General features: G+C 48.2%; 11 non-coding genes across 11 annotated transcripts; all 11 read left to right on the forward strand.

Moving 5' to 3' along the window:
* The first annotated feature begins 128 nt into the window (after positions 1-128).
* On the forward strand, positions 129-200 carry TRNAP-CGG (transfer RNA proline (anticodon CGG)). Its single transcript has one exon. It is a non-coding gene; the product is annotated as a tRNA-Pro (tRNA).
* A 6135-nt stretch (positions 201-6335) lies between these two features.
* Positions 6336-6407, forward strand: TRNAP-CGG (transfer RNA proline (anticodon CGG)). Its single transcript has one exon. It is a non-coding gene; the product is annotated as a tRNA-Pro (tRNA).
* Positions 6408-9908: 3501 nt separating this feature from the next.
* Positions 9909-9980, forward strand: TRNAP-CGG (transfer RNA proline (anticodon CGG)). Its single transcript has one exon. It is a non-coding gene; the product is annotated as a tRNA-Pro (tRNA).
* Positions 9981-13481: 3501 nt separating this feature from the next.
* Positions 13482-13553, forward strand: TRNAP-CGG (transfer RNA proline (anticodon CGG)). Its single transcript has one exon. It is a non-coding gene; the product is annotated as a tRNA-Pro (tRNA).
* Positions 13554-17055: 3502 nt separating this feature from the next.
* On the forward strand, positions 17056-17127 carry TRNAP-CGG (transfer RNA proline (anticodon CGG)). The gene has a single exon. It is a non-coding gene; the product is annotated as a tRNA-Pro (tRNA).
* Positions 17128-20630: 3503 nt separating this feature from the next.
* On the forward strand, positions 20631-20702 carry TRNAP-CGG (transfer RNA proline (anticodon CGG)). Its single transcript has one exon. It is a non-coding gene; the product is annotated as a tRNA-Pro (tRNA).
* A 12294-nt stretch (positions 20703-32996) lies between these two features.
* Positions 32997-33068, forward strand: TRNAP-CGG (transfer RNA proline (anticodon CGG)). Its single transcript has one exon. It is a non-coding gene; the product is annotated as a tRNA-Pro (tRNA).
* Positions 33069-36580: 3512 nt separating this feature from the next.
* On the forward strand, positions 36581-36652 carry TRNAP-CGG (transfer RNA proline (anticodon CGG)). The gene has a single exon. It is a non-coding gene; the product is annotated as a tRNA-Pro (tRNA).
* A 7070-nt stretch (positions 36653-43722) lies between these two features.
* On the forward strand, positions 43723-43794 carry TRNAP-CGG (transfer RNA proline (anticodon CGG)). Its single transcript has one exon. It is a non-coding gene; the product is annotated as a tRNA-Pro (tRNA).
* Positions 43795-47293: 3499 nt separating this feature from the next.
* TRNAP-CGG (transfer RNA proline (anticodon CGG)) lies at positions 47294-47365 on the forward strand. The gene has a single exon. It is a non-coding gene; the product is annotated as a tRNA-Pro (tRNA).
* Positions 47366-54439: 7074 nt separating this feature from the next.
* On the forward strand, positions 54440-54511 carry TRNAP-UGG (transfer RNA proline (anticodon UGG)). Its single transcript has one exon. It is a non-coding gene; the product is annotated as a tRNA-Pro (tRNA).
* The last annotated feature ends 9364 nt before the right edge of the window (positions 54512-63875 follow it).

The following is a 63875-nucleotide window of genomic DNA, read 5'->3' on the forward strand; positions in this document are numbered from 1 at the left end:
CATGCAAATGACTCTAGTCATACTGCAGAAGAGAGCACCATGTGGTGTTTCTTGCTTTGGGATGTAGTCTCCCACTCTCTGCCACCAACGCTCGGAGCAGGGTGGGAGCCGTAGTACTTCTGTCCCCAGGCTTGTTGGTCTAGGGGTATGATTCTCGCTTCGGGGGCGAGATGTCCCGGGTTCAAATCCCGGACGAGCCCATTTTAGCAGAAAACAATCAAATCCTGCTCAAAATACACAACCCCTCAACATTTCTCATTCCACTCGAAGCATTGTTGCGCAAAACATATTTTTTGCCTCAGGCGAAAAATGGATTACAATGCCTTGGCTTCCTTCCTGCTTGCTCTCAGTGCGCCATGTGTGATGATTTCACAGGCTTGCGTTCCTGGCATTTAGGCATCAGATATTTGTCTGTCTCTGCCCGCAGCTGTGACTTTTCAGGACGTCTGAGTGTATGCATGCTGGCTGACACCTCTGCAATTTTCACACTTACCCCTCGCATTCTGAGCAACTGCTGATCAAGTACAGAGGAAATCGGGCAAACATATGAGGGGAAATGTGCTCCTTCAGTCAAGCCAGCAAGCTTGTTTCTGTAGTGTAGTGGTTATCACATTTGCCTCACACGCAAAAGGTCCCCGGTTCGACACTGGGCAGCAGTAGCTTTTGTGTTTGCTCACTAAAACCTCAGTCTCTCTCAATGCACACTTAGACAGAAATGACCTTTAAAAACTTGTGACCTGTGTAAAATGTGCTTTACTATTGCAGGACGATAAAAAGTTATCTGCATCCCTCGGTGGTCGTGCATGTGCCTTGTTTCTTGTTCTGTTTTTTTTTTTTTCTTGGCCATGTTATATTGTGGGGCCTTTAAAGCTGTGACTTTGATAGGAACATTGCAAGCGGCAGCATCAACAAGTGCAGACTGAAGAGTCAGACCTGCATAATGTTTTGGCTGTCAGGATGGCCGAGTGGTCGAAGGTGCCAGACTCAAGAGAGCTTGATCTTCAGTGAAGCTGAGCCTTCTGGTCTCTTCATGGAGACGTGGGTTTAAATCCCACTCCTAACAGGTGTGTTTTCTTCCCTTAAATCTTGCTCTGCTTGCACAGCCAGCTCCTCACACCACTATCTTTGGAAGCTGCTGTGGCATGTGAGGAGAAATCCACCAACCCATCGGCTGGGCCCTCAATCAAAATTCTGTGTATTACTGGAAGGGGCGTCTCAGGCACATCTTCTGTTAGAGTTGCACTTTATGACAGTAACTACCATGCTGGTTTCTACTTAAGCAGTTGATTCTATCGTTTGAAGTGAGTCTCTCCTGCCACCTTTTGGGCAAAGAAGACACTGCCCCTGCAACAACACAGGCAGACAAGCTCAAACTGGGTTTCTTGGTTAGGTGGGCGGAGCATATTGGCAATGGTGCCTCCTCGTGACTTGCAATTTACATGAAGAAGACAGAGAGGCAGCTGGGATTAGGCAGTCCCCATGAACCCCTGAACACTGTCTTGCGACTTGCACACAATTCTGAAATGAGGCGGGGGAAAGGAGGTGATTTCCCCATCAAGGGCCATTCCGGGAAATCAGCCACCACGCGTCTCCCAGGTGAGTGTTTCAGGCCTATGAGCCACTACTATAAATCTCGCCTGATCGAGCCCTGAGCAAGCAAGTGTGCTTGAATCCAAGAGGCATGCTTCTCTGGCTCAAGAGCTAGTAGGCCCTTCAGTGCTTCTGGTCTGGAAGTCTAAGGTGCAAGGGTCCAGGACTTGCAGAGGGTTACAACTACCAGAAAGGGTCTGCTTTTCACATCAGTGCCCTAGTTCAGCTCACTGGCACAGGGCATCTTGACTGCCTCTTTCCTTGCTAGAGACAAACAAAAAATACTTGACAGAAAACATCAATTGCTATGGCACGCTTAGAGAGAGAGCCTCCAAATGGCCCTGCTTTTCTGAAAGACGCTTCAGAAGATGTTTCAAATGCCTCTGCAGCAGCAGTCTAGTTGGTATAGGGGTATGATTCTCGCTTCGGGTGTGAGAGGACCTTGGTTCAAATCCCAGACAAACCGTTACCTTTATAGGTTCAGTCTGTGTTTTAAACAGGACTATTTCTGCTTTTCACTCTTGTAAGATGTCATGTTGCAATGCAATACATGCTTTATACCTGCGTTGAGACGGTTCAGCATCATGAAGGTATGCGAGATTTCTTTGCAATTGCTTTTCTGTGCTGGAGCAGCAGTGCTCATAGGAACATTAAATGCACAGTGCTTCTCCATTGTAATTTCGGGTCCAGTTCTGAAATCACCTCTTGGAATGAAAGTGATGCCAGTTCCTTTCTTCCAAGGCAAGAGATCGTGTTCCGGAAGGCTCAGCTTTGAGCGTTATGAACATTGGCCCTCAGTCCTTGCATCCCAGTCCAATGCAGAACCACATAAAGCAAGCAGGTGTGTCTGTTTCCATAGTGTGGTGGTTCCAGTACAATGCATAGCCACATGAAGCAAGCCAGCAAGTGTGTCTGTTTGTGTAGTGTAGTCGTTATCATGCGCACCTCACATGCAAAAGGTCCCTGGTTCGAAGCCAAGCAAATACAGCAAGTCGCTGGGCTTTTTCCCAGTATTTGCATTTCCTGACTCAGCTGACAGGCAAGCTGAGATAAAAGAGACTGTGTCTATCCCTCACCATCGTGAGGTACTACGCTCCTGGGGCATCTGTCACAGCTCACCAAGAGGAGTTGCGCCAGCTTACGTCAGTCAGTTGCTCACTGTTTGACCTTTGCATTGAAGCCTGAGCCTACCGCATTCAAGCCAGCCAAGGAAGGAAGGTATGAGAGCGAAAATAGCTTTCCTGCCCTCACCAAGAACAAACACCTTGAGCAAATAAGGTGCCAGACTTACAAGGCCCAATCGCCAACGGAGCATCACTTTTAGTGACGCCCCGGTGGCACTATGCACTGCGCGGTATTTACAAGATGGCGTTCAGCCACTTTTTGTGGCAAACAATCAAATCCTGCTCAAAATACACAACCCCTCAACATTTCTCATTCCACTCGAAGCATTGTTGCGCAAAACATATTTTTTGCCTCAGGCGAAAAATGGATTACAATGCCTTGGCTTCCTTCCTGCTTGCTCTCAGTGCGCCCTGTGTGATGATTTCACAGGCTTGCGTTCCTGGCATTTAGGCATCAGATATTTGTCTGTCTCTGCCCGCAGCTGTGACTTTTCAGGACGTCTGAGTGTATGCATGCTGGCTGACACCGCTGCAATTTTCACACTTACCCCTCGCATTCTGAGCAACTGCTGATCAAGTATAGAGGAAATCGGGCAAACATATGAGGGGAACTGTGCTCCTTCAGTCAAGCCAGCAAGCTTGTTTCTGTAGTGTAGTGGTTATCACATTTGCCTCACACGCAATAGGTTCCCGGTTTGACACTGGGCAGCAGTAGCTTTTGTGTTTGCTCACTAAAACCTCAGTCTCTCTCAATGCACACTTAGACAGAAATGACCTTTAAAAACTTGTGACCTGTGTAAAATGTGCTTTACTATTGCAGGACGATAAAAAGTTATCTGCATCCCTCGGTGGTCGTGCATGTGCCTTGTTTCTTGTTCTGTTTTTTTTTTTTTCTTGGCCTTGTTATATTGTGGGGCCTTTAAAGCTGTGACTTTGATAGGAACATTGCAAGCGGCAGCATCAACAAGTGCAGACTGAAGAGTCAGACCTGCATAATATTTTGGCTGTCAGGATGGCCGAGTGGTCTAAGGTGCCAGACACAAGAGAGCTTGATCTTCAGTGAAGCTGAGCCTTCTGGTCTCTTCATGGAGGCGTGGGTTCAAATCCCACTTCTAACAGGTGTGTTTTCTTCCCTTAAATCTTGCTCTGCTTGCAGAGCCAGCTCCTCACACCACTATCTTTGGAAGCTGCTGTGGCATGTGAGGAGAAATCCACCAACCCATCGGCTGGGCCCTCAATCAAAATTCTGTGTATTACTGGAAGGGGCATCTCAGGCACACCTTCTGTTAGAGCTGCACTTTATGACAGTAACTACCATGCTGGTTTCTACTTAAGCAGTTGATTCTATCGTTTGAAGTGAGTCTCTCCTGCCACCTTTTGGGCAAAGAAGACACTGCCCCTGCAACAACACAGGCAGACAAGCTCAAACTGGGTTTCTTGGTTAGGTGGGTGGAGCATATTGGCAATGGTGCCTCCTCGTGAAATCCGGGAAATCAGCCACCCCGCGTCTCCCAGGTGAGTGTTTCAGGCCTATGAGCCACTACTATAAATCTCGCCTGATCGAGCCCTGAGCGAGCAAGTGTGCTTGAATCCAAGAGGCATGCTTCTCTGGCTCAAGAGCTAGCAGGCCCTTCAGTGCTTCTGGTCTGGAAGTCTAAGGTGCAAGGGTCCAGGACTTGCAGAGGGTTACAACTTCCAGAAAGGGCCTGCTTTTCACATCAGTGCCCTAGTTTAGCTCACTGGCACAGGGCATCTTGACTGCCTCTTTCCTTGCTAGAGACAAACAAAAAATCCTTGACAGAAAACATCAATTGCTATGGCACGCTTAGAGAGAGAGCCTCCAAATGGCCCTGCTTTTCTGAAAGACGCTTCAGAAGATGTTTCAAATGCCTCTGCAGCAGCAGTCTAGTTGGTATAGGGGTATGATTCTCGCTTCGGGTGTGAGAGGACCTTGGTTCAAATCCAAGACAAACCCTTACCTTTATAGGTTCAGTCTGTGTTTTAAACAGGAGTATTTCTGCTTTTCACTCTTGTAAGATGTCATGTTGCAATGCAATACATGCTTTATACCTGCGTTGAGACGGTTCAGCATCATGAAGGTATGCGAGATTTCTTTGCAACTGCTTTTCTGTGCTGGAGCAGCAGTGCTCATAGGAACATTAAATGCACAGTTCTTCTCCATGGTAATTTCGGGTCCAGTTCTGAAATCACCTCTTGGAATGAAAGTGATGCCAGTTCCTTTCTTCCAAGGCAAGAGATCGTGTTCCGGAAGGCTCAGCTTTGAGCGTCATGAACATTGGCCCTCAGTCCTTGCATCCCAGTCCAATGCAGAGCCACATAAAGCAAGCAGGTGTGTCTGTTTCCATAGTGTGGTGGTTCCAGTACAATGCATAGCCACATGAAGCAAGCCAGCAAGTGTGTCTGTTTGTGTAGTGCAGTCGTTATCATGCGCACCTCACATGCAAAAGGTCCCTGGTTCGAAGCGAAGCAAATACAGCAAGTCGCTGGGCTTTTTCCCAGTATTTGCATTTCCTGACTCAGCTGACAGGCAAGCTGAGATAAAAGAGACTGTGTCTATCCCTCACCATCGTGAGGTACTACGCTCCTGGGGCATCTGTCACAGCTCACCAACAGGAGTTGCGCCAGCTTACGTCAGTCAGTTGCTCACTGTTTGACCTTTGCATTGAAGCCTGAGCCTACCGCATTCAAGCCAGCCAAGGAAGGAAGGTATGAGAGCGAAAATAGTTTTCCTGCCCTCACCAAGAACAAACACCTTGAGCAAATAAGGTGCCAGACTTACAAGGCCCAATAGCCAACGGAGCATCACTTTTAGTGACGCCCCGGTGGCACTATGCACTGCGCGGTATTTACAAGATGGCGTTCAGCCACTTTTTGTGGCTTAACACCACCTTGTAAATACGGCACCTTAGCATTCAGCGCTTTCCCTGGAAGGGGCGTGCAATGGGTGTTGCTGTGAGTGTGCCACAGCAACACCATAGCATTTTGATGCTGCTCCAGATTTAGGAGTTGTCGTAAATCTGTGTCAGCGCCAAAATCCAATGCCATCCCAGGGGTATCGTTAGAGTGGCGCACTGAGGAGAAATGTTTTAATTTCTTCTTGTTTTTTCTCTTTCTATTTGTGCTGCATTCTGCAGCACACATAGAAGTAAGAGCAAATCACCATTGAAGATTTTTCTTTTGGCCAGGAAGGTGTCCCTTCCTGCACAAAAACAATTTCCCCCTCAACGCAGTCATCCTTGTACCATGGTGCAAGAACGGCTGCGTTGGCGCTCAGCTGCTAATTTAGAGCTGGCGCAGGGGGAAGCACAGGGGTGCGCTGTATTCTACTAAATACGGCGCTTCCCTGCATTTTGAAAATGACAGAGCGTGGGGCTTGCAAATTTGGCACAGCGTCGCGCTCAGTCATTTTCTTGTAAATCTGGGACAAAATGTCTAAAGGATAGAGGCTTTTTATGTCATGTTCGATGACGACCATGCAAATGACTCTAGTCATACTGCAGAAGAGAGCACCATGTGGTGTTTCTTGCTTTGGGATGTAGTCTCCCACTCTCTGCCACCAACGCTCGGAGCAGGGTGGGAGCCGTAGTACTTCTGTGCCCAGGCTCGTTGGTCTAGGGGTATGATTCTCGCTTCGGGAGCGAGATGTCCCGGGTTCAAATCCCGGACGAGCCCATTTTAGCGGAAAACAATCAAATCCTGCTCAAAATACACAACCCCTCAACATTTCTCATTCCACTCGAAGCATTGTTGCGCAAAACATATTTTTTGCCTCAGGCGAAAAATTTATTACAATGCCTTGGCTTCCTTCCTGCTTGCTCTCAGTGCGCCATGTGTGATGATTTCACAGGCTTGCGTTCCTGGCATTTAGGCATCAGATATTTGTCTGTCTCTGCCCGCAGCTGTGACTTTTCAGGACGTCTGAGTGTATGCATGCTGGCTGACACCGCTGCAATTTTCACACTTACCCCTCGCATTCTGAGCAACTGCTGATCAAGTACAGAGGAAATCGGGCAAACATATGAGGGGAACTGTGCTCCTTCAGTCAAGCCAGCAAGCTTGTTTCTGTAGTGTAGTGGTTATCACATTTGCCTCACACGCAAAAGGTCCCCGGTTTGACACTGGGCAGCAGTAGCTTTTGTGTTTGCTCACTAAAACTTCAGTCTCTCTCAATGCACACTTAGACAGAAATGACCTTTAAAAACTTGTGACCTGTGTAAAATGTGCTTTACTATTGCAGGACGATAAAAAGTTATCTGCATCCCTCGGTGGTCGTGCATGTGCCTTGTTTCTTGTTCACTTTTTTTTTTTTTTCTTGGCCATGTTATATTGTGGGGCCTTTAAAGCTGTGACTTTGATAGGAACATTGCAAGCGGCAGCATCAACAAGTGCAGACTGAAGAGTCAGACCTGCACAATGTTTTGGCTGTCAGGATGGCCGAGTGGTCTAAGGTGCCAGACTCAAGAGAGCTTGATCTTCAGTGAAGCTGAGCCTTCTGGTCTCTTCATGGAGCCGTGGGTTCAAATCCCACTCCTAACAGGTGTGTTTTCTTCCCTTAAATCTTGCTCTGCTTGCACAGCCAGCTCCTCACACCACTATCTTTGGAAGCTGCTGTGGCATGTGAGGAGAAATCCACCAACCCATCTGTTGGGCCCTCAATCAAAATTCTGTGTATTACTGGAAGGGGCATCTCAGGCACACCTTCTGTTAGAGCTGCACTTTATGACAGTAACTACCATGCTGGTTTCTACTTAAGCAGTTGATTCTATCGTTTGAAGTGAGTCTCTCCTGCCACCTTTTGGGCAAAGAAGACACTGCCCTTGCAACAACATAGGCAGACAAGCTCAAACTGGGTTTCTTGGTTAGGTGGGCGGAGCATATTGGCAATGGTGCCTCCTCGTGACTTGCAATTTACATGAAGAAGACAGAGAGGCAGCTGGGATTAGGCAGTACCCATGAACCCCTGAACACTGTCTTGCGACTTGCACACAATTCTGAAATGAGGCGGGGAAAGGAGGTGATTTCCCCATCAAGGGCCATTCCGGGAAATCAGCCACCCCGCGTCTCCCAGGTGAGTGTTTCAGGCCTATGAGCCACTACTATAAATCTCGCCTGATCGAGCCCTGAGCAAGCAAGTGTGCTTGAATCCAAGAGGCATGCTTCTCTGGCTCAAGAGCTAGCAGGCCCTTCAGTGCTTCTGGTCTGGAAGTCTAAGATGCAAGGGTCCAGGACTTGCAGAGGGTTACAACTACCAGAAAGGGTCTGCTTTTCACATCAGTGCCCTAGTTCAGCTCACTGGCACAGGGCTTCTTGACTGCCTCTTTCCTTGCTAGAGACAAACAAAAAATCCTTGACAGAAAACATCAATTGCTATGGCACGCTTAGAGAGAGAGCCTCCAAATGGCCATGCTTTTCTGAAAGACGCTTCAGAAGATGTTTCAAATGCCTCTGCAGCAGCAGTCTAGTTGGTATAGGGGTATGATTCTCGCTTCAGGTGTGAGAGGACATTGGTTCAAATCCCAGACAAACCTTTACCTTTATAGGTTCAGTCTGTGTTTTAAACAGGAGTATTTCTGCTTTTCACTCTTGTAAGATGTCATGTTGCAATGCAATACATGCTTTATACCTGCGTTGAGACGGTTCAGCATCATGAAGGTATGCGATATTTCTTTGCAACTGCTTTTCTGTGCTGGAGCAGCAGTTCTCATAGGAACATTAAATGCACAGTGCTTCTCCATGGTAATTTCGGGTCCAGTTCTGAAATCACCTCTTGGAATGAAAGTGATGCCAGTTCCTTTCTTCCAAGGCAAGAGATCGTGTTCCGGAAGGCTCAGCTTTGAGCGTCATGAACATTGGCCCTCAGTCCTTGCATCCCAGTCCAATGCAGAGCCACATAAAGCAAGCAGGTGTGTCTGTTTCCATAGTGTGGTGGTTCCAGTACAATGCATAGCCACATGAAGCAAGCCGGCAAGTGTGTCTGTTTGTGTAGTGAAGTGGTTATCATGCGCACCTCACATGCAAAAGGTCCCTGGTTCGAAGCCAAGCAAATACAGCAAGTCGCTGGGCTTTTTCCCAGTATTTGCATTTCCTGACTCAGCTGACAGGCAAGCTGAGATAAAAGAGACTGTGTCTATCCCTCACCATCGTGAGGTACTACGCTCCTGAGGCATCTGTCACAGCTCACCAAGAGGAGTTGCGCCAGCTTACGTCAGTCAGTTGCTCACTGTTGACCTTTGCATTGAAGCCTGAGCCTACCGCATTCAAGCCAGCCAAGGAAGGAAGGTATGAGAGCGAAAATAGCTTTCGTGCCCTCACCAAGAACACACACCTTGAGCAAATAAGGTGCCAGACTTACAAGGCCCAATCGCCAACGGAGCATCACTTTTAGTGACGCCCCGGTGGCACTATGCACTGTGCGGTATTTACAAGATGGCGTTCAGCCACTTTTTGTGGCTTAACATCACCTTGTAAATACAGCACCTTAGCATTCAGCGCTTTCCCTGGAAGGGGCGTGCAATGGGTGTTGCTGTGAGTGTGCCACAGCAACACCATAGCATTTTGATGCTGCTCCAGATTTAGGAGTTGTCGTAAATCTGTGTCAGCGCCAAAATCCAATGCCATCCCAGGGGTATCGTTAGAGTGGCGCACTGAGGAGAAATGTTTTCATTTCTCCTCGTTTTTTCTCTTTCTATGTGTGCTGCATTCTGCAGCACACATAGAAGTAAGAGCAAATCACCATTGAAGATTTTTCTTTGGGCCAGGAAGGTGTCCCTTCCTGCACAAAAACAATTTCCCCCTCAACGCAGTCATCCTTGTACCATGGTGCAAGAACGGCTGCGTTGGCGCTCAGCAGCTAATTTAGAGCTGGCGCAGGGGGAAGCACAGGGGTGCGCTGTATTCTACTAAATACGGCGCTTCCCTGCACTTTGAAAATGACTGAGCGTGGGGCTTGCAAATTTGGCACAGCGTCGCGCTCAGTCATTTTCTTGTAAATCTGGGACAAAATGTCTAAAGGATAGAGGCTTTTTATGTCATGTTCGATGACGACCATGCAAATGACTCTAGTCATACTGCAGAAGAGAGCACCATGTGGCGTTTCTTGCTTTGGGATGTAGTCTCCCACTCTCTGCCACCAACCCTCGGAGCAGGGTGGGAACCATAGTGCTTCTGTGCCCAGGTTCGTTGGTCTAGGGGTATGATTCTCGCTTCGGGTGCGAGAGGTCCCGGGTTCAAATCCCGGACAAGCCCATTTTAGCGGAAAACAATCAAATCCTGCTCAAAATACACAACCCCTCAACATTTCTCATTCCACTCGAAGCATTGTTGCGCAAAACATATTTTTTGCCTCAGGTGAAAAATGGATTACAATGCCTTGGCTTCCTTCCTGCTTGCTCTCAGTGCGCCCTGTGTGATGATTTCACAGGCTTGCGTTCCTGGCATTTAGGCATCAGATATTTGTCTGTCTCTGCCCGCAGCTGTGACTTTTCAGGACGTCTGAGTGTATGCATGCTGGCTGACACCGCTGCAATTTTCACACTTACCCCTCGCATTCTGAGCAACTGCTGATCAAGTATAGAGGAAATCGGGCAAACATATGAGGGGAACTGTGCTCCTTCAGTCAAGCCAGCAATCTTGTTTCTGTAGTGTAGTGGTTATCACATTTTCCTCACACGCAAAAGGTCCCTGGTTCGACACTGGGCAGCAGTAGCTTTTGTGTTTGCTCACTAAAACCTCAGTCTCTCTCAATGCACACTTAGACAGAAATGACCTTTAAAAACTTGTGACCTGTGTAAAATGTGCTTTACTATTGCAGGACGATAAAAAGTTATCTGCATCCCTCGGTGGTCGTGCATGTGCCTTGTTTCTTGTTCTTTTTTTTTTTTTTTCTTGGCCATGTTATATTGTGGGGCCTTTAAAGCTGTGACTTTGATAGGAACATTGCAAGCGGCAGCATCAACAAGTGCAGACTGAAGAGTCAGACCTGCACAATGTTTTGGCTGTCAGGATGGCCAAGTGGTCTAAAGTGCCAGACTCAAGAGAGCTTGATCTTCAGTGAACCTGAGCCTTTTGGTCTCTTCATGGAGGCGTGGGTTCAAATCCCACTCCTAACAGGTGTGTTTTGTTCCCTTAAATCTTGCTCTGCTTGCACAGCCAGCTCCTCACACCACTATCTTTGGAAGCTGCTGTGGCATGTGAGGAGAAATCCACCAACCCATCGGCTGGGCCCTCAATCAAAATTCTGTGTATTACTGGAAGGGGCATCTCAGGCACACCTTCTGTTAGAGCTGCACTTTATGACAGTAACTACCATGCTGGTTTCTACTTAAGCAGTTGATTCTATCGTTTGAAGTGAGTCTCTCCTGCCACCTTTTGGGCAAAGAAGACACTGCCCCTGCAACAACACAGGCAGACAAGCTCAAACTGGGTTTCTTGGTTAGGTGGGCGGAGCATATTGGCAATGGTGCCTCCTTGTGACTTGCAATTTACATGAAGAAGACAGAGAGGCAGCTGGGAGTAGGCAGTACCCATGAACCCCTGAACACTGTCTTGCGACTTGCACACAATTCTGAAATGAGGCGGGGGAAAGGAGGTGATTTCCCCATCAAGGGCCATTCCGGGAAATCAGCCACCCCACGTCTCCCAGGTGAGTGTTTCAGGCCTATGAGCCACTACTATAAATCTCGCCTGATCGAGCGCTGAGCGAGCAAGTGTGCTTGAATCCAAGAGGCATGCTTCTTTGGCTCAAGAGCTAGCAGGCCCTTCAGTGCTTCTGGTCTGGAAGACTAAGGTGCAAGGGTCCAGGACTTGCAGAGGGTTACAACTACCAGAAAGGGTCTGCTTTTCACATCAGTGCCCTAGTTCAGCTCACTGGCACAGGGCATCTTGACTACCTCTTTCCTTGCTAGAGACAAACAAAAAATCCTTGACAGAAAACATCAATTGCTATGGCACGCTTAGAGAGAGAGCCTCCGAATGGCCCTGCTTTTCTGAAAGACGCTTCAGAAGATGTTTCAAATGCCTCTGCAGCAGCAGTCTAGTTGGTATAGGGGTATGATTCTCGCTTCGGGTGTGAGAGGACCTTGGTTCAAATCCCAGACAAACCCTTACCTTTATAGGTTCAGTCTGTGTTTTAAACAGGAGTATTTCTGCGTTTCACTCTTGTAAGTTGTCATGTTGCAATGCAATACATGCTTTATACCTGCGTTGAGACGGTTCAGCATCATGAAGGTATGCGAGATTTCTTTGCAACTGCTTTTCTGTGCTGGAGCAGCAGTGCTCATAGGAACATTAAAAGCACAGTGCTTCTCCATGGTAATTTCGGGTCCAGTTCTGAAATCACCTCTTGGAATGAAAGTGATGCCAGTTCCTTTCTTCCAAGGCAAGAAATCGTGTTCCGGAAGGCTCAGCTTTGACCGTCATAAACATTGGCCCTCAGTCCTTGAATCCCAGTCCAATGCAGAGCCACATAAAGCAAGCAGGTGTGTCTGTTTCCATAGTGTGGTGGTTCCAGTACAATGCATAGCCACATGAAGCAAGCCGGCAAGTGTGTCTGTTTGTGTAGTGTAGTGGTTATCATGCGCACCTCACGTGTGAAAGGTCCCTGGTTCGAAGCCAAGCAAAAACAGCAAGTTGCTGGGCTTTTTCCCAGTATTTGCATTTCCTGACTCAGCTGACAGCAAGCTGAGATAAAAGAGACTGTGTCTATCCCTCACCATCGTGAGGTACTACGCTCCTGGGGCATCTGTCACAGCTAACCAAGAGGAGTTGCGCCAGCTTACATCAGTCAGTTGCTCACTGTTTGACCTTTGCATTGAAGCCTGAGCCTACCGCATTCAAGCCAGCCAAGGAAGGAAGGTATGAGAGCGAAAATAGCTTTCCTGACCTCACCAAGAACACACACCTTGAGCAAATAAGGTGCCAGAATTACAAGGCCCAATCGCCAACGGAGCATCACTTTTAGTGACGCCCCGGTGGCACTATGCACTGCGCGGTATTCACAAGATGGCGTTCAGCCACTTTTTGTGGCTTAACACCACCTTGTAAATACGGCACCTTAGCACGCAGCGCTTTCCCTGGAAGGGGCGTGCAATGGGTGTTGCTGTGAGTGTGCCACAGCAACACCATAGCATTTTGATGTTGCTCCAGATTTAGGAGTTGTCGTAAATCTGCGTCAGCGCCAAAATCCAACGCCATCCCAGGGGTATCGTTAGAGTGGCGCATTGAGGAGAAATGTTTTCATTTCTCCTCGTTTTTTCTCTTTCTATGTGTGCTGCATTCTGCAGCACACATAGAAGTAAGAGCAAATCACCATTGAAGGTTTTTCTTTTGGCCAGGAAGGTGTCCCTTCCTGCACAAAAACAATTTCCCCCTCAACGCAGTCATCCTTGTACCATGGTGCAAGAACGGCTGCGTTGGCGCTCAGCAGCTAATTTAGAGCTGGCGCAAGGGGAAGCACAGGGGTGCGCTGTATTCTAGTAAATACGGCGCTTCCCTGCATTTTGAAAATGACGGAGCGTGGGGCTTGCAAATTTGGCACAGCGTCGCGCTCAGTCATTTTCTTGTAAATCTGGGACAAAATGTCTAAAGGATAGAGGCTTTTTATGTCATGTTCGATGACGACCATGCAAATGACTCTAGTCATACTGCAGAAGAGAGCACCATGTGGCGTTTCTTGCTTTGGGATGTAGTCTCCCACTCTCTGCCACCAGCCCTCGGAGCAGGGTGGGAGCCGTAGCACTTCTGTGCCCAGGCTCGTTGGTCTAGGGGTATGATTCTCGCTTCGGGTGCGAGAGGTCCCGGGTTCAAATCCCGGACAAGCCCATTTTAGCGGAAAACAATCAAATCCTGCTCAAAATACACAACCCCTCAACATTTCTCATTCCACTCGAAGCATTGTTGCGCAAAACATATTTTTTGCCTCAGGCGAAAAATGGATTACAATGCCTTGGCTTCCTTCCTGCTTGCTCTCAGTGCGCCCTGTGTGATGATTTCACAGGCTTGCGTTCCTGGCATTTAGGCATCAGATATTTGTCTGTCTCTGCCCGCAGCTGTGACTTTTCAGGACGTCTGAGTGTATGCATGCTGGCTGACACCGCTGCAATTTTCACACTTACCCCTCGCATTCTGATCAACTGCTGATCAAGTATAGAGGAAATCGGGCAAACATATGAGGGGAACTGTGCTCCTTCAGTCAAGCCAGCAAGCTTGTTTCTGTAGTGTAGTGGTTATCACATTTGCCTCACACGCAAAAGGTCCCTGGTTTGACACTGGGCAGCAGTAGCTTTTGTGTTTGCTCACTAAAACCTCAGTCTCTCTCAATGCACACTTAGACAGAAATGACCTTTAAAAACTTGTGACCTGTGTAAAATGTGCTTTACTATTGCAGGACGATAAAAAGTTATCTGCATCCCTCGGTGGTCGTGCAGGTGCCTTGTTTCTTGTTCTGTTTTTTTTTTTTTTTCTTGGCCATGTTATATTGTGGTGCCTTTAAAGCTGTGACTTTGATAGGAACATTGCAAGCGGCAGCATCAACAAGTGCAGACTGAAGAGTCAGACCTGCACAATGTTTTGGCTGTCAGGATGGCCGAGTGGTCTAAGGTGCCAGACTCAAGAGAGCTTGATCTTCAGTGAAGCTGAGCCTTCTGGTATCTTCATGGAGGCGTGGGTTCAAATCCCACTCCTAACAGGTGTGTTTTCTTCCCTTAAATGTTGCTCTGCTTGCACAGCCAGCTCCTTACACCACTATCTTTGGAAGCTGCTGTGGCATGTGAGGAGAAATCCACTAACCCATCGGCTGGGCCCTCAATCAAAATTCTGTGTATTACTGGAAGGGGCATCTCAGGCACACCTTCTGTTAGAGCTGCACTTTATGACAGTAACTACCATGCTGGTTTCTACTTAAGCAGTTGATTCTATCGTTTGAAGTGAGTCTCTCCTGCCACCTTTTGGGCAAAGAAGACACTGCCCCTGCAACAACACAGGCAGACAAGCTCAAACTGGGTTTCTTGGTTAGGTGGGCGGAGCATATTGGCAATGGTGCCTCCTCGTGACTTGCAATTTACATGAAGAAGACAGAGAGGCAGCTGGGAGTAGGCAGTACCCATGAACCCCTGAACACTGTCTTGCGACTTGCACACAATTCTGAAATGAGGCGGGGGAAAGGAGGTGATTTCCCCATCAAGGGCCATTCCGGGAAATCAGCCACCCGCGTCTCCCAGGTGAGTGTTTCAGGCCTATGAGCCACTACTATAAATCTCGCCTGATCTCGCCTGAGCGAGCAAGTGTGCTTGAATCCAAGAGGCATGCTTCTCTGGCTCAAGAGCTAGCAGGCCCTTCAGTGCTTCTGGTCTGGCAGTCTAAGGTGCAAGGGTCCAGGACTTGCAGAGGGTTACAACTACCAGAAAGGGTCTGCTTTTCACATCAGTGCCCTAGTTCAGCTCACTGGCACAGGGCATCTTGACTACCTCTTTCCTTGCTAGAGACAAACAAAAAATCCTTGACAGAAAACATCAATTGCTATGGCACGCTTAGAGAGAGAGCCTCCGAATGGCCCTGCTTTTCTGAAAGACGCTTCAGAAGATGTTTCAAATGTCTCTGCTGCAGCAGTCTAGTTGGTATAGGGGTATGATTCTCGCTTCGGGTGTGAGAGGACCTTGGTTCAAATCCCAGACAAACCCTTACCTTTATAGGTTCAGTCTGTGTTTTAAACAGGAGTATTTCTGCTTTTCACTCTTGTAAGTTGTCATGTTGCAATGCAATACATGCTTTATACCTGCGTTGAGGCGGTTCAGCATCATGAAGGTATGCGAGATTTCTTTGCAACTGCTTTTCTGTGCTGGAGCAGCAGTGATCATAGGAACATTAAATGCACAGTGCTTCTCCATGGTAATTTCGGGTCCAGTTCTGAAATCACCTCTTGGAATGAAAGTGATGCCAGTTCTTTTCTTCCAAGGCAAGAGATCATGTTCCGGAAGGCTCAGCTTTGAGCGTCATGAACATTGGCCCTCAGTCCTTGCATCCCAGTCCAATGCAGAGCCACATAAAGCAAGCAGGTGTGTCTGTTTCCATAGTGTGGTGGTTCCAGTACAATGCATAGCCACATGAAGCAAGCCGGCAAGTGTGTCTGTTTGTGTAGTGTAGTGGTTATCATGCGCACCTCACATGCGAAAGGTCCCTGGTTCAAAGCCAAGCAAAAACAGCAAGTCGCTGGGCTTTTTCCCAGTATTTGCATTTCCTGACTCAGCTAACAGGCAAGCTGAGATAAAAGAGACTGTGTCTATCCCTCACCATCGTGAGGTACTACGCTCCTGGGGCATCTGTCACAGCTCACCAAGAGGAGTTGCGCCAGTTTATGTCAGTCAGTTGCTCACTGTTTGACCTTTGCATTGAAGCCTGAGCCTACCGCATTCAAGCCAGCCAAGGAAGGAAGGTATGAGAGCGAAAAAAGCTTTACTGCCCTCACCAAGAACACACACCTTGAGCAAATAAGGTGCCAGACTTACAAGGCCCAATCGCCAACGGAGCATCACTTTTAGTGACGCCCCGGTGGCACTATGCACTGCGCGGTATCTACAAGATGGCGTTCAGCCACTTTTTGTGGCTTAACACCACCTTGTAAATACGGCACCTTAGCATGCAGCGCTTTCCCTGGAAGGGGCGTGCAATGGGTGTTGCTGTGAGTGTGCCACAGCAACACCATAGCATTTTGATGCTGCTCCAGATTTAGGAGTTGTCGTAAATCTGCGTCAGCGTCAAAATCCAACGCCATCCCAGGGGTATCGTTAGAGTGGCGCACTGAGGAGAAATGTTTTCATTTCTCCTCGTTTTTTCTCTTTCTATGTGTGCTGCATTCTGCAGCACACATAGAAGTAAGAGCAAATCACCATTGAAGATTTTTCTTTTGGCCAGGAAGGTGTCCCTTCCTGCACAAAAACAATTTCCCCCTCAACGCAGTCATCCTTGTACCATGGTGCAAGAACGGCTGCGTTGGCGCTCAGCAGCTAATTTAGAGCTGGCGCAGAGGGAAGCACAGGGGTGCGCTGTATTCTACTAATTACGGCGCTTCCCTGCATTTTGAAAATGACGGAGCGTGGGGCTTGCAAATTTGGCACAGCGTCGCGCTCATTCATTTTCTTGTAAATCTGGGACAAAATGTCTAAAGGATAGAGGCATTTTATGTTATGTTCGATGACGACCATGCAAATGACTCTAGTCATACTGCAGAAGAGAGCACCATGTGGCGTTTCTTGCTTTGGGATGTAGTCTCCCACTCTCTGCCACCAACCCTCGGAGCAGGGTGGGAGCCGTAGCGCTTCTGTCCCCAGGCTCGTTGGTCTAGGGGTATGATTCTCGCTTCGGGTGCGAGAGGTCCCGGGTTCAAATCCCGGACGAGCCCATTTTAGCAGAAAACAATCAAATCCTGCTCAAAATACACAACCCCTCAACATTTCTCATTCCACTCGAAGCATTGTTGCGCAAAACATATTTTTTGCCTCAGGCGAAAAATGGATTACAATGCCTTGGCTTCCTTCCTGCTTGCTCTCAGTGCTCCCTGTGTGATGATTTCACAGGCTTGCGTTCCTGGCATTTAGGCATCAGATATTTGTCTGTCTCTGCCCGCAGCTGTGACTTTTCAGGACGTCTGAGTGTAGCATGCTGGCTGACACCGCTGCAATTTTCACACTTACCCCTCGCATTCTGAGCAACTGCTGATCAAGTATAGAGGAAATCGGGCAAACATATGAGGGGAACTGTGCTCCTTCAGCCAAGACAGCAAGCTTGTTTCTGTAGTGTAGTGGTTATCACATTTGCCTCACAAGCAAAAGGTCCCCGGTTCGACACTGGGCAGCAGTAGCTTTTGTGTTTGCTCACTAAAACCTCAGTTTCTCTCAATGCACACTTAGACAGAAATTACCTTTAAAAACTTGTGACCTGTGTAAAATGTGCTTTACTATTGCAGGACGATAAAAAGTTATCTGCATCCCTCTGTGGTCGTGCATGAGCCTTGTTTCTTGTTCTGTTTTTTTTTTTTTTTCTTGGCCATGTTATATTGTGGGGCCTTTAAAGCTGTGACTTTGATAGGAACATTGCAAGCGGCAGCATCAACAAGTGCAGACTGAAGAGTCAGACCTGCACAATGTTTTGGCTGTCAGGATGGCCGAGTGGTCTTAGGTGCCAGACTCAAGAGAGCTTGATCTTCAGTGAAGCTGAGCCTTCTGGTCTCTTCATGGAGGCGTGGGTTCAAATCCCACTCCTAACAGGTGTGTTTTCTTACCTTAAATCTTGCTCTGCTTACACAGCCAGCTCCTCACACCACTATCTTTGGAAGCTGCTGTGGCATGTGAGGAGAAATCCACCAACCCATCGGCTGGGCCCTCAATCAAAATTCTGTGTATTACTGGAAGGGGCATCTCAGGCACACCTTCTGTTAGAGCTGCACTTTATGACAGTAACTACCATGCTGGTTTCTACTTAAGCAGTTGATTCTATCGTTTGAAGTGAGTCTCTCCTGCCACCTTTTGGGCAAAGAAGACACTGCCCCTGCAACAACACAGGCAGAGAAGCTCAAACTGGGTTTCTTGGTTAGGTGGGCGGAGCATATTGGCAATGGTGCCTCCTCGTGACTTGCAATTTACATGAAGAAGACAGAGAGGCAGCTGGGAGTAGGCAGTACCCATGAACCCCTGAACACTGTCTTGCGACTTGCACACAATTCTGAAATGAGGCGGGTGAAAGGAGGTGATTTCCCCATGAAGGGCCATTTCGGGAAATCAGCCACCCTGCATCTCCCAGGTGAGTGTTTCAGGCCTATGAGCCACTACTATAAATCTCGCCTGATCAAGCGCTGAGCGAGCAAGTGTGCTTGAATCCAAGAGGCATGCTTCTCTGGCTCAAGAGCTAGTAGGCCCTTCAGTGCTTCTGGTGTGGAAGTCTAAGGTGCAAGGGTCCAGGACTTGCAGAGGGTTACAACTACCAGAAAGGGTCTGCTTTTCACATCAGTGCCCTAGTTCAGCTCACTGGCACAGGGCATCTTGACTACCTCTTTCCTTGCTAGAGACAAACAAAAAATCCTTGACAGAAAACATCAATTGCTATGGCACGCTTAGAGAGAGAGCCTCCGAATGGCCCTGCTTTTCTGAAAGACGCTTCAGAAGATGTTTCAAATGCCTCTGCAGCAGCAGTCTAGTTGGTATAGGGGTATGATTCTCGCTTCGGGTGTGAGAGGACCTTGGTTCAAATCCCAGACAAACCCTTACCTTTATAGGTTCAGTCTGTGTTTTAAACAGGAGTATTTCTGCTTTTCACTCTTGTAAGATGTCATGTTGCAATGCAATACATGCTTTATACCTGCGTTGAGACGGTTCAGCATCATGAAGGTATGCGAGATTTCTTTGCAACTGCTTTTCTGTGCTGGAGCAGCAGTGCTCATAGGAACATTAAATGCACAGTGCTTCTCCATGGTAATTTCGGGTCCAGTTCTGAAATCACCTCTTGGAATGAAAGTGATGCCAGTTCCTTTCTTCCAAGGCAAGAGATCGTGTTCCGGAAGGCTCAGCTTTGAGCGTCATGAACATTAGCCCTCAGTCCTTGCATCCCAGTCCAATGCAGAGCCACATAAAGCAAGCAGGTGTGTCTGTTTCCATAGTGTGGTGGTTCCAGTACAATGCATAGCCACATGAAGCAAGCCGGCAAGTGTGTCTGTTTGTGTAGTGTAGTGGTTATCATGCGCACCTCACATGCAAAAGGTCCCTGGTTCGAAGCCAAGCAAATACAGCAAGTCGCTGGGCTTTTTCCCAGTATTTGCATTTCCTGACTCAGCTGACAGGCAAGCTGAGATAAAAGAGACTGTGTCTATCCCTCACCATCGTGAGGTACTACGCTCCTGGGGCATCTGTCACAGCTCACCAAGAGGAGTTGCGCCAGCTTACGTCAGTCAGTTGCTCACTGTTTGACCTTTGCATTGAAGCCTGAGCCTACCGCATTCAAGCCAGCCAAGGAAGGAAGGTATGAGAGCGAAAATAGCTTTCCTGCCCTCACCAAGAACACACACCTTGAGCAAATAAGGTGCGAGACTTACAAGGCCCAATTGCCAACGGAGCATCACTTTTAGTGACGCCCCGGTGGCACTATGCACTGCGCGGTATTTACAAGATGGCGTTCAGCCACTTTTTGTAGCTTAACACCACCTTGTAAATACGGCACCTTAGCATTCAGCGCTTTCCCTGGAAGGGGCGTGCAATGGGTGTTGCTGTGAGTGTGCCACAGCAACACCATAGCATTTTAATGCTGCTCCAAATTTAGGAGTTGTCGTAAATCTGCGTCAGCGTCAAAATCCAACGCCATCCCAGGGGTATCGTTAGAGTGGCGCACTGAGGAGAAATGTTTTCATTTCTCCTCGTTTTTTCTCTTTCTATGTGTGCTGCATTCTGCAGCACACATAGAAGTAAGAGCAAATCACCATTGAAGATTTTTCTTTTGGCCAGGAAGGTGTCCCTTCCTGCACAAAAACAATTTCCCCCTCAACGCAGTCATCCTTGTACCATGGTGCAAGAACGGCTGCGTTGGCGCTCAGCAGCTAATTTAGAGCTGGCGCAGGGGGAAGCACAAGGGTGCGCTGTATTCTACTAAATACGGCACTTCCCTGCATTTTGAAAATGACGGAGCGTGGGGCTTGCAAATTTGGCACAGCGTCGCGCTCAGTCATTTTCTTGTAAATCTGGGACAAAATGTCTAAAGGATAGAGGCTTTTTATGTCATGTTCGATGACGACCATGCAAATGACTCTAGTCATACTGCAGAAGAGAGCACCATGTGGCGTTTCTTGCTTTGGGATGTAGTCTCCCACTCTCTGCCACCAACCCTCGGAGCAGGGTGGGAGCCGTAGCGCTTCTGTCCCCAGGCTCGTTGGTCTAGGGGTATGATTCTCGCTTCGGGTGCGAGAGGTCCCGGGTTCAAATCCCGGACGAGCCCATTTTAGCGGAAAACAATCAAATCCTGCTCAAAATACACAACCCCTCAACATTTCTCATTCCACTCGAAGCATTGTTGCGCAAAACATATTTTTTGCCTCAGGCGAAAAATGGATTACAATGCCTTGGCTTCCTTCCTGCTTGCTCTCAGTGCTCCCTGTGTGATGATTTCACAGGCTTGCGTTCCTGGCATTTAGGCATCAGATATTTGTCTGTCTCTGCCCGCAGCTGTGACTTTTCAGGACGTCTGAGTGTATGCATGCTGGCTGACACCGCTGCAATTTTCACACTTACCCCTCGCATTCTGAGCAACTGCTGATCAAGTATAGAGGAAATCGGGCAAACATATGAGGGGAACTGTGCTCCTTCAGTCAAGCCAACAAGCTTGTTTCTGTAGTGTAGTGGTTATCACTTTTGCCTCACACGCAAAAGGTCCCCGGTTCGACACTGGGCAGCAGTAGCTTTTGTGTTTGCTCACTAAAACCTCAGTCTCTCTCAATGCACACTTAGACAGAAATGACCTTTAAAAACTTGTGACCTGTGTAAAATGTGCTTTACTATTGCAGGACGATAAAAAGTTATCTGCATCCCTCGGTGGTCGTGCATGTGCCTTGTTTCTTGTTCTGTTTTTTTTTTTTTTCTTGGCCATGTTATATTGTGGGGCCTTTAAAGCTGTGACTTTGATAAGAACATTGCAAGCGGCAGCATCAACAAGTGCAGACTGAAGAGTCAGACCTGCACACTGTTTTGGCTGTCAGGATGGCCGAGTGGTCTAAGGTGCCAGACTCAAGAGAGCTTGATCTTCAGTGAAACTGAGCCTTCTGGTCTCTTCATGGAGGCGTGGGTTCAAATCCCACTCCTAACAGGTGTGTTTTCTTCCCTTAAATCTTGCTCTGCGTGCACAGCCAGCTCCTCACACCACTATCTTTGGAAGCTGCTGTGGCATGTGAGGAGAAATCCACCAACCCATCGGCTGGGCCCTCAATCAAAATTCTGTGTATTACTGGAAGGGGCATCTCAGGCACACCTTCAGTTAGAGCTGCACTTTATGACAGTAACTACCATGCTGGTTTCTACTTAAGCAGTTGATTCTATCGTTTGAAGTGAGTCTCTCCTGCCACCTTTTGGGCAAAGAAGACACTGCCCCTGCAACAACACAGGCAGACAAGCTCAAACTGGGTTTCTTGGTTAGGTGGGATGAGCATATTGGCAATGGTGCCTCCTCGTGACTTGCAATTTACATGAAGAAGACAGAGAGGCAGCTGGGAGTAGGCAGTACCCATGAACCCCTGAACACTGTCTTGCGACTTGCACACAATTCTGAAATGAGGCTGGGGAAAGGAGGTGATTTCCCCATCAAGGGCCATTCCGGGAAATCAGCCACCCCGCGTCTCCCAGGTGAGTGTTTCAGGCCTATGAGCCACTACTATAAATCTCGCCTGATCGAGCAAGTGTGCTTGAATCCAAGAGGCATGCTTCTCTGGCTCAAGAGCTAGCAGGCCCTTCAGTGCTTCTGGTCTGAAAGTCTAAGTTGCAAGGGTCCAGGACTTGCAGAGGGTTACAATTACCAGAAAGGGTCTGCTTTTCACATCAGTGCCCTAGTTCAGCTCACTGGCACAGGGCATCTTGACTACCTCTTTCCTTGCTAGAGACAAACAAAATATCCTTGACAGAAAACATCAATTGCTTTGGCACGCTTAGAGAGAGAGCCTCCGAATGGCCCTGCTTTTCTGAAAGACGCTTCAGAAGATGTTTCAAATGCCTCTGCAGCAGCTGTCTAGTTGGTATAGGGGTATGATTCTCGCTTCGGGTGTGAGAGGACCTTGGTTCAAATCCCAGACAAACCCTTACCTTTATAGGTTCAGTCTGTGTTTTAAACAGGAGTATTTCTGCTTTTCACTCTTGTAAGATGTCATGTTGCAATGCAATACATGCTTTATACCTGCGTTGAGACGGTTCAGCATCATGAAGGTATGCAAGATTTCTTTGCAACTGCTTTTCTGTGCTGGAGCAGCAGTGCTCATAGGAACATTAAACGCACAGTGCTTCTCCATGGTAATTTCGGGTCCAGTTCTGAAATCACCTCTTGGAATGAAAGTGATGCCAGTTCCTTTCTTCCAAGGCAAGAGATCGTGTTCCGGAAGGCTCAGCTTTGAGCGTCATGAACATTAGCCCTCAGTCCTTGCATCCCAGTCCAATGCAGAGCCACTTAAAGCAAGCAGGTGTGTCTGTTTCCATAGTGTGGTGGTTCCAGTACAATGCATAGCCACATGAAGCAAGCCGGCAAGTGTGTCTGTTTGTGTAGTGTAGTGGTTATCATGCGCACCTCACATGCAAAAGGTCCCTGGTTCGAAGCCAAGCAAATTCAGCAAGTCGCTGGGCTTTTTCCCAGTATTTGCATTTCCTGACTCAGCTGACAGGCAAGCTGAGATAAAAGAGACTGTGTCTATCCCTCACCATCGTGAGGTACTACGCTCCTGGGGCATCTGTCACAGCTCACCAAGAGGAGTTGCGCCAGCTTACGGCAGTCAGTTGCTCACTGTTTGACCTTTGCATTGAAGCCTGAGCCTACCGCATTCAAGCCAGCCAAGGAAGGAAGGTATGAGAGCGAAAATAGCTTTCCTGCCCTCACCAAGAACACACACCTTGAGCAAATAAGGTGCCAGACTTACAAGGCCCAATCGCCAACGGAGCATCACTTTTAGTGACGCCCCGGTGGCACTATGCACTGCGCGGTATTTACAAGATGGCGTTCAGCCACTTTTTGTGGCTTAACACCACCTTGTAAATACGGCACCTTAGCATTCAGCGCTTTCCCTGGAAGGGGCGTGCAATGGGTGTTGCTGTGAGTGTGCCACAGCAACACCATAGCATTTTCTTTTTTTTTTTTTTTTAGGATTGAAGTAATTTTTTAAGTTTCAAAAGTTTTATTAAGAATATATAAGGCGGTACATACAGCATATAAACAAACTGTTTAGCTTTCAAAACATTGTTTTTGTTCGTTTACCACAATTATTTCCATTGTAAGCATATATACATGTACTGTCAGGTAAGTAAAAATTCCCAGTTGCATAGTTGAGTTGTGTACCCTTATTTTGAAGAAGAGTGGAAAACAGGAGGGGGGGGTGGTAAGGGGAGGGGGAGCGAGGATAGGGTTGTGTAGGAGGGGTTGGTCTTGGTATAGGGGAGAGACAAAATAGTCATATGAAATGGGGAGGGGGAGATAAGGGAAAGAAAGAGGGAGAAAGAGGAAGGGTAATCACGGGGGAGTGTAGAATGAAGAGACTCGAGGTAGGCAGGGGGTCTTTGTATCCTGAGACTAGCTTGTTCAGGCCTAAGAGTAGATCGTTCTGTACTTCTCCGTCTGTAGCAAGTTATTATCTAGGGGTAGATGATATGTATGATAGATATGGTAAGGTCGGTTAGAGAGTGTCTACGTCTTATATGAGTTGATTTCTCAGTCCTTGTTTGTGTTAGGAAGCGACTTGTATTTCTATGTTGGGTAGTTCAGGGTCTCGGGCATGTGACAAAATTAGAGGCCTGTGGATTGATAGAGAGAGAGAAACAAGAGAGAGAGAAGAGAGGATAGCGTAGCTAGGGAGAGAGAGAGGGGGCAGTAGGAGATTAAATGTGTTTTCGGAGTCTAGGATTCTCAGTGGGTGATTGGTAATTAATATTCCCTAATCATTGATCATTGAACATTGATCATCCGTTGGTCATTCACCAGCCGCTTCATGGTCTCTTCAAGAATGGGCGCCAGACCTCCTCAAATTGTTCTGCTTGGTCCTGTAGGTTATAAATCACTCGTTCATGGGTAGCCGTTTGATACATGGCCGTTATCCATTCCATGGGTGTGGGGGCAATGCTAGATCTCCAGTGCCGGAGTATGCATATTTTGGCCGTGGCTAGCGCCGTGTGGGTTAATCGTTTATGTGCCCGCGATAGGGAGGGATACGGGCGAATGTCATGTAGGATGATAAATGCTGGTGGGGTCGGTTTTGGTATCTGTATGAAGTCCGATAAGGCGAGGCGTACCACGTCCCATAGTGACTGTACCGTGGGGCAGTGGCATAAAATATGAAGTTGATCGCAATATGGCTCTGTGCATCTCCAACAGTTCGCGTGAGGTATCAGCCCTGCCCTGAAGAGTTTAACGGGGGTCCAGTACCATCCCTGAAGGATTTTAAATAGGCAAAATTTCAGGCGTGCTTCACGTACGCCCTTGTCAAGGGCTTCTAGTATGTCTGGCCATTCTTCGTCCGTGTAGGTTATCTCTAGTATGTCCTGCCACTTTAAGCGTAGTCGTTCAAGTAAAGGCTGAGAGTAAAGGTGGTTAGTTAATTCGGCATAGAGGCCAGCCAAGACGCCTTTTTGTCGGCCCCATTTCTGAAGATAGGTGACGATGGGTGAGGTTTAGAGCAGCCACGGGGGGGTTCCTAATGTTCTCCGCATACAGTGTTTGAGCTGTAGATATCGCCACTCCTGGTTACTTTGGATACTGAATTCTTCCTGGAGGGAGGCGAATGTGCGGAAGCTATCTCCATCTATTATGTGAGATATATTGTGGATACCTGCCTCGGACCATTGGGGCCATCTGAGAATAGTCCCTCCTATTTTAATGCTTTTATTCCCTGCTATGGGAGCCTGAGTATGCAGGGAGGGGTGTACTCCTAGTAGTCGATGGGCTCTGTACCACGCTGTGTTTGTAGCCTTGAGGATGGGGTTAGTTAAGGGAACGTGGTCGGCGTATGTTCCTCCCATCTCCGTATACTGTCCATATAGGAGTTTCTCTGTGATCACCCATTGCGGTGGATCGGCTATATCCGGAAGCGTATATATTAGCTGTGAGAGTTGTAGGGCCAGAGAGTATTGTTCTACCGAGGGTAGTCCTAATCCTCCGTAGAGCCGTCGTGCCAGTATTATTGCAGGTTTCAGTCTTGGGCGTGAGGAGCCCCAGACGAAGGCCCTTATGGATGCGTCTATTAATCGGAGTGAGGAAAGAGGTATCTGTAGGGGAAGCATGCCTAACACGTATGTGAAGCGTGGTAAGGTGACCATTCTGACCGCCTGTGTCCTGCCCCACATGGACAGGCCTAGTAGGGACCATTTGGCAAAGTCTTGTTTCATTTTAGATATAAGGGGGTCTATGTTGTCCCTGACCATATATTCTAGACCTCTGTTAATAAACGTTCCTAAATATTTAAGGCGGGTCGGGGTCCATTTGAATTGAAGGCCATGTATCGCTGCCCTCGTCGTTATGCGGGATAATGGGAGTGCCTCACTTTTATCCCAGTTTACCCGATATCCGGATAGGGATGCAAAGTCTTCTATAGTGGAAAGTAATGCTGGGAGCGAGGTTTCTAGATCGGACATTGTTAACAGAATGTCGTCTGCGTAGAGATATATTTTGGATATGCCCCCGGTGATATGGATCCCTTTTATTTGGTGAGAATTTCGTATGGTGGCAGCTAGGGGTTCCATGGCCAATAAAAATAGAAGTGGTGACAAAGGGCATCCATGGCGTGTGCCCCTTCCGATAGGGAATGGGTCTGACATGATGCCCCCACAGTTAACCTGTGCTGTGGGGTGGTCATATAATAAACGTACTTTAGAGATAAATTGTTCCCCCAGGCCAAAATGCTTCATGGTTGTGAATAGGTAGGGCCACTCAATGCGGTCGAATGCTTTCTCCGCGTCTAGGGACAGGGCTAGGGCTTCGTCAGGTAATTGTATGGATTCTAACAGTGTATGGCAAAGAGTTCGCATATGATTTCTGGAGGTACGGCCTGGTACAAATCCAACTTGGGTATTGTGAATCAATGATGGTATCACCTTGCGGAGCCGCGCTGCTAGAACACTGGCTAGGAGTTTGACATCCCCATTCAAAAGGGAGATAGGACGGTAACTGCCGCAAAGAAGGGGGTCTCTCCCTGGCTTAGGCAAGATGACAATCGTGGCTTTATTGGATAGAGCGCCCAGGGAGCCTTCTTGACATGCTTCCGTCAGTGCTTCATGTACTGCGGTTATTGCCTCCTCCCCAGCCCATTTATAGAATTCCGCAGGGAATCCGTCCTCTCCTGGTGATTTATGGTAGGGGAGGCTTGTTATAACTTGGGTTATCTCTTCTTTGCTTATGTTACCGTCCAAGAGGGCCCTGCCTGCCTCAGACAGACGGGGTAGATTGGCCGCGGCAAGAAATGTCTCCATTTGTGTTTGATTTGTTGTTGTTTCAGGAGTGTACAAATGTCGGTAGTACTTGGCGAACTCGTTTACAATGTCTTGTGGGCGAGTTAGCACTGCTCCTGAAGAAGATGTTATGGCCGCAATGGCAGAGGCTGCCTCTCTTTGTCGGAGCTGCGCCGCTAGGAGGCGACCTGCTTTTTCCCCTTGTTCGTAATGGCGGCCTCGCAATTTTTGCAGTGCGTATTCCGCCTGAGATGTATAGAGTTCATTGTGTGCCATGCGGGCCTGTTCTAAGGCGTGTCGCAGCCTAGGGGATGGTTGGGCGGTATATTGTTTAGTGAGGTCCTGTATCGTGGTCTCTAAGGTGGTTTGGCGGGCTATTCTGTCTTTGTTGGCCAGTGCTGCATCTCGCATCATATTCCCTCTTAGGGTTGCTTTTGCTGCCGCCCTTAGGATCCTTTTTGAGGATACAGTGCCTGAATTCTCGGCCATGTATGTGGTTACATGAGCTTTTAATTGTTCCTTCCCTTGTGGAGAGCGATATCTGTGTACAACCAGTCGCCATGGTTTACGACCAGAGAAGGAGAGTCCCACCTGGATCCGGATTAGTATTGGGGAGTGATCTGAGAGCCCGCTGTCTAGGATACAGGTGTCTTGTATATGAGGGATTACAGTGTGTGATACTAAGAAATAATCCAGACGCGATTGGGTGCCATGGACGGTGGATAAGAAAGTATATTCTTTATCTTTCGGGTGTTGTATTCTCCAGCAGTCCACCAGACCGACGTCAGTGGTCAGGTCTGTCAGAAGCGCTCTGTCGTGATTGTTACATACATCGACAGGGCCTGTCCTATCCATTATGGCGTCTTGGACGAGATTCCAGTCTCCCCCAATTATGTATCGAGTAGTTCCAATTTCTGTCAGGAGGCGATTTAGCTGTAGAAGGAATGGGCGTTTTGGGCCGGTTGGTGCGTAAACGGATCCCACGCATAAAACAGTGTCCCCTAGTTTTAATTTAGCAAATATATACCTTCCTTCCGTATCATTCCAGGTTTTAATGATAGTGACCGGGAGGGATTTACGCACTAGTATCGCCACTCCACATTTGCGGGGTCCGTTACTTCCAGATTCCTGACTCGTTGGACGGCAGCTGAAGGCAACCCTCCCTACCCAATCCCGTTTAAGTTTACTGGATTCCAGAGTGTCAAGGTGAGTCTCTTGAATCAGAGCTATATCTGTTTTTTTGGATTGAAGATAGGACAGTATCTTTTTCCGCTTAACATAGCTCGTCATGCCGTGTACATTCCAAGAGAGTATGCGTAATGGTCGCGTCGCTTGAGGGTGGGGCTTCGACATATTGGCTAATTGTGAGTAAGTAAGTAAGCACCCTCGATCCAGGGTTGGTGTTGGTGGGGGGGGGAGGGAGGGTGGGAGATATTGACTTAGTAGTTAGAGTGGGAGTTGTGTTTCGATATGATACGGTGTTTTATTTTATTTTGTTTTATACGGGGGTTAGTAGCTGGTGGAGGCCAAGGGAATCCTCTGGAGAAGAAAGAGAAGAGAGAGGAGAGGGTGAAGGAAGAGAGGTAATGTAAGTAGGACGAGAGCCAGATGGAGGGGAAATATGAGGGAAAAAGAAGGCAAGGAGAAATGAGAGGGAGAAGAAAAGATGGAGAAGGGGGGGAAGGGATGGATGCGTGTGCTGAAGTTGAGATTGAGAGTATAGCAAGAGAGCGTGCAATTTGGGGGAAGAAGTGGAGAAGGGTAGGGATGAGGGAGGTTAGGAGTCCAACCTCCTTCGTTCGTTAGGTCTGTAAACGGCGGGACCGATTTCTCTCGGAGCTCTCCTGCCGTCGGGCGGTCTCGATTGGGGGGGGCGAAGGGGGGAAACAGCAGACAGCCAGTCATCGATATGTCGGTGATAAGGAGGGGTGGGGGGGGGCACACAGCAGTGCTTATGTTTATGTATCGGGAAGTGGGTCTGTTCATCGGTGGTTAGTGTCTAGTGTATTAGTTATATAACTAAAGTGTATATTGGCAGAAGTAATGATCGGTTAATAACTATAGTACCTGAGCGGCACTGGAGAGGAGGAAGGGGGGTGTCGGGTGTTGATGGGGTATGGTGTTTAGGATGTTGTGCCTAGTACTTGATGTTGTATGATATCGTAGGGTGTTTAGGAGTTCATAAGATAGGGTCGTAAATTAAAGTAGGGACTGGGCAGACAGAAAGACCGAGACCGGCTGGCGAGGGGAGGGGGGGCAGGGCAGAGGAGGGGGGGGAGAGAGCTCAAACAGAGTATTATAGTTCTCGCGTATGCATGGGTACATAAAGATACCAATATACAGTATAATATAATACTTCCTGAGCATTTCTTTTCAACTATAACACTGCCTCGTCTCGTCTCGCCTTACAACTGTTCAATGACATATTAGGTTGATCGACATAACATATCCTGGCATCTTATCACATTATCATGTTAGGAGCAATTATGCCAAACGTCTCTCTATTAATCGTAGGATAGGTAATGAGTGTAGCTGAGCCCCGGGTTACGCGAGGATAGTGCGTTTCTCATCCTATTACTAGCTCCTTGCCGTGTATTATTACATCATAATACTGACCTACTAAGGTCTTACTTGGTATGTGCCAAGATCATAGTCGTTCTGTTGTTGATGATAATTTAAGATAGTAATAATGATTGGGATGGGGGTAGGTACGAACATCTGGGGAAAAGAATAGCTAATAGTTTATAATTTACATTGTGATGTTATAATGTGGTGTGGAGTGGCAGTGTAGAATGTCATAATATTTCGCTTTGTTATGCGTTATTATGTTGTATTATGTCCTCGTGTTCTATTTTTTTTTTTTTTTCCCCCAGTTTCTTATTGTAGAATAAGGTAAAGTCAAGTAGTGGGAGCTTTGATATGTTTCAGGTTATATCGTATTGTGTGTCCCTGTATTGGAATTAATTTATCTTTGCGTGGTCTAGTCCCATCCCTTGGGGTGATAATGGGGGCTAAACTGTTCTAATGTCGGCGCTGGTCGAGTGTGGTGTGTATTAAGAAAGTTTCACATACTTTGTTGTTTACTACCATGAGATACTTTGTAGTGTGTGGAATGTAAGGTAAGTTCCATGATAGTTAATTAGTGTTTATTTTTTGTTATCTGTTTAATGCCCCTGTTACCTTGTTACCTTGTTATAGGGTTATAGGGTCGGGACCGGGCCCTTATTCAACATACAGTGAGTTGGTGGGGTCTGATCCCTGTTCTAGTAATCATCATCTGTTGTGTACTGAGGGCAAATAACGATTTACTGGTAGTTTCCATTATAGGGTCTCGGCTCTAGTCATAAAGAGCATAGATTTTTCATGTATCTGGTTTTAACATTGATACTAGCAGTCTTAGACAATTACAATAGTAATACACATATGATCTGGAAAGGTACTCATCCTTCCGCGGAGTCTATAGTTGTTATTTTCGACTCTCTGGCGATAGTCCCATAAGTCGTCTTGTCGCGTTACCTTCTCAAGAAGACCCAGTTGTAGGCTTTAAAGGAGAGCGGGATTTGTCTCTTTCCGATAATTGGGTGTGGGTTACTACTGCGTGTAAAATCTGACCCCTGTCATCATATGATCTAGTTAGTCTCTCCATGTCTCTACCTCTATGACTGGCTCCGGTGTCGTGTAGAGCCGTCTTCACCTTTTCTATTCCCGAGTGGGGGGTTTCGGCCCTATCACTGCCTCCTACAATGTCATGCTCACTGTCTGTGTTGTAAGAGTCCATAGGCTGGGATTGGAAAGAGTCAAGGAAGAGTCTCAATTCGTCGGGGTTATAAAAGTCCTTAGATACTCCATTTTTTGTAACCCACATTCTTGCAGGGTCAAAGAGACCGTATTTCATCTCTAGTTTGCGAAGCCGGGGTCGTAGGGCTAGGAAAGCCTTTCTACGTTCGTTGGTTTCATTGGAGTAATCGGCGGTTATTCGGATCGCATGCTGGTCTATTCGGAAAGGGCGTGGTTGCGTGCTACTTGGAGTATTTGTCGGGTTTGATTATGCCGCAGCAAGCATGCGATGATTGGGCGGGGCCTTGAGGAGTTGTCAGAGCGTTTTGGGCCCATCCTGTGTGCCCGTTGGAATTCTACCGGCGGGTCAAAGTCCAATGAAATCATTTTTGGAAGAGTGGAGGTCAGAAAAGTCTGCATATTCGAGCCTTCTTCGTTTTCCGGGAGCCCAAGTATGCGGATATTGTCTCTCCGGCTCCTGTCCTCCATGTCCGTTAGTTTGCTCCTAAGGTAGATGAAGTCTTGTTCTCGCACCTGAGACGTGTTGATCTGCGTCTCTAGTGATCCCATGCGTTGTTCTAGCCCTGTCACTCTAGATTGAAAGCCGGCAATGTCAGATCGCATGGATTTGGTTTCTAGTGTCAATGAAGTTATAGAGGCGTCCATCCCCTCTATGCGGCGGCTGACGGTGGTGATCTCTTGTAGTATCCTGTCCATAGTCGTGGATTGATCTTTATCAGGCATCGTGGTGGACTCGTTTAAAGGTGGCGATGTTTGAGGGTTTATCTTCGTGGGGGTTAGGCGTTTGTGTTGTAGCGCTTCTGAGAATAATAGTTGTCGTGCAGGCTTGCTGACAGGTTTATGGTTCGGTTTGTTGCCGGGCATCGCCTCAATTGTCTACAGAGTCTGACCACGTGGGGCCCGAGATTCCCTCCGTAGATTCCGATAAGGATATAGATGTTCGGTGGCTTACACTGGTGTCAGTCCACTCCCTTCTCCTCTATCTCTGTTCTCTTGGCTCCCTCTGGCTCTCCTCATCTCCGGTGCCCCCCCAGTCGCTCACCCCTCTCGTCCCCTCGCCTCCACGTGCCTCCCGTCGTGCCGCTCTGCCCTCCTCAGTATTAGTTGTCTGGAGGGGGGGGGAGAAAGTTTATTATCTCAGCGGGAGGGTTTTTGTTGTCCCTCTGTGATGGAAAAGAGGGGAGAGGTCGTGCCTCTGCCTCCGGCGATGAAGAGATTCGATCCTACCTCTCTTTGGGTTTCTCTCCCGGCTGTCGAAGGGGCCGCACCCCTTTGCTGCGTCTTCCCGTCTCCCTGTGGGGGGGGGGAAGGTCCACGGGTGTTTGTTGGCGTTGTAGGGAGATGGATGCGGGTCGTCACGGCTCCCGCAGTCCCTGCGGCCTGTTCAGCTTGCTCCTTGCCGCTACGGGCACGCCGTCCGCGGTCTTCCGAAGACGCGACTCCGCCCCTTTCTCCAGGCCTTATCGGCCTGGGGCGAGTCGCGAGTTTCCTGCCTTGCGTCCCGCTCCTACGGGGTCCCCGGACATGGTTCCGTGTCGCCGCTGTTGTAGGGGTGGAGGGGCACCGAACCCGGTGTGTTGTCCGGCTGTCTTCTCGCCCCCGTCGCCCCTCCGGGACCGCCTCGGCGCGGAGCTCTCGCTCTAAGCGGCCATCTTGTTTCGTGGCCCGGCCACGCCCCCAACACCATAGCATTTTAATGCTGCTCCAGATTTAGGAGTTGTCGTAAATCTGCGTCAGCGCCAAAATCCAACGCCATCCCAGAGGTATCGTTAGAGTGGCGCACTGAGGAGAAATGTTTTCATTTCTCCTCGTTTTTTCTCTTTCAATGTGTGCTGCATTCTGCAGCACACATAGAAGTAAGAGCAAATCACCATTGAAGATTTTTCTTTTGGCCAGGAAGGTGTCCCTTCCTGCACAAAAACAATTTCCCCCTCAACGCAGTCATCCTTGTACCATGGTGCAAGAACGGCTGCGTTGGCGCTCAGCAGCTAATTTAGAGCTGGCGGAGGGGGAAGCACAGGGGTGCGCTGTATTCTACTAAATACGGCGCTTCCCTGCATTTTAAAAATGACGGAGCGTGGGGCTTGCAAATTTGGCACAGCGCCGCGCTCAGTCATTTTCTTGTAAATCTGGGACAAAATGTCTAAAGGATAGAGGCTTTTTATGTCATGTTCGATGACGACCATGCAAATGACTCTAGTCATACTGAAGAAGAGAGCACCATGTGGCGTTTCTTGCTTTGGGATGTAGTCTCCCACTCTCTGCCACCAACCCTCGGAGCAGGGTGGGAGCCATAGCGCTTCTGTGCCCAGGCTCATTGGTCTAGGGGTATGATTCTCGCTTCGGGTGCGAGAGGTCCCGGGTTCAAATCCCGGATGAGCCCATTTTAGCGGAAAACAATCAAATCCTGCTCAAAATACACAACCCCTCAACATTTCTCATTCCACACGAAGCATTGTTGCGCAAAACATATTTTTTGCCTCAGGCGAAAAATGGATTACAATGCCTTGGCTTCCTTCCTGCTTGCTCTCAGTGCGCCCTGTGTGATGATTTCACAGGCTTGCGTTCCTGGCATTTAGGCATCAGATATTTGTCTGTCTCTGCCCGCAGCTGTGACTTTTCAGGACGTCTGAGTGTATGCATGCTGGCTGACACCGCTGCAATTTTCACACTTACCCCTCGCATTCTGAGCAACTGCTGATCAAGTATAGAGGAAATCGGGCAAACATATGAGGGGAACTGTGCTCCTTCAGTCAAGCCAGCAAGCTTGTTTCTGTAGTGTAGTGGTTATCACATTTGCCTCACACGCAAAAGGTCCCCGATTCGACACTGGGCAGCAGTAGCTTTTGTGTTTGCTCACTAAAACCTCAGTCTCTCTCAATGCACACTGAGACAGAAATGACCTTTAAAAACTTGTGACCTGTGTAAAATGTGCTTTACTATTGCAGGACGATAAAAAGTTATCTGCATCCCTCGGTGGTCGTGCATGTGCCTTGTTTCTTGTTCTGTTTTTTTTTTTTTTCTTGGCCATGTTATATTGTGGGGCCTTTAAAGCTGTGACTTTGATAGGAACATTGCAAGCGGCAGCATCAACAAGTGCAGACTGAAGAGTCAGACCTGCACAATGTTTTGGCTGTCAGGATGGCCGAGTGGTCTAAGGTGCCAGACTCAAGAGAGCTTGATCTTCAGTGAAGCTGAGCCTTCTGGTATCTTCATGGAGGCGTGGGTTCAAATCCCACTCCTAACAGGTGTGTTTTCTTACCTTAAATCTTGCTCTGCTTGCACAGCCAGCTCCTCACACCACTATCTTTGGAAGCTGCTGTGGCATGTGAGGAGAAATCCACCAACCCATCGGCTGGGCCCTCAATCAAAATTCTGTGTATTACTGGAAGGGGCATCTCAGGCACACCTTCTGTTAGAGCTGCACTTTATGACAGTAACTACCATGCTGGTTTCTACTTAAGCAGTTGATTCTATCGTTTGAAGTGAGTCTCTCCTGCCACCTTTTGGGCAAAGAAGACACTGCCCCTGCAACAACACAGGCAGACAAGTTCAAACTGGGTTTCTTGGATAGGTGGGCTTAGCATATTGGCAATGGTGCCTCCTCGTGACTTGCAATTTACATGAAGAAGACAGAGAGGCAGCTGGGAGTAGGCAGTACCCATGAACCCCTGAACACTGTCTTGCGACTTGCACACAATTCTGAAATGAGGCGGGGGAAAGGAGGTGATTTCCCCATCAAGGGCCATTCCGGGAAATCAGCCACCCCGCGTCTCCCAGGTGAGTGTTTCAGGCCTATGAGCCACTACTATCAATCTCACCTGATCGAGCCTGATCGAGCGCTGAGTGAGCAAGTGTGCTTGAATCCAAGAGGCATGCTTCTCTGGCTCAAGAGCTAGCAGGCCCTTCAGTGCTTCTGGTCTGGAAGTCTAAGGTGCAAGGGTCCAGGACTTGCAGAGGGTTACAACTACCAGAAAGGGTCTGCTTTTCACATCAGTGCCCTAGTTCAGCTCACTGGCACAGGGCATCTTGACTACCTCTTTCCTTGCTAGAGACAAACAAAAAATCCTTGACAGAAAACATCAATTGCTATGGCACGCTTAGAGAGAGAGCCTCCAAATGGCCCTGATTTCCTGAAAGACGCTTCAGAAGATGTTTCAAATGCCTCTGCAGCAGCAGTCTAGTTGGTGTAGGGGTATGATTCTCGCTTCGGGTGTGAGAGGACCTTGGTTCAAATCCCAGACAAACCCTTACCTTTATAGGTTCAGTCTGTGTTTTAAACAGGAGTATTTCTGCTTTTCACTCTTGTAAGATGTCATGTTGCAATGCAATACATGCTTTATACCTGCGTTGAGACGGTTCAGCATCATGAAGGTATGCGAGATTTCTTTGCAACTGCTTTTCTGTGCTGGAGCAGCAGTGCTCATAGGAACATTAAACGCACAGTGCTTCTCCATGGTAATTTCGGGTACAGTTCTGAAATCACCTCTTGGAATGAAAGTGATGCCAGTTCCTTTCTTCCAAGCAAGAGATCGTGTTCCGGAAGGCTCACCTTTGAGCGTCATGAACATTGGCCCTCAGTCCTTGCATCCCAGTCCAATGCAGAGCCACATAAAGCAAGCAGGTGTGTCTGTTTCCATAGTGCGGTGGTTCCAGTACAATGCATAGCAACATGAAGCAAACCAGCAAGTGTGTCTGTTTGTGTAGTGTAGTGGTTATCATGCGCACCTCACATGCAAAAGGTCCCTGGTTCGAAGCCAAGCAAAAACAGCAAGTCGCTGGGCTTTTTCCCAGTATTTGCATTTCCTGACTCAGCTGACAGGCAAGCTGAGATAAAAGAGACTGTGTCTATCCCTCACCATCGTGAGGTACTACGCTCCTGGGGCATCTGTCACAGCTCACCAAGAGGAGTTGCGCCAGCTTACGTCAGTCAGTTGCTCACTGTTTGACCTTTGCATTGAAGCCTGAGCCTACCGCATTCAAGCCAGCCAAGGAAGGAAGGTATGAGAGCGAAAATAGCTTTCCTGCCCTCACCAAGAACACACACCTTGAGCAAATAAGGTGCCAGACTTACAAGGCCCAATCGCCAACGGAGCATCACTTTTAGTGACGCCCCATTGGCACTATGCACTGCGCGGTATTTACAAGATGGCGTTCAGCCACTTTTTGTGGCTTAACACCACCTTGTAAATACGGCACCTTAGCATTCAGCGCTTTCCCTGGAAGGGGCGTGCAATGGGTGTTGCTGTGAGTGTGCCACAGCAACACCATAGCATTTTGATGCTGCGCCAGATTTAGGAGTTGTCGTAAATCTGCGTCAGCGCCAAAATCCAACGCCATCCCAGGGGTATCGTTAGAGTGGCGCACTGAGGAGAAATGTTTTCATTTCTCCTCGTTTTTTCTCTTTCTATGTGTGCTGCATTCTGCAGCACACTTAGAAGTAAGAGCAAATCACCATTGAAGATTTTTCTTTGGGCCAGGAAGGTGTCCCTTCCTGCACAAAAACAATTTCCCCCTCAACGCAGTCATCCTTGTACCATGGTGCAAGAACGGCTGCGTTGGCGCTCAGCAGCTAATTTAGAGCTGGCGCAGGGGGAAGCACAGGGGTGCGCTGTATTCTACTAAATACGGTGCTTCCCTGCATTTTGAAAATGACGGAGCGTGGGGCTTGCAAATTTGGCACAGCGTCACGCTCAGTCATTTTCTTGTAAATCTGGGACAAAATGTCTAAAGGATAGAGGCTTTTTATGTCATGTTCGATGACGACCATAAAAATGACTCTAGTCATACTGCAGAAGAGAGCACCATGTGGCGTTTCTTGCTTTGGGATGTAGTCTCCCACTCTCTGCCACCAACCCTCGGAGCAGGGTGGGAGCCGTAGCGCTTCTGTGCCCAGGCTCGTTGGTCTAGGGGTATGATTCTCGCTTCGGGTGCGAGAGGTCCCGGGTTCAAATCCCGGACGAGCCCATTTTAGCGGAAAACAATCAAATCCTGCTCAAAATACACAACCCCTCAACATTTCTCATTCCACTCGAAGCATTGTTGCGCAAAACATATTTTTTGCCTCAGGCGAAAAATGGATTACAATGCCTTGGCTTCCTTCCTGCTTGCTCTCAGTGCGCCCTGTGTGATGATTTCACAGGCTTGCGTTCCTGGCATTTAGGCATCAGATATTTGTCTGTCTCTGCCCGCAGCTGTGACTTTTCAGGACGTCTGAGTGTATGCATGCTGGCTGACCGCTGCAATTTTCACACTTACCCCTCGCATTCTGAGCAACTGCTGATCAAGTATAGAGGAAATCGGGCAAACATATGAGGGGAACTGTGCTCCTTCAGTCAAGCCAGCAAGCTTGTTTCTGTAGTGTAGTGGTTATCACATTTGCCTCACACGCAAAAGGTCCCCGGTTCGACACTGGGCAGCAGTAGCTTTTGTGTTTGCTCACTAAAACCTCAGTCTCTCTCAATGCACACTTAGACAGAAATGACCTTTAAAAACTTGTGACCTGTGTAAAATGTGCTTTACTATTGCAGGACGATAAAAAGTTATCTGCATCCCTCGGTGGTCGTGCTTGTGCCTTGTTTCTTGTTCAGTTTTTTTTTTTTTCTTGGCCATGTTATATTGTGGGGCCTTTAAAGCTGTGACTTTGATAGGAACATTGCAAGCGGCAGCATCAACAAGTGCAGACTGAAGAGTCAGACCTGCATAATGTTTTGGCTGTCAGGATGGCCGAGTGGTCTAAGGTGCCAGACTCAAGAGAGCTTGATCTTCAGTGAAGCTGAGCCTTCTGGTCTCTTCATGGAGGCGTGGGTTCAAATCCCACTCCTAACAGGTGTGTTTTCTTCCCTTAAATCTTGCTCTGCTTGCAGAGCCAGCTCCTCACACCACTATCTTTGGAAGCTGCTGTGGCATGTGAGGAGAAATCCACCAACCCATCGGCTGGGCCCTCAATCAAAATTCTGTGTATTACTGGAAGGGGCATCTCAGGCACACCTTCTGTTAGAGCTGCACTTTATGACAGTAACTACCATGCTGGTTTCTACTTAAGCAGTTGATTCTATCGTTTGAAGTGAGTCTCTCCTGCCACCTTTTGGGCAAAGAAGACACTGCCCCTGCAACAACACAGGCAGACAAGCTCAAACTGGGTTTCTTGGTTAGGTGGGCGGAGCATATTGGCAATGGTGCCTCCTCGTGACTTGCAATTTACATGAAGAAGACAGAGAGGCAGCTGGGATTAGGCAGTACCCATGAACCCCTGAACACTGTCTTGCGACTTGCACACAATTCTGAAATGAGGCGGGGGAAAGGAGGTGATTTCCCCATCAAGGGCCATTCCGGGAAATCAGCCACCCGCGTCTCCCAGGTGAGTGTTTCAGGCCTATGAGCCACTACTATAAATCTCACCTGATCGAGCGCTGAGCGAGCAAGTGTGCTTGAATCCAAGAGGCATGCTTCTCTGGCTCAAGAGCTAGCAGGCCCTTCAGTGCTTCTGGTCTGGAAGTCTAAGGTGCAAGGGTCCAGGACTTGCAGAGGGTTACAACTATCAGAAAGGGTCTGCTTTTCACGTCAGTGCCCTAGTTCAGCTCACTGGCACAGGGCATCTTGACTACCTCTTTCCTTGCTAGAGTCACACAAAAAATCCTTGTCAGAAAACATCAATTGCTATGGCACGCTTAGAGAGAGAGCCTCCGAATGGCCCTGCTTTTCTGAAAGACGCTTCAGAAGATGTTTCAAATGCCTCTGCAGCAGCAGTCTAGTTGGTATAGGGGTATGATTCTCGCTTCGGGTGTGAGAGGACCTTGGTTCAAATCCCTGACAAACCCTTACCTTTATAGGTTTAGTCTGTGTTTTAAACAGGAGTATTTCTGCTTTTCACTCTTGTAAGATGTCATGTTGCAATGCAATACATGCTTTATACCTGCGTTGAGACGGTTCAGCATCATGAAGGTATGCAAGATTTCTTTGCAACTGCTTTTCTGTGCTGGAGCAGCAGTGCTCATAGGAACATTAAATGCACAGTGCTTCTCCATGGTAATTTCGGGTCCAGTTCTGAAATCACCTCTTGGAATGAAAGTGATGACAGTTCCTTTCTTCCAAGGCAAGAGATCGTGTTCCGGAAGGCTCAGCTTTGAGCGTCATGAACATTGGCCCTCAGTCCTTGCATCCCAGTCCAATGCAGAGCCACATAAAGCAAGCAGGTGTGTCTGTTTCCATAGTGTGGTGGTTGCAGTACAATGCATAGCCACATGAAGCAAGCCGGCAAGTGTGTCTGTTTGTGTAGTGTAGTGGTTATCATGCGCACCTCACATGCAAAAGGTCCCTGGTTCGAAGCCAAGCAAATACAGCAAGTCACTGGGCTTTTTCCCAGTATTTGCATTTCCTGACTCAGCTGACAGGCAAGCTGAGATAAAAGAGACTGTCTATCCCTCACCATCGTGAGGTACTACGCTCCTGGGGCATCTGTCACAGCTCACCAAGAGGAGTTGCCCCAGCTTACGTCAGTCAGTTGCTCACTGTTTGACCTTTGCATTGAAGCCTGAGCCTACCGCATTCAAGCCAGCCAAGGAAGGAAGGTATGAGAGCGAAAATAGCTTTCCTGCCCTCACCAAGAACACACACCTTGAGCAAATAAGGTGCCAGACTTACAAGGTCCAATCGCCAACGGAGCATCACTTTTAGTGACGCCCCGGTGGCACTATGCACTGCGCGGTATTTACAAGATGGCGTTCAGCCACTTTTTGTGGCTTAACACCACCTTGTAAATACGGCACCTTAGCATTCAGTGCTTTCCCTGGAAGGGGCATGCAATGGGTGTTGCTGTGAGTGTGCAACAGCAACACCATAGCATTTTGATGCTGCTCCAGATTTAGGAGTTGTCGTAAATCTGCGTCAGCGCCAAAATCCAACGCCATCCCAGGGGTATCGTTAGAGTGGCGCACTGAGGAGAAATGTTTTCATTTCTCCTCGTTTTTTCTCTTTCTATGTGTGCTGCATTCTGCAGCACACATAGAAGTAAGAGCAAATCACCATTGAAGATTTTTCTTTTGGCCAGGAAGGTGTCCCTTCCTGCACAAAAACAATTTCCCCCTCAACGCAGTCATCCTTGTACCATGGTGCAAGAACGGCTGCCTTGGCGCTCAGCAGCTAATTTAGAGCTGGCGCAGGGGGAAGCACAGGGGTGCGCTGTATTCTACTAAATACGGCGCTTCCCTGCATTTTGAAAATGACGGAGCGTGGGGCTTGCAAATTGGGCACAGCGTCGCGCTCAGTCATTTTCTTGTAAATCTGGGACAAAATGTCTAAAGTATAGAGGCTTTTTATGTCATGTTCGATGACGACCGTGCAAATGACTCTAGTCATACTGCAGAAGAGAGCACCATGTGGCGTTTCTTGCTTTGGGATGTAGTCTCCCACTCTCTGCCACCAACCCTCGGAGCAGGGTGGGAGCCGTAGTGCTTCTGTGCCCAGGCTCGTTGGTCTAGGGGTATGATTCTCGCTTCGGGTGCGAGAGTTCCCGGGTTAAAATCCCGAACGAGCCCATTTTTGCGGAAAACAATAAAATCCTGCTCAAAATACACAACCCCACAACATTTCTCATTCCACTCGAAGCATTGTTGCGCAAAACATATTTTTTGCCTCAGGCGAAAAATGGATTACAATGCCTTGGCTTCCTTCCTGCTTGCTCTCAGTGCGCCCTGTGTGATAATTTCACAGGCTTGCGTTCCTGGCATTTAGGCATCAGATATTTGTCTGTCTCTGCCCGCAGCTGTGACTTTTCAGGACGTCTGAGTGTATGCATGCTGGCTGACACCGCTGCAATTTTCACACTTACCCCTCGCATTCTGAGCAACTGCTGATCAAGTATAGAGGAAATCGGGCAAACATATGAGGGGAACTGTGCTCCTTCAGTCAAGCCAGCAAGCTTGTTTCTGTAGTCTAGTGGTTATCACATTTGCCTCACACGCAAAAGGTCCCCGGTTCGACACTGGGCAGCAGTAGCTTTTGTGTTTGCTCACTAAAACCTCAGTCTCTCTCAATGCACACTTAGACAGAAATGACCTTTAAAAACTTGTGACCTGTGTAAAATGTGCTTTACTATTGCAGGACGATAAAAAGTTATCTGCATCCCTCGGTGGTCGTGCATGTGCCTTGTTTCTTGTTCTGTTTTTTTTTTTTCTTGGCCATGTTATATTGTGGGGCCTTTAAAGCTGTGACTTTGATAGGAACATTGCAAGCGGCAGCATCAACAAGTGCAGACTGAAGAGTCAGACCTGCATAATGTTTTGGCTGTCATTATGGCCGAGTGGTCGAAGGTGCCAGACTCAAGAGAGCTTGATCTTCAGTTAAGCTGAGCCTTCTGGTCTCTTCATGGAGGCGTGGGTTCAAATCCCACTTCTAACAGGTGTGTTTTCTTCCCTTAAATCTTGCTCTGCTTGCACAGCCAGCTCCTCACACCACTATCTTTGGAAGCTGCTGTGGCATGTGAGGAGAAATCCACCAACCCATCGGCTGGGCCCTCAATCAAAATTCTGTGTATTACTGGAAGGGGCATCTCAGGCACACCTTCTGTTAGAGCTGCACTTTATGACAGTAACTACCATGCTGGTTTCTACTTAAGCAGTTGATTCTATCATTTGAAGTGAGTCTCTCCTGCCACCTTTTGGGCAAAGAAGACACTGCCCCTGCAACAACACAGGCAGACAAGCTCAAACTGGGTTTCTTGGTTAGGTGGGCGGAGCATATTGGCAATGGTGCCTCCTCGTGACTTGCAATTTACATGAAGAAGACAGAGAGGCAGCTGGGAGTAGGCAGTACCCATGAACCCCTGAACACTGTCTTGCGACTTGCACACAATTCTGAAATGAGGCGGGGGAAAGGAGGTGATTTCCCCATCAAGGGCCATTCCGGGAAATCAGCCACCCCGCGTCTCTCAGGTGAGTGTTTCAGGCCTATGAGCCACTACTATAAATCTCGCCTGATTGAGCGCTGAGCGAGCAAGTGTGCTTGAATCCAAGAGGCATGCTTCTCTGGCTCAAGAGTTAGCAGGCCCTTCAGTGCTTCTGGTCTGGAAGTCTAAGGTGCAAAGGTCCAGGACTTGCAGAGGGTTACAACTACCAGCAAGGGTCTGCTTTTCACATCAGTGCCCTAGTTCAGCTCACTGGCACAGGGCATCTTGACTACCTCTTTCCTTGCTAGAGACAAACAAAAAATCCTTGACAGAAAACATCAATTGCTATGGCACGCTTAGAGAGAGAGCCTCCGAAAGGCCCTGCTTTTCTGAAAGACGCTTCAGAAGATGTTTCAAATGCCTCTGCAGCAGCAGTCTAGTTGGTATAGGGGTATGATTCTCGCTTCGGGTGTGAGAGGACCTTGGTTCAAATCCCAGACAAACCCTTACCTTTATAGGTTCAGTCTGTGGTTTAAACTGGAGTATTTCTGCTTTTCACTCTTGTAAGATGTCATGTTGCAATGCAATACATGCTTTATACCTGCGTTGAGACGGTTCAGCATCATGAAGGTATGCAAGATTTCTTTGCAACTGCTTTTCTGTGCTGGAGCAGCAGTGCTCATAGGAACATTAAATGCACAGTGCTTCTCCATGGTAATTTCGGGTCCAGTTCTGAAATCACCTCTTGGAATGAAAGTGATGCCAGTTCCTTTCTTCCAAGGCAAGAGATCGTGTTCCGGAAGGCTCAGCTTTGAGCGTCATGAACATTGGCCCTCAGTCCTTGCATCCCAGTCCAATGCAGAGCCACATAAAGCAAGCAGGTGTGTCTGTTTCCATAGTGTGGTGGTTGCAGTACAATGCATAGCCACATGAAACAAGCCGGCAAGTGTGTCTGTTTGTGTAGTGTAGTGGTTATCATGCGCACCTCACATGCAAAAGGTCCCTGGTTCGAAACCAAGCAAATACAGCAAGTCGCTGGGCTTTTTCCCAGTATTTGCATTTCCTGACTCAGCTGACAGGCAAGCTGAGATAAAAGAGACTGTGTCTATCCCTCACCATCGTGAGGTACTACGCTCCTGGGGCATCTGTCACAGCTCACCAAGAGGAGTTGCCCCAGCTTACGTCAGTCAGTTGCTCACTGTTTGACCTTTGCATTGAAGCCTGAGCCTACCGCATTCAAGCCAGCCAAGGAAGGAAGGTATGAGAGCGAAAATAGCTTTCCTGCCCTCACCAAGAACACACACCTTGAGCAAATAAGGTGCCAGACTTACAAGGCCCAATCGCCAACGGAGCATCACTTTTAGTGACGCCCCGGTGGCACTATGCACTGCGCGGTATTTACAAGATGGTGTTCAGCCACTTTTTGTGGCTTAACACCACCTTGTAAATACGGCACCTTAGCATTCAGCGCTTTCCCTGGAAGGGGCGTGCAATGGGTGTTGCTGTGAGTGTGCCACAGCAACACCATAGCATTTTGATGCTGCGCCAGATTTAGGAGTTGTCGTAAATCTGCGTCAGCGCCAAAATCCAACGCCATCCCAGGGGTATCGTTAGAGTGGCGCACTGAGGAGAAATGTTTTCATTTCTCCTCGTTTTTTCTCTTTCTATGTGTGCTGCATTCTGCAGCACACATAGAAGTAAGAGCAAATCACCATTGAAGATTTTTCTTTGGGCCAGGAAGGTGTCCCTTCCTGCACAAAAACAATTTCCCCCTCAACGCAGTCATCCTTGTACCATGGTGCAAGAACGGCTGCGTTGGCGCTCAGCAGCTAATTTAGAGCTGGCGCAGGGGGAAGCACAGGGGTGCGCTGTATTCTACTAAATACGGCGCTTCCCTGCATTTTGAAAATGACGGAGCGTGGGGCTTGCAAATTTGGCACAGCGTCGCGCTCAGTCATTTTCTTGTAAATCTGGGACAAAATGTCTAAAGGATAGAGGCTTTTTATGTCATGTTCGATGACGACCATAAAAATGACTCTAGTCATACTGCAGAAGAGAGCACCATGTGGCGTTTCTTGCTTTGGGATGTAGTCTCCCACTCTCTGCCACCAACCCTCGGAGCAGGGTGGGAGCCGTAGCGCTTCTGTGCCCAGGCTCGTTGGTCTAGGGGTATGATTCTCGCTTCGGGTGCGAGAGGTCCCGGGTTCAAATCCCGGACAAGCCCATTTTAGCAGAAAACAATCAAATCCTGCTCAAAATACACAACCCCTCAACATTTCTCATTCCACTCGAAGCATTGTTGCGCAAAACATATTTTTTGCCTCAGGCGAAAAATGGATTACAATGCCTTGGCTTCCTTCCTGCTTGCTCTCAGTGCGCCCTGTGTGATGATTTCACAGGCTTGCGTTCCTGGCATTTAGGCATCAGATATTTGTCTGTCTCTGCCCGCAGCTGTGACTTTTCAGGACGTCTGAGTGTATGCATGCTGGCTGACACCGCTGCAATTTTCACACTTACCCCTCGCATTCTGAGCAACTGCTGATCAAGTATAGAGGAAATCGGGCAAACATATGAGGGGAACTGTGCTCCTTCAGTCAAGCCAGCAAGCTTGTTTCTGTAGTGTAGTGGTTATCACATTTGCCTCACACGCAAAAGGTCCCCGGTTCGACACTGGGCAGCAGTAGCTTTTGTGTTTGCTCACTAAAACCTCAGTCTCTCTCAATGCACACTTAGACAGAAATGACCTTTAAAAACTTGTGACCTGTGTAAAATGTGCTTTACTATTGCAGGACGATAAAAAGTTATCTGCATCCCTCGGTGGTCGTGCTTGTGCCTTGTTTCTTGTTCAGTTTTTTTTTTTTTCTTGGCCATGTTATATTGTGGGGCCTTTAAAGCTGTGACTTTGATAGGAACATTGCAAGCGGCAGCATCAACAAGTGCAGACTGAAGAGTCAGATCTGCATAATGTTTTGGCTGTCAGGATGGCCGAGTGGTCTAAGGTGCCAGACTCAAGAGAGCTTGATCTTCAGTGAAGCTGAGCCTTCTGGTCTCTTCATGGAAGCGTGGGTTCAAATCCCACTCCTAACAGGTGTGTTTTCTTCCCTTAAATCTTGCTCTGCTTGCAGAGCCAGCTCCTCACACCACTATCTTTGGAAGCTGCTGTGGCATGTGAGGAGAAATCCACCAACCCATCGGCTGGGCCCTCAATCAAAATTCTGTGTATTACTGGAAGGGGCATCTCAGGCACACCTTCTGTTAGAGCTGCACTTTATGACAGTAACTACCATGCTGGTTTCTACTTAAGCAGTTGATTCTATCGTTTGAAGTGAGTCTCTCCTGCCACCTTTTGGGCAAAGAAGACACTGCCCCTGCAACAACACAGGCAGACAAGCTCAAACTGGGTTTCTTGGTTAGGTGGGCGGAGCATATTTGCAATGGTGCCTCCTCGTGACTTGCAATTTACATGAAGAAGACAGAGAGGCAGCTGGGATTAGGCAGCACCCATGAACCCCTGAACACTGTCTTGCGACTTGCACACAATTCTGAAATGAGGCGGGGGAAAGGAGGTGATTTCCCCATCAAGGGCCATTCCGGGAAATCAGCCACCCGCGTCTCCCAGGTGAGTGTTTCAGGCCTATGAGCCACTACTATAAATCTCGCCTGATCGAGCGCTGAGCGAGCAAGTGTGCTTGAATCCAAGAGGCATGCTTCTCTGGCTCAAGAGCTAGCAGGCCCTTCAGTGCTTCTGGTCTGGAAGTCTAAGGTGCAAGGGTCCAGGACTTGCAGAGGGTTACAACTATCAGAAAGGGTCTGCTTTTCACGTCAGTGCCCTAGTTCAGCTCACTGGCACAGGGCATCTTGACTACCTCTTTCCTTGCTAGAGTCACACAAAAAATCCTTGACAGAAAACATCAATTGCTATGGCACGCTTAGAGAGAGAGCCTCCGAATGGCCCTGCTTTTCTGAAAGACGCTTCAGAAGATGTTTCAAATGCCTCTGCAGCAGCAGTCTAGTTGGTATAGGGGTATGATTCTCGCTTCGGGTGTGAGAGGACCTTGGTTCAAATCCCTGACAAACCCTTACCTTTATAGGTTCAGTCTGTGTTTTAAACAGGAGTATTTCTGCTTTTCACTCTTGTAAGATGTCATGTTGCAATGCAATACATGCTTTATACCTGCGTTGAGACGGTTCAGCATCATGAAGGTATGCAAGATTTCTTTGCAACTGCTTTTCTGTGCTGGAGCAGCAGTGCTCATAGGAACATTAAATGCACAGTGCTTCTCCATGGTAATTTCGGGTCCAGTTCTGAAATCACCTCTTGGAATGAAAGTGATGACAGTTCCTTTCTTCCAAGGCAAGAGATCGTGTTCCGGAAGGCTCAGCTTTGAGCGTCATGAACATTGGCCCTCAGTCCTTGCATCCCAGTCCAATGCAGAGCCACATAAAGCAAGCAGGTGTGTCTGTTTCCATAGTGTGGTGGTTGCAGTACAATGCATAGCCACATGAAGCAAGCCGGCAAGTGTGTCTGTTTGTGTAGTGTAGTGGTTATCATGCGCACCTCACATGCAAAAGGTCCCTGGTTCGAAGCCAAGCAAATACAGCAAGTCACTGGGCTTTTTCCCAGTATTTGCATTTCCTGACTCAGCTGACAGGCAAGCTGAGATAAAAGAGACTGTCTATCCCTCACCATCGTGAGGTACTACGCTCCTGGGGCATCTGTCACAGCTCACCAAGAGGAGTTGCCCCAGCTTACGTCAGTCAGTTGCTCACTGTTTGACCTTTGCATTGAAGCCTGAGCCTACCGCATTCAAGCCAGCCAAGGAAGGAAGGAATGAGAGCGAAAATAGCTTTCCTGCCCTCACCAAGAACACACACCTTGAGCAAATAAGGTGCCAGACTTACAAGGTCCAATCGCCAACGGAGCATCACTTTTAGTGACGCCCCGGTGGCACTATGCACTGCGCGGTATTTACAAGATGGCATTCAGCCACTTTTTGTGGCTTAACACCACCTTGTAAATACGGCACCTTAGCATTCAGTGCTTTCCCCGGAAGGGGCGTGCAATGGGTGTTGCTGTGAGTGTGCCACAGCAACACCATAGCATTTTGATGCTGCTCCAGGTTTAGAAGTTGTCGTAAATATGCGTCAGCGCCAAAATCCAACGCCATCCCAGGGGTATCGTTAGAGTGGCGCACTGAGGAGAAATGTTTTCATTTCTCCTCGTTTTTTCTCTTTCTATGTGTGCTGCATTCTGCAGCACACATAGAAGTAAGAGCAAATCACCATTGAAGATTTTTCTTTTGGCCAGGAAGGTGTCCCTTCCTGCACAAAAACTATTTCCCCCTCAACGCAGTCATCCTTGTACCATGGTGCAAGAACGGCTGCCTTGGCGCTCAGCAGCTAATTTAGAGCTGGCGCAGGGGGAAGCACAGGGGTGCGCTGTATTCTACTAAATACGGCGCTTCCCTGCATTTTGAAAATGACGGAGCGTGGGGCTTGCAAATTGGGCACAGCGTCGCGCTCAGTCATTTTCTTGTAAATCTGGAACAAAATGTCTAAAGGATAGAGGCTTTTTATGTCATGTTCGATGACGACCATGCAAATGACTCTAGTCATACTGCAGAAGAGAGCACCATGTGGCGTTTCTTGCTTTGGGATGTAGTCCCCCACTCTCTGCCACCAACCTTCGGAGCAGGGTGGGAGCCATAGCGCTTCTGTGCGCAGGCTCGTTGGTCTAGGGGTATGATTCTCGCTTCGGGTGCGAGAGTTCCCGGGTTCAAATCCCGAACGAGCCCATTTTAGCGGAAAACAATCAAATCCTGCTCAAAATACACAACCCCTCAACATTTCTCATTCCACTCGAAGCATTGTTGCGCAAAACATATTTTTTGCCTCAGGCGAAAAATGGATTACAATGCCTTGGCTTCCTTCCTGCTTGATCTCAGTGCGCCCTGTGTGATAATTTCACAGGCTTGCGTTCCTGGCATTTAGGCATCAGATATTTGTCTGTCTCTGCCCGCAGCAGTGACTTTTCAGGACGTCTGAGTGTATGCATGCTGGCTGACACCGCTGCAATTTTCACACTTACCCCTCGCATTCTGAGCAACTGCTGATCAAGTATAGAGGAAATCGGGCAAACATATGAGGGGAACTGTGCTCCTTCAGTCAAGCCAGCAAGCTTGTTTCTGTAGTGTAGTGGTTATCACATTTGCCTCACACGCAAAAGGTCCCCGGTTCGACACTGGGCAGCAGTAGCTTTTGTGTTTGCTCTCTAAAACCTCAGTCTCTCTCAATGCACACTTAGACAGAAATGACCTTTAAAAACTTGTGACCTGTGTAAAATGTGCTTTACTATTGCAGGACGATAAAAAGTTATCTGCATCCCTCGGTGGTCGTGCTTGTGCCTTGTTTCTTGTTCAGTTTTTTTTTTTTTCTTGGCCATGTTATATTGTGGGGCCTTTAAAGCTGTGACTTTGATAGGAACATTGCAAGCGGCAGCATCAACAAGTGCAGACTGAAGAGTCAGACCTGCATAATGTTTTGGCTGTCAGGATGGCCGAGTGGTCTAAGGTGCCAGACTCAAGAGAGCTTGATCTTCAGTGAAGCTGAGCCTTCTGGTCTCTTCATGGAGGCGTGGGTTCAAATCCCACTCCTAACAGGTGTGTTTTCTTCCCTTAAATCTTGCTCTGCTTGCAGAGCCAGCTCCTCACACCACTATCTTTGGAAGCTGCTGTGGCATGTAAGGAGAAATCCACCAACCCATCGGCTGGGCCCTCAATCAAAATTCTGTGTATTACTGGAAGGGGCATCTCAGGCACACCTTCTGTTAGAGCTGCACTTTATGACAGTAACTACCATGCTGGTTTCTACTTAAGCAGTTGATTCTATCGTTTGAAGTGAGTCTCTCCTGCCACCTTTTGGGCAAAGAAGACACTGCCCCTGCAACAACACAGGCAGACAAGCTCAAACTGGGTTTCTTGGTTAGGTGGGCGGAGCATATTGGCAATGGTGCCTCCTCGTGACTTGCAATTTACATGAAGAAGACAGAGAGGCAGCTGGGATTAGGCAGTACCCATGAACCCCTGAACACTGTCTTGCGACTTGCACACAATTCTGAAATGAGGCGGGGGAAAGGAGGTGATTTCCCCATCAAGGGCCATTCCGGGAAATCAGCCACCCGCGTCTCCCAGGTGAGTGTTTCAGGCCTATGAGCCACTACTATAAATCTCGCCTGATCGAGCGCTGAGCGAGCAAGTGTGCTTGAATCCAAGAGGCATGCTTCTCTGGCTCAAGAGCTAGCAGGCCCTTCAGTGCTTCTGGTCTGGAAGTCTAAGGTGCAAGGGTCCAGGACTTGCAGAGGGTTACAACTATCAGAAAGGGTCTGCTTTTCACGTCAGTGCCCAAGTTCAGCTCACTGGCACAGGGCATCTTGACTACCTCTTTCCTTGCTAGAGTCACACAAAAAATCCTTGACAGAAAACATCAATTGCTATGGCACGCTTAGAGAGAGAGCCTCCGAATGGCCCTGCTTTTCTGAAAGACGCTTCAGAAGATGTTTCAAATGCCTCTGCAGCAGCAGTCTAGTTGGTATAGGGGTATGATTCTCGCTTCGGGTGTGAGAGGACCTTGGTTCAAATCCCTGACAAACCCTTACCTTTATAGGTTCAGTCTGTGTTTTAAACAGGAGTATTTCTGCTTTTCACTCTTGTAAGATGTCATGTTGCAATGCAATACATGCTTTATACCTGCGTTGAGACGGTTCAGCATCATGAAGGTATGCAAGATTTCTTTGCAACTGCTTTTCTGTGCTGGAGCAGCAGTGCTCATAGGAACATTAAATGCACAGTGCTTCTCCATGGTAATTTCGGGTCCAGTTCTGAAATCACCTCTTGGAATGAAAGTGATGACAGTTCCTTTCTTCCAAGGCAAGAGATCGTGTTCCGGAAGGCTCAGCTTTGAGCGTCATGAACATTGGCCCTCAGTCCTTGCATCCCAGTCCAATGCAGAGCCACATAAAGCAAGCAGGTGTGTCTGTTTCCATAGTGTGGTGGTTGCAGTACAATGCATAGCCACATGAAGCAAGCCGGCAAGTGTGTCTGTTTGTGTAGTGTAGTGGTTATCATGCGCACCTCACATGCAAAAGGTCCCTGGTTCGAAGCCAAGCAAATACAGCAAGTCACTGGGCTTTTTCCCAGTATTTGCATTTCCTGACTCAGCTGACAGGCAAGCTGAGATAAAAGAGACTGTCTATCCCTCACCATCGTGAGGTACTACGCTCCTGGGGCATCTGTCACAGCTCACCAAGAGGAGTTGCCCCAGCTTACGTCAGTCAGTTGCTCACTGTTTGACCTTTGCATTGAAGCCTGAGCCTACCGCATTCAAGCCAGCCAAGGAAGGAAGGTATGAGAGCGAAAATAGCTTTCCTGCCCTCACCAAGAACACACACCTTGAGCAAATAAGGTGCCAGACTTACAAGGTCCAATCGCCAACGGAGCATCACTTTTAGTGACGCCCCGGTGGCACTATGCACTGCGCGGTATTTACAAGATGGCGTTCAGCCACTTTTTGTGGCTTTACACCACCTTGTAAATACGGCACCTTAGCATTCAGTGCTTTCCCTGGAAGGGGCGTGCAATGGGTGTTGCTGTGAGTGTGCTACAGCAACACCATAGCATTTTGATGCTGCTCCAGATTTAGGAGTTGTCGTAAATCTGCCTCAGCGCCAAAATCCAACGCCATCCCAGGGGTATCGTTAGAGTGGCGCACTGAGGAGAAATGTTTTCATTTCTCCTAGTTTTTTCTCTTTCTATGTGTGCTGCATTCTGCAGCACACATAGAAGTAAGAGCAAATCACCATTGAAGATTTTTCTTTTGGCCAGGAAGGTGTCCCTTCCTGCACAAAAACAATTTCCCCCTCAACGCAGTCATCCTTGTACCATGGTGCAAGAACGGCTGCCTTGGCGCTCAGCAGCTAATTTAGAGCTGGCGCAGGGGGAAGCACAGGGGTGCGCTGTATTCTACTAAATACGGCGCTTCCCTGCATTTTGAAAATGACGGAGCGTGGGGCTTGCAAATTGGGCACAGCGTCGCGCTCATTCATTTTCTTGTAAATCTGGGACAAAATGTCTAAAGTATAGAGGCTTTTTATGTCATGTTCGATGACGACCATGCAAATGACTCTAGTCATACTGCAGAAGAGAGCACCATGTGCCGTTTCTTGCTTTGGGATGTAGTCTCCCACTCTCTGCCACCAACCCTCGGAGCAGGGTGGGAGCCGTAGCGCTTCTGTGCCCAGGCTCGTTGGTCTAGGGGTATGATTCTCGCTTCGGGTGCGAGAGTTCCCGGGTTAAAATCCCGAACGAGCCCATTTTAGCGGAAAACAATAAAATCCTGCTCAAAATACACAACCCCTCAACATTTCTCATTCCACTCGAAGCATTGTTGCGCAAAACATATTTTTTGCCTCAGGCGAAAAATGGATTACAATGCCTTGGCTTCCTTCCTGCTTGCTCTCAGTGCGCCCTGTGTGATAATTTCACAGGCTTGCGTTCCTGGCATTTAGGCATCAGATATTTGTCTGTCTCTGCCCGCAGCTGTGACTTTTCAGGACGTCTGAGTGTATGCATGCTGGCTGACACCGCTGCAATTTTCACACTTACCCCTCGCATTCTGAGCAACTGCTGATCAAGTATAGAGGAAATCGGGCAAACATATGAGGGGAACTGTGCTCCTTCAGTCAAGCCAGCAAGCTTGTTTCTGTAGTGTAGTGGTTATCACATTTGCCTCACACGCAAAAGGTCCCCGGTTCGACACTGGGCAGCAGTAGCTTTTGTGTTTGCTCACTAAAACCTCAGTCTCTCTCAATGCACACTTAGACAGAAATGACCTTTAAAAACTTGTGACCTGTGTAAAATGTGCTTTACTATTGCAGGACGATAAAAAGTTATCTGCATCCCTAGAGGTGGTCGTGCATGTGCCTTGTTTCTTGTTCTGTTTTTTTTTTTTCTTGGCCATGTTATATTGTGGGGCCTTTAAAGCTGTGACTTTGATAGGAACATTGCAAGCGGCAGCATCAACAAGTGCAGACTGAAGAGTCAGACCTGCATAATGTTTTGGCTGTCATTATGGCCGAGTGGTCGAAGGTGCCAGACTCAAGAGAGCTTGATCTTCAGTGAAGCTGAGCCTTCTGGTCTCTTCATGGAGGCGTGGGTTCAAATCTCACTCCTAACAGGTGTGTTTTCTTCCCTTAAATCTTGCTCTGCTTGCACAGCCAGCTCCTCACACCACTATCTTTGGAAGCTGCTGTGGCATGTGAGGAGAAATCCACCAACCCATCGGCTGGGCCCTCAATCAAAATTCTGTGTATTACTGGAAGGGGCATCTCAGGCACACCTTCTGTTAGAGCTGCACTTTATGACAGTAACTACCATGCTGGTTTCTACTTAAGCAGTTGATTCTATCATTTGAAGTGAGTCTCTCCTGCCACCTTTTGGGCAAAGAAGACACTGCCCCTGCAACAACACAGGCAGACAAGCTCAAACTGGGTTTCTTGGTTAGGTGGGCGGAGCATATTGGCAATGGTGCCTCCTCGTGACTTGCAATTTACATGAAGAAGACAGAGAGGCAGCTGGGAGTAGGCAGTACCCATGAACCCCTGAACACTGTCTTGCGACTTGCACACAATTCTGAAATGAGGCGGGGGAAAGGAGGTGATTTCCCCATCAAGGGCCATTCTGGGAAATCAGCCACCCCGCGTCTCTCAGGTGAGTGTTTCAGGCCTATGAGCCACTACTATAAATCTCGCCTGATCGAGCGCTGAGCGAGCAAGTGTGCTTGAATCCAAGAGGCATGCTTCTCTGGCTCAAGAGTTAGCAGGCCCTTCAGTGCTTCTGGTCTGGAAGTCTAAGGTGCAAAGGTCCAGGACTTGCAGAGGGTTACAACTACCAGCAAGGGTCTGCTTTTCACATCAGTGCCCTAGTTCAGCTCACTGGCACAGGGCATCTTGACTACCTCTTTCCTTGCTAGAGACTAACAAAAAATCCTTGACAGAAAACATCAATTGCTATGGCACGCTTAGAGAGAGAGCCTCCGAAAGGCCCTGCTTTTCTGAAAGACGCTTCAGAAGATGTTTCAAATGCCTCTGCAGCAGCAGTCTAGTTGGTATAGGGGTATGATTCTCGCTTCGGGTGTGAGAGGACCTTGGTTCAAATCCCAGACAAACCCTTACCTTTATAGGTTCAGTCTGTGGTTTAAACTGGAGTATTTCTGCTTTTCACTCTTGTAAGATGTCATGTTGCAATGCAATACATGCTTTATACCTGCGTTGAGACGGTTCAGCATCATGAAGGTATGCAAGATTTCTTTGCAACTGCTTTTCTGTGCTGGAGCAGCAGTGCTCATAGGAACATTAAATGCACAGTGCTTCTATATGGTAATTTCGGGTCCAGTTCTGAAATCACCTCTTGGAATGAAAGTGATGCCAGTTCCTTTCTTCCAAGGCAAGAGATCGTGTTCCGGAAGGCTCAGCTTTGAGCGTCATGAACATTGGCCCTCAGTCCTTGCATCCCAGTCCAATGCAGAGCCACATAAAGCAAGCAGGTGTGTCTGTTTCCATAGTGTGGTGGTTGCAGTACAATGCATAGCCACATGAAACAAGCCAGCAAGTGTGTCTGTTTGTGTAGTGTAGTGGTTATCATGCGCACCTCACATGCAAAAGGTCCCTGGTTCGAAACCAAGCAAATACAGCAAGTCGCTGGGCTTTTTCCCAGTTTTTGCATTTCCTGACTCAGCTGACAGGCAAGCTGAGATAAAAGAGACTGTGTCTATCCCTCACCATCGTGAGGTACTACGCTCCTGGGGCATCTGTCACAGCTCACCAAGAGGAGTTGCCCCAGCTTACGTCAGTCAGTTGCTCACTGTTTGACCTTTGCATTGAAGCCTGAGCCTACCGCATTCAAGCCAGCCAAGGAAGGAAGGTATGAGAGCGAAAATAGCTTTCCTGCCCTCACCAAGAACACACACCTTGAGCAAATAAGGTGCCCGACTTACAAGGCCCAATCGCCAACGGAGCATCACTTTTAGTGACGCCCCGGTGGCACTATGCACTGCGCGGTATTTACAAGATGGCGTTCAGCCACTTTTTGTGGCTTAACACCACCTTGTAAATACGGCACCTTAGCATTCAGCGCTTTCCCTGGAAGGGGCGTGCAATGGGTGTTGCTGTGAGTGTGCCACAGCAACACCATAGCATTTTGATGCTGCTCCAGATTTAGGAGTTGTCGTAAATCTGCGTCAGCGCCAAAATCCAACGCCATCCCAGGGGTATCGTTAGAGTGGCGCACTGAGGAGAAATGTTTTCATTTCTCCTCGTTTTTTCTCTTTCTATGTGTGCTGCATTCTGCAGCACACATAGAAGTAAGAGCAAATCACCATTGAAGATTTTTCTTTTGGCCAGGAAGGTGTCCCTTCCTGCACAAAAACAATTTCCCCCTCAACGCAGTCATCCTTGTACCATGGTGCAAGAACGGCTGCGTTGGCGCTCAGCAGCTAATTTAGAGCTGGCGCAGGGGGAAGCACAGGGGTGCGCTGTATTCTACTAAATACGGCGCTTCCCTGCATTTTGAAAATGACGGAGCGTGGGGCTTGCAAATTGGGCACAGCGTCGCGCTCACTCATTTTCTTGTAAATCTGGGACAAAATGTCTAAAGGATAGAGGCTTTTTATGTCATGTTCGATGACGACCATGCAAATGACTCTAGTCATACTGCAGAAGAGAGCACCATGTGGCGTTTCTTGCTTTAGGATGTAGTCTCCCACTCTCTGCCACCAACCCTCGGAGCAGGGTGGGAGCCGTAGCACTTCTGTGCCCAGGCTCGTTGGTCTAGGGGTATGATTCTCGCTTTGGGTGCGAGAGGTCCCGGGTTCAAATCCCGAACGAGCCCATTTTAGCGGAAAACAATCAAATCCTGCTCAAAATACACAACCCCTCAACATTTCTCATTCCACTCGAAGCATTGTTGCACAAAACATATTTTTTGCCTCAGGCGAAAAATGGATTACAATGCCTTGGCTTCCTTCCTGCTTGCTCTCAGTGCGCCCTGTGTGATGATTTCACAGGCTTGCGTTCCTGGCATTTAGGCATCAGATATTTGTCTGTCTCTGCCCGCAGCAGTGACTTTTCAGGACGTCTGAGTGTATGCATGCTGGCTGACACCGCTGCAATTTTCACACTTACCCCTCGCATTCTGAGCAACTGCTGATCAAGTATAGAGGAAATCGGGCAAACATATGAGGGGAACTGTGCTCCTTCAGTCAAGCCAGCAAGCTTGTTTCTGTAGTGTAGTGGTTATCACATTTGCCTCACACGCAAAAGGTCCCCGGTTCGACACTGGGCAGCAGTAGTGTTTGTGTTTGCTCACTAAAACCTCAGTCTCTCTCAATGCACACTTAGCCAGAAATGACCTTTAAAAACTTGTGACCTGTGTAAAATGTGCTTTACTATTTTAGGACGATAAAAAGTTATCTGCATCCCTCGGTGGTCGTGCATGTGCCTTGTTTCTTGTTCTGTTTTTTTTTTTTTCTTGGCCATGTTATATTGTGGGGCCTTTAAAGCAGTGACTTTGATAGGAACATTGCAAGCGGCAGCATCAACAAGTGCAGACTGAAGAGTCAGACCTGCATAATGTTTTGGCTGTCAGGATGGCCGAGTGGTCTAAGGTGCCAGACTCAAGAGAGCTTGATCTTTAGTGAAGCTGAGCCTTCTGGTCTCTTCATGGAGGCGTGGGTTCAAATCCCACTCCTAACAGGTGTGTTTTCTTCCCTTAAATCTTGCTCTGCTTGCAGAGCCAGCTCCTCACAACACTATCTTTGGAAGCTGCTGTGGCATGTGAGGAGAAATCTACCAACCCATCGGCTGGGCCCTCAATCAAAATTCTGTGTATTACTGGAAGGGGCATCTCAGGCACACCTTCTGTTAGAGCTGCACTTTATGACAGTAACTACCATGCTGGTTTCTACTTAAGCAGTTGATTCTATCGTTTGAAGTGAGTCTCTCCTGCCACCTTTTGGGCAAAGAAGACACTGCCCCTGCAACAACACAGGCAGACAAGCTCAAACTGGGTTTCTTGGTTAGGTGGGCGGAGCATATTGGCAATGGTGCCTCCTCGTGACTTGCAATTTACATGAAGAAGACAGAGAGGCAGCTGGGATTAGGCAGTACCCATGAACCCCTGAACACTGTCTTGCGACTTGCACACAATTCTGAAATGAGGCGGGGGAAAGGAGGTGATTTCCCCATCAAGGGCCATTCCGGGAAATCAGCCACCCCGCGTCTCCCAGGTGAGTGTTTCAGGCCTATGAGCCACTACTATAAATCTTGCCTGATCGAGCGCTGAGCGAGCAAGTGTGCTTGAATCCAAGAGGCATGCTTCTCTGGCTCAAGAGCTAGCAGGCCCTTCAGTGCTTCTGGTCTGGAAGTCTAAGGTGCAAGGGTCCAGGACTTGCAGAGGGTTACAACTACCAGAAAGGGTCTGCTTTTCACATCAGTGCCCTAGTTCAGCTCACTGGCACACGGAATCTTGACTACCTCTTTCCTTGCTAGAGACAAACAAAAAATTCTTGACAGAAAACATCAATAGCTATGGCACGCTTAGAGAGAGAGCCTCCAAATGGCCCTGCTTTTCTGAAAGACGCTTCAGAAGATGTTTCAAATGCCTCTGCAGCAGCAGTCTAGTTGGTATAGGGGTATGATTCTCGCTTCGGGTGTGAGAGGACCTTGGTTCAAATCCCAGACAAACCCTTACCTTTATAGGTTCAGTCTGTGTTTTAAACAGGAGTATTTCTGCTTTTCACTCTTGTAAGATGTCATGTTGCAATGCAATACATGCTTTATACCTGCGTTGAGACGGTTCAGCATCATGAAGGTATGCGAGATTTCTTTGCAACTGCTTTTCTGTGCTGGAGCAGCAGTGCTCATAGGAACATTAAATGCACAGTGCTTCTCCATGGTAATTTCGGGTCCAGTTCTGAAATCACCTCTTGGAATGAAAGTGATGCCAGTTCCTTTCTTCCAAGGCAAGAGATCGTGTTCCGGAAGGCTCAGCTTTGAGCGTCATAAACATTGGCCCTCAGTCCTTGCATCCCAGTCCAATGCAGAGCCACATAAAGCAAGCAGGTGTGTCTGTTTCCATAGTGTGGTGGTTCCAGTACAATGCATAGCCACATGAAGCAAGCCGGCAAGTGTGTCTGTTTGTGTAGTGTAGTGGTTATCATGCGCACCTCACATGCAAAAGGTCCCTGGTTCGAAGCCAAGCAAATACAGCAAGTCGCTGGGCTTTTTCCCAGTATTTGCATTTCCTGACTCAGCTGACAGGCAAGCTGAGATAAAAGAGACTGTGTCTATCCCTCACCATCGTGAGGTACTACGCTCCTGGGGCATCTGTCACTGCTCACCAAGAGGAGTTGCGCCAGCTTACGTCAGTCAGTTGCTCACTGTTTGACCTTTGCATTGAAGCCTGAGCCTACCTCATTCAAGCCAGCCAAGGAAGGAAGGTATGAGAGCGAAAATAGCTTTCCTGCCCTCACCAAGAACACACACCTTGAGCAAATAAGGTGCCAGACTTACAAGGCCCAATCGCCAACGGAGCATCACTTTTAGTGACGCCCCAGTGGCACTATGCACTGCGCGGTATTTACAAGATGGCGTTCAGCCACTTTTTGTGGCTTAACACCACCTTGTAAATATGGCACCTTAGCATTCAGCGCTTTCCCTGGAAGGGGCGTGCAATGGGTGTTGCTGTGAGTGTGCCACAGCAACACCATAGCATTTTGATGCTGCTCCAGATTTAGGAGTTGTCGTAAATCTGCGTCAGCGCCAAAATCCAACGCCATCCCAGGGGTATCGTTAGAGTGGCGCACTGAGGAGAAATGTTTTCATTTCTCCTCGTTTTTTCTCTTTCTATGTGTGCTGCATTCTGCAGCACACATAGAAGTAAGAGCAAATCACCATTGAAGATTTTTCTTTTGGCCAGGAAGGTGTCCCTTCCTGCACAAAAACAATTTCCCCCTCAACGCAGTCATCCTTGTACCATGGTGCAAGAACGGCTGCGTTGGCGCTCAGCAGCTAATTTAGAGCTGGCGCAGGGGGAAGCACAGGGGTGCGCTGTATTCTACTAAATACGGCGCTTCCCTGCATTTTGAAAATGACGGAGCGTGGGGCTTGCAAATTTGGCACAGCGTCGCGCTCAGTCATTTTCTTGTAAATCTGGGACAAAATGTCTAAAGGATAGAGGCTATTTATGTCATGTTCGATGACGACCATGCAAATGACTCTAGTCATACTGCAGAAGAGAGCACCATGTGGCGTTTCTTGCTTTGGGATGTAGTCTCCCACTCTCTGCCACCAACCCTCGGAGCAGGGTGTGAGCCGTAGCGCTTCTGTGTCCAGGCTCGTTGGTCTAGGGGTATGATTCTCGATTTGGCTGCGAGAGGTCCCGGGTTCAAATCCCGGACGAGCCCATTTTAGCGGAAAACAATCAAATCCTGCTCAAAATACACAACCCCTCAACATTTCTCATTCCACTCGAAGCATTGTTGCGCAAAACATATTTTTTGATTCAGGCGAAAAATGGATTACAATGCCTTGGCTTCCTTCCTGCTTGCTCTCAGTGCGCCGTGTGTGATGATTTCACAGGCTTGCGTTCCTGGCATTTAGGCATCAGATATTTGTCTGTCTCTGCCCGCAGCTGTGACTTTTCAGGACGTCTGAGTGTATGCATGCTGGCTGACACCGCTGCAATTTTCACACTTACCCCTCGCATTCTGAGCAACTGCTGATCAAGTATAGAGGAAATCAGGCAAACATATGAGGGGAACTGTGCTCCTTCAGTCAAGCCAGCAAGCTTGTTTCTGTAGTGTAGTGGTTATCACATTTGCCTCACACACAAAAGGTCCCTGGTTCGACACTGGGCAGCAGTAGCTTTTGTGTTTGCTCACTAAAACCTCAGTCTCTCTCAATGCACACTTAGACAGAAATGACCTTTAAAAACTTGTGACCTGTGTAAAATGTGCTTTACTATTGCAGGACGATAAAAAGTTATCTGCATCCCTCGGTGGTCGTGCATGTGCCTTGTTTCTTGTTCTGTTTTTTTTTTTTTTCTTGGCCATGTTATATTGTGGGGCCTTTAAAGCTGTGACTTTGATAGGAACATTGCAAGCGGCAGCATCAACAAGTGCAGACTGAAGAGTCAGACCTGCACAATGTTTTGGCTGTCAGGATGGCCGAGTGGTCTAAGGTGCCAGACTCAAGAGAGCTTGATCTTCAGTGAAGCTGAGCCTTCTGGTCTCTTCATGGAGGCGTGGGCTCAAATCCCACTCCTAACAGGTGTGTTTTCTTTCCTTAAATCTTGCTCTGCTTGCACAGCCAGCTCCTCACACCACTATCTTTGGAAGCTGCTGTGGCATGTGAGGAGAAATCCACCAACCCATCGGCTGGGCCCTCAATCAAAATTCTGTGTATTACTGGAAGGGGCATTTCAGGCACACCTTCTGTTAGAGCTGCACTTTATGACAGTAACTACCATGCTGGTTTCTACTTAAGCAGTTGATTCTATCGTTTGAAGTGAGTCTCTCCTGCCACCTTTTGGGCAAAGAAGACACTGCCCCTGCAACAACACAGGCAGACAAGCTCAAACTGGGTTTCTTGGTTAGGTGGGCGGAGCATATTGGCAATGGTGCCTCCTCGTGACTTGCAATTTACATGAACAAGACAGAGAGGCAGCTGGGAGTAGGCAGTACCCATGAACCCCTGAATACTGTCTTGCGACTTGCACACAATTCTGAAATGAGGCGGGGGAAAGGAGGTGATTTCCCCATTAAGGGCCATTCCGGGAAATCAGCCACCCCGCGTCTCCCAGGTGAGTGTTTCAGGCCTATGAGCCACTACTATAAATCTCGCCTGATCGAGCGCTGAGTGAGCAAGTGTGCTTGAATCCAAGAGGCATGCTTCTCTGGCTCAAGAGCTAGCAGGCCTTTCAGTGCTTCTGGTCTGGAAGTCTAAGGTTCAAGGGTCCAGGACTTGCAGAGGGTTACAACTACCAGAAAGGGTCTGCTTTTCACATCAGTGCCCTAGTTCAGCTCACTGGCACAGGGCATCTTGACTACCTCTTTCCTTGCTAGAGACAAATAAAAAATCCTTGACAGAAAACATCAATTGCTATGGCACGCTTAGAGAGAGAGCCTCCGAATGGCCCTGCTTTTCTGAAAGACGCTTCAGAAGATGTTTCAAATGCCTCTGCAGCAGCAGTCTAGTTGGTTTAGGGTATGATTCTCGCTTCGGGTGTGAGAGGACCTTGGTTCAAATCCCAGACAAACCCTTACCTTTATAGGTTCAGTCTGTGTTTTAAACAGGAGTATTTCTGCTTTTCACTCTTGTAAGATGTCATGTTGCAATGCAATACATGCTTTGTACCTGCGTTGAGACGGTTCAGCATCATGAAGGTATGCAAGATTTCTTTGCAACTGCTTTTCTGTGCTGGAGCAGCAGTGCTCATAGGAATATTAAATGCACAGTGCTTCTCCATGGTAATTTCGGGTCCAGTTCTGAAATCACCTCTTGGAATGAAAGTGATGCCAGTTCCTTTCTTCCAAGGCAAGAGATCGTGTTCCTGAAGGCTCAGCTTTGAGCGTCATGAACATTGGCCTTCAGTCCTTGCATCCCAGTCCAATGCAGAGCCACATAAAGCAAGCAGGTGTGTCTGTTTCCATAGTGTGGTGGTTCCAGTACAATGCATAGCCACATGAAGCAAGCCGGCAAGTGTGTCTGTTTGTGTAGTGTAGTGGTTATCATGCGCACCTCACATGCAAAAGGTCCCTGGTTCGAAGCCAAGCAAATACAGCAAGTCGCTGGGCTTTTTCCCAGTATTTGCATTTCCTGACTCAGCTGACAGGCAAGCTGAGATAAAAGAGACTGTGTCTATCCCTCACCATCGTGAGGTACTACGCTCCTGGGGCATCTGTCACAGCTCACCAAGAGGAGTTGCGCCAGCTTACGTCAGTCAGTTGCTCACTGTTTGACCTTTGCATTGAAGCCTGAGCCTACCGCATTCAAGCCAGCCAAGGAAGGAAGGTATGAGAGCGAAAATAGCTTTCCTGCCCTCACCAAGAACACACACCTTGAGCAAATAAGGTGCCAGACTTACAAGGCCCAATCGCCAACGGAGCATCACTTTTAGTGACGCCCCGGTGGCACTATGCACTGCGCGGTATTTACAAGATGGCGTTCAGCCACTTTTTGTGGCTTAACACCACCTTGTAAATACGGCACCTTAGCATTCAGCGCTTTCCCTGGAAGGGGCGTGCAATGGGTGTTGCTGTGAGTGTTCCACAGCAACACCATAGCATTTTGATGCTGCTCCAGATTTAGGAGTTGTCGTAAATCTGCGTCAGCGCCAAAATCCAACGCCATCCCAGGGGTATCGTTAGAGTGGCACACTGAGGAGAAATGTTTTCATTTCTCCTTGTTTTTTCTCTTTCTATGTGTGCTGCATTCTGCAGCACACATAGAAGTAAGAGCAAATCACCATTGAAGATTTTTCTTTTGGCCAGGAAGGTGTCCCTTCCTGCACAAAAACAATTTCCCCCTCAACGCAGTCATCCTTGTACCATGGTGCAAGAACGGCTGCGTTGGCGCTCAGCAGCTAATTTAGAGCTGGCGCAGGGGGAAGCACAGGGGTGCGCTGTATTCTACTAAATACGGCGCTTCCCTGCATTTTGAAAATGACGGAGCGTGGGGCTTGCAAATTTGGCACAGCGTCGCGCTCAGTCATTTTCTTGTAAATCTGGGACAAAATGTCTACAGGATAGAGGCTTTTTATGTCATGTTCGATGACGACCATGCAAATGACTCTAGTCATACTGCAGAAGAGAGCACCATGTGGCGTTTCTTGCTTTGGGATGTAGTCTCCCACTCTCTGCCACCAACCCTCGGAGCAGGGTGGGAGCCGTAGCGCTTCTGTGCCCAGGCTCGTTGGTCTAGGGGTATGATTCTCGCTTTGGGTGCGAAAGGTCCCGGGTTCAAATCCTGGACAAGCCCATTTTAGCGGAAAACAATCAAATCCTGCTCAAAATACACAACCCCTCAACATTTCTCATTCCACTCGAAGCATTGTTGCGCAAAACATATTTTTTGCCTCAGGCGAAAAATGGATTACAATGCCTTGGCTTCCTTCCTGCTTGCTCTCAGTGCGCCCTGTGTGATGATTTCACAGGCTTGCGTTCCTGGCATTTAGGCATCAGATATTTGTCTGTCTCTGCCCGCAGCTGTGACTTTTCAGGACGTCTGAGTGTATGCATGCTGGCTGACACCGCTGCAATTTTCACACTTACCCCTTGCATTCTGAGCAACTGCTGATCAAGTATAGAGGAAATCAGGCAAACATATGAGGGGAACTGTGCTCCTTCAGTCAAGCCAGCAAGCTTGTTTCTGTAGTGTAGTGGTTATCATATTTGCCTCACACGCAAAAGGTCCCTGGTTCGACACTGGGCAGCAGTAGCTTTTGTGTTTGCTCACTAAAACCTCAGTCTCTCTCAATGCACACTTAGACAGAAATGACCTTTAAAAACTTGTGACCTGTGTAAAATGTGCTTTACTATTGCAGGACGATAAAAAGTTATCTGCATCCCTCGGTGGTCGTGCATGTGCCTTGTTTCTTGTTCTGTTTTTTTTTTTTCTTGGCCATGTTATATTGTGGGGCCTTTAAAGCTGTGACTTTGATAGGAACATTGCAAGCGGCAGCATCAACAAGTGCAGACTGAAGAGTCAGACCTGCATAATGTTTTGGCTGTCAGGATGGCCGAGTGGTCGAAGGTGCCAGACTCAAGAGAGCTTGATCTTCAGTGAAGCTGAGCCTTCTGGTCTCTTCATGGAGGCGTGGGTTCAAATCCCACTCCTAACAGGTGTGTTTTCTTCCCTTAAATCTTGCTCTGCTTGCACAGCCAGCTCCTCACACCACTATCTTTGGAAGCTGCTGTGGCATGTGAGGAGAAATCCACCAACCCATCGGCTGGGCCCTCAATCAAAATTCTGTGTATTACTGGAACGGGCATCTCAGGCACACCTACTGTTAAAGCTGCACTTTATGACTGTAACTACCATGCTGGTTTCTACTTAAGCAGTTGATTCTATCGTTTGAAGAGAGTCTCTCCTGCCACCTTTTGGGCAAAGAAGACACTGCACCTGCAACAACACAGGCAGACAAGCTCATACTGGGTTTCTTGGTTAGGTGGGCGGAGCATATTGGCAATGGTGCCTCCTCGTAACTTGCAATTTACATGAAGAAGACAGAGAGGCAGCTGGGATTAGGCAGTACCCATGAACCCCTGAACACTGTCTTGCGACTTGCACACAATTCTGAAATGAGGCGGGGGATAGGAGGTGATTTCCCCATCAAGGGCCATTCCGGGAAATCAGCCACCCGCGTCTCCCAGGTGAGTGTTTCAGGCCTATGAGCCACTACTATAAATCTCGCCTGATCGAGCCTGATCGAGCGCTGAGCGAGCAAGTGTGCTTGAATCCAAGAGGCATGCTTCTCTGGCTCAAGAGCTAGCAGGCCCTTCAGTGCTTCTGGTATGGAAGTCTAAGGTGCAAGGGTCCAGGACTTGCAGAGGGTTACAACTACCAGAAAGGGTCTGCTTTTCACATCAGTGCCCTAGTTCAGCTCACTGGCACACAGAATCTTGACTACCTCTTTCCTTGCTAGAGACAAACAAAAAATCCTTGACAGAAAACATCAATTGCTATGGCACGCTTAGAGAGAGAGCCTCCAAATGGCCCTGCTTTTCTGAAAGACGCTTCAGAAGATGTTTCAAATGCCTCTGCAGCAGCAGTCTAGTTGGTATAGGGGTATGATTCTCGCTTCGGGTGTGAGAGGACCTTGGTTCAAATCCCAGACAAACCCTTACCTTTATAGGTTCAGTCTGTGTTTTAAACAGGAGTATTTCTGCTTTTCACTCTTGTAAGATGTCATGTTGCAATGCAATACATGCTTTATACCTGCGTTGAGACGGTTCAGCATCATGAAGGTATGCGAGATTTCTTTGCAAATGCTTTTCTGTGCTGGAGCAGCAGTGCTCATAGGAACATTAAATGCACAGTGCTTCTCCATGGTAATTTCGGGTCCAGTTCTGAAATCACCTCTTGGAATGAAAGTGATGCCAGTTCCTTTCTTCCAAGGCAAGAGATCGTGTTCCGGAAGGCTCAGCTTTTGAGCGTCATGAACATTGGCTCTCAGTCCTTGCATCCCAGTCCAA

This window comes from Pleurodeles waltl, unplaced genomic scaffold, assembly GCF_031143425.1.
Source record: "Pleurodeles waltl isolate 20211129_DDA unplaced genomic scaffold, aPleWal1.hap1.20221129 scaffold_91, whole genome shotgun sequence".
NCBI lineage: Eukaryota > Metazoa > Chordata > Amphibia > Caudata > Salamandridae > Pleurodeles > Pleurodeles waltl.